Raw genomic sequence first — 71,252 nt, forward strand, 5'->3', positions numbered from 1 at the left:
CCGGCTAATTTTTGTATTTTTAGTAGAGACGGGGTTTTACCATATTGGCCAGGCTGGTCTCAAACTCCTGACCTTGTGATCCACCCACCTCGGCCTCCTAAAGTGCTGGGATTATAGGCGTGAGCCATCGCGCCCGGTCTTTTATAGGATTTTGAGCAGAGAAGTGATGTTTGGTTTGTGTTTGAAGAAGCTTACTCCTGCTGGTGGGCAGAGAATAGATGGTAGAGGGGACCTGGGAGACCAGCTTAAAAGCCATAGTTGTAGTTTGAAGAGAGGTTGTGCTGGCGTGGGTTTGGGTAATGTTAGTGGATATCGACAGAAGGTTATGTATTGAGAAGTCTAGTTATGAACCCAAGCTGTGTTTTTGGAGCCGGGTTCCAGGATGGGGAAAGGCCCCATCAATCCCACTGTTTAGCAGTTCTGGACATAAACAAAGGATCAGTGGTGATCATCTTCAGTGCAGTAGAGAAGAGTGTGTGGCTCTAAAATATGATGGTAGAGAGGATTCTCACACTAGTCTGAGAGGTTAAGGGAGGCTTCCCCAGTGAGACTAATTCTCAAAGCCTGAAGGTGGCTGGGCGCAGTGGCTCACGCCTGTAATTCCAACACTTCTGGAGGCTGAGGTGGGCTGATCACTTGAGGTCAGGAATTCCAGACCAACCTGGCCAACATGGTGAAACCCTGTCTCTACTAAAAAATACAAAAATTAGGCAGGTGTGCTGGCACATGCTTGTAATCCCAGCTACATGGGAGGCTAAGGCAGGAGAATTGCTTGAATCTGGGAGGCAGAGGTTGCAGTGAACCGAGATCACGCCACCGGACTCCAGCCTGGGCGACAGAGCGAGACTAGTCTCAGAAAAAAAAAAAAAAAAAAAAATCCTGAAGGTTGACTAGGAGTTACACAGGCAGGGGCAGCTCCCGTAGGGTTTCTGATGGAGTGAAGGAGAGAAGAGAGGCAAGGATGAGTCCTATTTTCAGAGCCCCTGGGTGCTGCCCCTCACTCAGAGGAGCAAGGCCAGGGGAGATGATTGGACAAGAAATGAAGGGTTATGTTTTGTAATCACTCATGGCATGTTTGAGTCAAACAAGCGAAGTGTTGACCAGGGTATTGGATCTGGAGCCTGAGAGAAAGATCTAAATGAAATTTGGAGAACATTATCATGGATGCTGTTTGATGCCCTGGGTCCAGCAGAGGCCACCTTGTTTCGGGGTAAGGGGCAAAGTATAGCAGAAGACAAGTGCTCAGGGGGAGACCAGTGGCTGTTTACCTCTGAGGTTAGCAGGAGGAGCAGCCTGCAAGAGACTGGGCAGGCCAGTGACTTAGGAGGAGAATGAATTGGGTGTCCCTTCCTGGAATCCTCCAGGAGAAGGTATTTAAAGATGGGAGAGTGGTCACCTATGTCACAGGCCACAGAGAGTTTGAATGAAACAAAACTGGATTGCCGGGCGCAGTGGCTCACGCCTGTAATCCCGGCACTTTGTGAGGCCGAGGCGGGTGGATCACTTGTGGTCAGGAGTTCGAAACCAGCCTGGCCAACATGGTGAAACCCCATCTCTACTAAAATATACAAAAATTAGCCAGGCGTGGTGGCAGGGGACTTAATCCCAGTTACTTGGGAGGCAGAGGCAGGAGAATCGTTTGAACCCAGGAGGCAGAGGTTGCAGTGAGCCAAGATCGAGCTATTGCACTCAAACCTGTGGGGGATAAGAGTGAGACTTCTCTCAAAAAAAAAAAGAAAAAAAGAAAAAAAGAAAAAAAAAACCAGATGAACGGTAGCTTTTGGTAAGCATTTGATCACTTTAGGCCTTGATAAGAGCTGATTCTTTATTCAGGGGAATAACTTGTATTGAAATGTATTTCAGGCTGGGCATGGTGCCTCACACCTGTAGTCCCAGCACTTTGGGAGGCTGAGGTGGGCAGATCACTTGAGGCCAGGAGTTTGAGACCAGCCTGGCCAACGTGGCAAAACCTCATCTCTTCTAAAAATACAAAAAATTAGCCGGCGTGGTGGCGTGTGCCTGTAATCCCAGCTACTCAAGAGGCTGAGGTGGGAGAATCTCTTGAACCCAGGAGGCAGAGGGTGCAATGAGCTGAGATCGCACCACTACACTCCAGCCTGGGCAACACAGCAAGACTCTGTCTCAAAAAGAAAAAAGAAAAGACAAGAAGTGTATTTCAAATAGATCTTCAAGATGTTGCCTAGGGCAGGGGTCCCTAACCCCTGGGCAACGGATTGGTAAAAGGTCCATGGCCTGTTAGGAACTGGGCCACTCACGTTACTGCCTGAACTCTGCCTCCTGTCAGATCAGCAGTAGCATTAGATTCTCATAGGAGCATGAACCCTGTTGTGAACTGTGCATGTGAGGGATTTAGGTTGCATGCCCCTTATGAGAATCTAATGCCTAATGATCTGTCAGTGTCTCCTGTCACCTCCAGATGAGACCATCTAGTTGTAGGAAAACAAGCTCAGGGCTCTCACTGATTCTACATTATGGTGAGTTGTATAATTATTTCATTATATATTACAATATAATAATAATAGAAATAAAGTGCACAATAGATTTAATGCACCTGAATCCTCCCAAAACTGCACCCCTCCCCCACAGTCTGTGGAAAAGTTGTCTTCCATGAAACCGGTCCCTGGTACCAAAAAGGTTGGGGACCACTATCCTAGGGGGCAATGATACCCTTGGAGCTGCCAAGTTTAAGCACTGGATTTCTTTTCTAGTTTCACAGAGGAATCACTATTACTGACTTTTTTTCATCATGGTAATGTGAACGTCTATTTTTGTCTGAAAGTTTTTATATTATTTAAATCAACACAGTAATTGACGACTTAATTGCTGCAGTTTGTAAAAATATACAAAGTCTGTAAGTGAACCCCTGACACCCACTTAGTTCGGCACACTACGCCCCCTTCTTTTTCTTTTTTCTTTTTGAGACAGGGTCTTGCTCTGTCGCTCAGGCTTGAGTGCCATGGCACGATCTCGGCTCACTGCAACCTCCGCCTCCTGGGTTCAAGCGATTCTCCTGCCTCAGCCTCCCGAGTAGCTGAGATTACAGGTATGCACCACTGCGCCCGGCAAATTTTTGTCTTTTTAGTAGAGATGGGGTTTCTCCATGTTGGCCAGGCTGGTCTTGAACTCCTAACCTCGTGATCCGCCTGCCTTGGCATCCCAAAGTGCTGGAATTATAGGCATGAGCCACCACACCCGGCCTGAGACGGAGTCTCACTCTGTCACCAGGCTGGAGTGCAATGGCGCAATCTCGGCTCACTGCAGCCTCTGCCTCCCAGGTTCAAGCAATTCTCCTGCCTTAGCCTCCTGAGTAGCTGGGACTACAGGCATGCACCACCACGCCCAGGTAATTTTTGTATTTTTAGTAGAGATGGGGTTTCACCATGTCTCGATCTCTTGATCTTGTGATCCACCCACCTTGGCCTCCCAAAGTGCTGGGATTACAGGGCTGAGCCACTGCGTCCGGCCCTACACCCTCCTTTTTTTTTTTTTTTTGAGATGGAGTCTCACTCTGTTGCCCAGGCTGGAGTGCAGTGGCGCCATCTTGGCTCACTGCAAGCTCCTCTTCCTGGGTTCATGCCATTCTCCTGCCTCAGCCTCCCGAGTAGCTGGGACTACAGGCGCCTGCCACCACGCCCAGCTAATTTTTTGTAATTTTAGTAGAGACAGAGTTTCACCATGTTAGCCAGGATGGTCTCGATCTCCTGACCTCATGATCTGCCTGCCTCAGCCTCCCAAAGTGCTTGGATTACAGGCATGAGCCACTGCGCCCGGCCCCCTACACCCTCTTTTAATGCCTATCTGCAAACAACAAAATATGACATTGTTCCAGGAGCAGTTAATGTGAGGAGTGAGGAGTGGAGTGGAGCATCTTACAGAGCAGTAGTTTATTTTTCAGGGAAGGAATAACGCCCTGTGATCTTAGACTCTGTGTGTGTGTGTGTGTGTGTGTGTGTGTGTCTGTGTGTAGTTCCCTAAGGAAATGGTATCATTTATTCATTAGTTATACTCAGACGTCATTTTTTTTTCTTATTTTCCTAACATGCCCACATGTCGCGGCAGAAAACATTACAGTTTTTACAAGTTGACTAAAGATTTTGTTTCATCTAATGACATCTGATGTTTGGCTCCTTTCTTCTTAGCCGTGGGTTCCGGCTTCCAGTTCATAATGCTTTTATATCTGGTACTTCTACTTTATAAAAATATGGGGAAATCCTCATGTTTTCAAATTAAAAGTCAGATGTCTTATCTTTTGATTGAAGAGTTTAACGCATTAACATTTAAAGTAATTTCTGATAAGGAGGATCTTCCGGCATTCTGCTGTTTGTTTTCTGTATTCCTTATAGCTTTTTTGTCCCTCATTTCCTGTATTACTGTGTTCTTTTGCTTTTAGTTGCTTTTTGTAGTGAAACATTTAAATTTCCTTCTCATTTTGTTTTGTGTGTATGCTCTTGCTCTATTGTTTATAATTGCCATGGAGATTACATTTACTATCCTAAAGTTACAACCCTCTAAACTGATGCCAATTTAACTTCGATAACATACCAAAATGCTACACCATTATAGGTTCATTCACACCTCTTTTAAGTTGATGTCATAAATTTGCATCCTTCTACTTTGTGTGTCAAAAAAAGGATATTTTTAATGCATTCGTCTCTTTTTTTCTTTTTTTGAGATGGAGTCCTGCTCTGTCACCTAGACTGGAGTGCAGTGGTGCGATCTCGGCTCACTGCCACTTCCGCCTCCCAAGTTCAAGCAATTCTTCTGCCTCAGCCTCCCAAGTAGCTGGGATTACAGGCACCTGCCACCACGCCCAGCTAATTTTTGTATTTTTAGTACAGACAGGGTTTCACCATATTGGTCAGGCTGGTCTCGAACTCGTGACCTCAGGTGATCCACCTGCCTCAGTCTCCCAAAGTGCTAGGATTACAGGCGTGAGCTACCACGCCCGGCCATGTCTCTTAAACTATATAAAAAATATGGAGTTCCAAGTCCAACTTACAATAATACTCGCTTTTAGACAAATATATTTTATATACATTAGGCTCTTAAATTATGTAGAAAACAAAACCTGAAGTTCAAAATTATTGTACAATAATACTAGCTTTTATCATCGTCCATGTATTTGTTTTTACTGAGATCTTTATTTTCACATAAGGCCTCCCAATACTGTCTGGTGTACTTCAATTTCAACCTCCAGGGCACCCTTTGCATTTCATGCAGAACACCTCTAATGATTGAAAAAACAAAACAAAACAAAACAAAACAAAAAAAAACTACTTCAGTTTTTGTTTATGTGAAAATTTCTTAATTTCTTCCTCACTGGTGTTTTTTTTTTTTTTTTTTTCCTGAAATGGAGTCTCCCTTTGTCACCCAGGCTGAAGTACAGTGGCGTGATCTCAGCTCACAGAAACTCCTGCCTCCCGGGTTCAAGCGATTCTCTTGCCTCAGCCCCCTGAGTAGCTTAGAATACAGGTGTGCGCCACCATGCCTGCCTAATTTTTGTATTTTTAGTAGAGTTGGGGTTTCACCATGGTGGCCATGCTGGTTTCAAACTCCCGAACTCAGGTGATCCGCCAGCCTCGGCCTCCCAAAGTGTTGGGATTACAGCTGTGAGCCACCACGTCCTGCCTTTTCCACACTTTTGAAAGGCACTGTTGCCAGATATCGAGTTCTTGGTTGACTATTTTTGTTTTTGTTTTGAGACCGTTTCTGGCTCTGTTGCCCAGGATGGAGTGCAGTGGCCTGATGATGGTTCACTGCAGCCTTGACCTTCTGGGTGCAAACATTCTAACCACCTTAGCCTCCTGATCTGTGACTATCATGCCCAGGCTTGTGTTGCTTTGCCTAGCTAATTTTTTCATTATTTTGTAGAGAAGTGGTCTTGCTATGTTACCCAGGGTGATTTCAAACTCCTGGCCTCCAGTGATCCTCCTGTCTCAGCATCTCAAAGTGCTGGGATTACAGGTGTGAGCCACCCTCCCCGGCTGTGCCCTGAGTTTTTACACTAATATACATTTCAGGTCTCACATTAAATGTCACCTTCTCAAGGAGACTTCTTTGTACCACTTAAATTACTCCTACGTCTTTCCATTTGTAGAATTTATTTCTTGCACTTTTCATATTCGGGGAAATCCATTTAAGGTTTACAGAGTTTATTGCTTTCTTAACCTAGGAAAAATTAAATTATATAAATGAAACCAAACTGAGTTTCCTTTACTTCTATCTATATTCTTCTGTATAAAAGTCCTCCAGCTGTTTGGGAGGCTGAGTTGGGAAAAATCACTTGAGCCCAGGAGTTTCAGGTTACGGTAAGCTATGATCACACCACTGCACTCCAGCCTGGGCCACAGAGTGAGACCCCAACTCTTTAAAAATAAAAAAAAGTCCTCCAATAAACTGTTTTTAGCCATTTTCCAGTAAGAAAAATAAAAAGTTCCATGTTGTGGTAAGGGTGGCATTAACATTCACACATTCTTTCTAGGGTGTGGATTTCTCAGGGTTGTGCTGAGACCTCCAGTATTTTATTTTATTTTATTTTATTTTACTCGGGAGGCTGAGGCAGGAGAATGGCGTGAGCCCGGGAGGCGGAGCTTGCAGTGAGCTGAGAACGCGCCACTGCACTCCAGCCTGGGCGACAGAGTGAGAGTCCGTCTCAGAAAAAAAAAAAAAAGAAAAGAAACCATCTTCCAGGCTGGGCGTGGTGGTTCACGCCTGTAATCCCAGCACTTTGGGAGGCTGAGGTAGGTGGATCCCTTGAGTCCAGGAGTTCGAGACCAGCCTGGGTAACATGGCAAAATCCCGGCTCTACAAAAAATATAAAAAGTAGCTGGGTGTGGTGACAGGCACCTGTAGTCCCAGCTACTCAGGAGGCTGAAGTGGGAGGATCACCTGTGCTCCAGAGGTCAAGGCTGCAGTGAGCCAAGATCATACCACTGCACTCCAGCCTAGGTGTGGGAATGAGACCCTGTCTCAAAAAAAAAAAAGAGAGAAAAAAAGAAACCACCATTTTCCAGCATAAGGCTGTGATATCATGGGTAAGTTCCGCATCCACTTTTATTTTTTTCTGTCCTCCCTAACCTGTCACACTACCTGCTTATTGAGAATATAGACAGATTTTTTTTTTTTTTTTTTTTTTGAGACAGAGTTTCGCTCTTGTTGCCCAGGCTGGAGTGCAATGGTGCAATCTTGGTTCACTGCAACCTCCGCCTCCCGGGTGCAAGTGATTCTCCTGCCTCAGCCTCCTGAGTATCTGGGATTACAGGCATGTGCCACCACGACTGGCTAATTTTGTATTTTTAGTAGAGATGAGGTTTCTCCATGTTGGTCAGCCTGGTCTCAAACTCCTAACCTCAGGTGATCCGCCCGCCTAGACCTCCCAAAGTGCTAGGATTACAGGCATGAGCCACCACATCTGTCCAGACAGAATATTTTTCTTTTTTGAGACGGAGTCTTGCTCTGTCACCCAGGCTGGAGTGCAGTGGCGTGATCTTGGCTCACTGCAAGCTCCACCTCCTGGGTTCACACCATTCTCCTGCCTCAGCCTCCCGAGTAGCTAGGACTACAGGTGCCCACCACAATGCCCGGCTAATTTTTTGTATATTTAGTAGAGACAGGGTTTCACCATGTTAGTCAGGATGGTCTTGATCTCCTGACCTTGTGATCCATCTGCCTCGGCCTCCCAAAGTGCTGGGATTACAGGCGTGAGCCACCGCGCCTGGCCCAGACAGAATATTTTAACCTGACCATATTTTGTAAATACGGGAGGTCTCAGCATGCTCAGGTGTGTTGGTTTGGGCATGCACAGAGTCACTGGAGTCAGACTGTAATTTGTACATATCAGGAAAATCTGTGAAGGTCAGACTTTGACAAAGACCCATTGGATTGCCTCGTGAAGAAAGAGGTTATGAATTTGACAGTTTATGTAGGTCAGTATCTTAAACTGACTTTAGGTGAGTTTCCTGCTGGTGGAAATGAAGATCTTGAAGGAGAGAGTGTTTCCACACCCTGGAAGAGAAAACAGGAGGGCATGGTGAGCTCCCAGCATTAAACCTTTAAGTGTCCCTGTCTCATCAGCAGGTTCTGATCCACTCGGAGTCTCCATTACAGTAGTCAGAGTCTGACTTTCTGTGAAAGGAAAACAGAGTCTCAGGACCCAAACATCATTATGCCAAAGGGAAAGTTAAGCTTGGGAAATGAGTTACACAGAAACTACCTTTCTTCTTCCCAGATAGATATAATTTCACATGCTGACTTTAATCTTATGTAAAAAGTAAATGTGAGCATGTGATGAATGCAAAAGTGACTCCTCCTCCATCTCTTTCTTTCCACATGTACAATGTAGATCCACAGAGCACCCTACAGAGCTTCAGAAGAAAGTGACCAATTGCCTACCCCCACCTTTTTTTTTTTTTTGAGACGGAGTCTTGCTCTGTTGCGAGACTGGAGTGCAGTGGTGCGATCTCGGTTCACTGCAACCTCTGCCTCCTGGGTTCAAGCAATTCTCGTGCCTCAGCCTCCCGAGCAAGTGGGACTATAAGCGCGTGCCAGCACGCCTAGCTAATTTTTGTATTTTTGGTAGAGATGGGGTTTCACCATGTTGGTCAGGATGGTCTTGATCTCTTGACCTCTTGATCCTCCTGCCTCAGCCTCCTACAGTGCTGAGATTACAGGCATGAGCCGTAACGCCTGGCCTACTCCCACCTATTTTTTCCTGTTCTCCTTCCCCTCCTGCCCTCTCTTTCCTCTTTAAATATAGAAGTCCCAAAACCCTCTTTGGAAAAAGCACAGGACCCAGATCTGCTGTGACTGTGACTTGTGTTTTTCTTTTCCTGAGGCATCCTCAGCCTTGTCAAAAGAAACCTCTAAATTGATTGAGATCTGCCTCAGTCACTTTTCCATTTATACTCCCAAGCTTGGGAATATATTTATCCTCCTAAATGGGGATTTGCCTGTGAAACGTAAGTGCTGCAGGCTACTTATCTGAGCTAGTTCATGGTTTTTTTTTTTCTGTTCTTTTTTGATTCTTTATAGGAAATTGCTGCCATATAATTCCAGTTTTTCTGTACATTTAACAATTTTGTTGTTGGTGTGTTTTTATTTTCAGAGCTGAAAATTAGCAGATTGAGAAATAAGGTGGGAGAAAGGCCTGGCTGTGTTGCCAGCAGCCTCATCCCACATTTCTGATGCCTGGAGGACATCGGCCCTCCCTGTCACTGGTGGCGAATATCTGGGGCCAGTGCCACACAGGCAGTAAAAAGAATTTACCCAAACAGTTGTAGGTAAAGAAAGGCAGGTTTATTAGTGAAAGGAGAAAAATATTTTGCAAGGATACAACAGGTAAGTCAGCAAGAGAGGAGTTGACTGCCAGGAAACAAAGGCTTGCTGGCGATTTTACAGAATGGTGCTTGTGCTGTGAGCTGAAGAGGGCTTTGTGCAGTACTAATAATGCCAAGGTTGCAGTGAGCTAACTTGCAATTTTCTGTCAGCCGAGGTGTCTGGTGATAGCTGGGCGCAGGAAGATTGTGAGTCGTCTGCACAGGCAGGTTATGTGTCCTGGACCATGAAGAAAGGCAAACTTAGAGCTTATCTACTTTCTCTTTTTGCTTTCCCTGCTTCTGTCAGCCGGGCTCCCCGTCTCTAATTAGGACTCCACACTCCCCCTGCTGCAGTGTGGCCTGTGTGGCCTGGGCTCCCACTGGACAATGGGTCTGGAATTCCCTGCACGCATTTGTGAGTACCTGTCCAGGAGGAAGAAGCAGAAAGGGACCATTGCCTACAGAAAGGAAATTCGGCTTCAATACAAAGGTGCCCTGGGAGGGGTCAGGTCACAGAGCAGGGAGGAAGCCGCATCCCTGCACTCCAGTTCCCAGGTCTAGCTGAGATCCGCCCGTTAGTTGTATAGCAGCCTCTGTCCCGCTGGGACCTGGCTGTGGGAGGCGGAGAGAGGGCTCGGGACACCGCGGAACCCTGGAAATGAGTGTGCCTGGCCGAGCGTCCCCAGGCTGGGGGGAGGGGCTGGCCGGAACCGGCTGTGACGGGACCCGAGTCTCCCATAGGCCACTCCCGGGTCTGCGGACCTGAGTGCCCCTGCTCACCTCTCTGCGAGGCGACCGCGGCCCCAGCGCCCTCTCTGAGCAGCTCCGCGCCCGCAGCCCCGCGTCACCCCAGATTGTGCGGCTGTAACCCACACAGGTCCGCGGCCCGAGTCACTGCAGCAGAAACAGTTTAATAGGAGAGGGGAGGACACCCCAGATCTGCCCTCCTGAGAGGTTTGGGGATGGGGTGTTTAGGGGTCTGGACAGGGGCGGCTGGGGTGTGGGGTCGCTGGTTCGTGGGGAAGTGACGGGCGAATCCTGGGACTAGAGGTGAAGAAACCGCATTCTGCTGAGTGGGTTCCCTCGTGGGGACTTCAGCCTGGTCGTCGCCAGCCTTTCTGCCGGAATTCAGGATCCTAGAAAGAACTCAGGCGACTCTTTAGCAGCTCTCAGAGATCTTATCCCCAGGCACAATGGGGAAGCCGGCGGCCAGCGTCTGCTGTGACCTGACTCTCGGGGAAGCGGCCCCGTGAGGCAGCGGGGCTGAGGCACCTGGTTAATATCTAACTGCAATCTCGCCTCCAGCCTGGCTCGCAGTTCCTGTGGGCCCGGTGAGGAGGCTGCACGGTGACAACGGGAGGGTCACCAGGCACAATCTAGACTCGTGTGTGGGGTTTGTGCTTGGGAAGAGCTGTGGTCTCTGTGGTCCTTAGTCCCTTCTTTCTTTTCAAGGGCGACCGTTTCCCCGAGTCTTCCGAAGATGTGGGCAGCAGGGTCTCAAATCCAGCACCCTGTCCCCTCGTCCTAACTCCTCCTAGGGCTGGCAGCAAATCCCTTGGTTTCCAGAGCCTTCCCCAGGCTAATTTTCTCTCCTCAATTCACAGCAACATTATGAACTCTTTGTTCTCCACCCCACCCCACCGCCCCGCAATATTTCAAACAGAGGCAATAGCTTGCCATTTTGTTTTCAGTTAACGATGTATGGCTCTTTTTAAAAGTGTTGTTTGCGCTCATGAACATTTCACATGTGAAGGGAGCAGACAATAATCTGCTGACACTCTGCGGTGAAATAAAATCTGTGTCTCTCCTTCATCTTCCCTAGGTACAGACACCCTGTCTCAAAAAAAAAAAAAAAAAAGTAAATCCTATATATATATATATTTACTTTTTTTTTTTTTGAGACGGAGTCTCACTCTGTTGCCCAGGCTCACTGCAGCCTCTGCCTCCCGGGTTCAAGCAATTCTCTTGCCTCAGCCACCTGAGTAGCCGGGATTACAGGTGCGTGCCACCACACCCAGCTAATTTTTGTATTTTTGGTAGAGATGGGGTTTCACCATGTTGGTCAGGCTGGTCTCGAACTCCTGACCTCATGATCCACCCGCCTCGGCCTCCCAAAGTGCTGGGATTACAGGCGTGAGCCACCGCGTCCGGCCTATTCTTATAATTATTACTTTGCCATTGGTAGTTCTTTAGTTAGCTCAGTTTTTATGGTGGTGTTTCTACATACAATACACACGTTACACTTATGTATGTTGTATGCCCAAGAATTCATCAACGATTTATAATTTTACAGATATCTTATAAATCCATAATGAGAAGAATGGTAAATAAATATACATTCAGTCTGGTTTTTATACTTATATAATAACCTTTAATGAGCTTTATGTTTTTTCTTGTGGATTTTGACATCCTTCGGTTTCAGACTTAACAACTTTCTTTAATTTTTCTTGTAGGGCTGGTGTGCTAGGAACCAGCTGTCTCAATATGTATATTTCTTTTTGAGACAGAATCTCTCTCTGTCGTCTAGGCAGGAGTGTAGTGGGATGATCATAGCTCATTGCAGCCTCAGCCTCCTGGGCTCAAGCAATCCTCCCACCTAAGCCTCCAGAGTAGCTGGCTAGGACTATAGGCATGCACCACCAGGCTCGGCCTCAACATGTATATTTCTAAACCTAGAAAAGCCTTTGTTTTGGCCGGGCGCGGTGGCTCAAGCTTGTAATCCCAGCACTTTGGGAGGCCGAGGCGGGCGAATCACGAGGTCAGGAGATCGAGACCACGGTGAAACCCCGTCTCTGCTAAAAATACAAAAAATTAGCTGGGCGTCGTGGTGGGAGCCTGTAGTCCCAGCTACTCGGAGAGGCTGAGGCAGGAGAATGGCGTGAACCCGGGAGGCAGAGCTTGCAGTGAGCCGAGATTGCGCCACTGCACTCCAGCCTGGGCGACAGAGCGAGACTCCCTCTCAAAACAAAAAAAAAAAAAAAAAAAGAAAAGCCTTTGTTTTGCCTTTCATTTTGAATGTGAGTTTTGCTGTATATAGGATTCTTGGTTAAAGTATGTTTTGGAGTGCAGTGTGATGAGGAACTGGTGCGTGAGAGGCTTCTACTGAAAGGAAGACAATTATCTAAGTAAAAGCGGATATTCCAGCCTATGCAACGTGGCAGAACCCTGTCTCTAAAAAAAGGAAAAAAAAATGTAGCTGGGCATTGTGGCATGTGCCTGTAGTCCCAGCTACTCGGGAAGCTGAGGTGGGAGGAATGCTTGAGCCCAGGAGGCAGAGGTTGTGGTGAGCCCTCATTATCCACTGCACTCAGCCTGGGTAATAGAGGAAGGCCCTGTCTCAAAAAAAAAAAAAAAAAAAGTCTATTTCCCTTCAATTATTTTATCATTATGGTAGTCTGTATAACTTAATGTCAAAAAAAAAAAAATAAACCAGTATGGTGGCTCATGCCTGTAATTCCAGCATTTTGGAAAAGTCGAGGTCGGAAGATCGCTTGAGGTCAGTAGTTGGAGAACAGGCTGGGCAGCATAGCAAGAACCAGCCCTACCAAAAAAGAAGAAAATGAGCTGAGCATGATGGCATGCACCTATAGTCCCAGCTATTTGGGAGGTTCAGGTGGGAGGATTGCTTGAGCCCAGGAGTAGGAGGTTGTAGTGAGCTATGATTGGGCCAATGCGCTCCAGCCTGGGTGACAGAGAAAGACCCTGTCTCAAACAAAAAAGGCCAGGCATGGTGGCTCACGCCTGTAATCCCAGCACTTTGGGAGGCCGAGGTGGGTGGATCACGAGGTCAGGAGATCGAGACCATCCTAGCTAACACGGTGAAACGCTCTCCCTACTAAAAATACAAAAAATTACCCAGATGTGGTGGCACATGTCTGTAGTCCCAGCTACTTGGGAGGCTGAAGCAGGAGAATCGCTTGAACCTGGGAGGCGGAGGTTGCAGTGAGCCAAGATGGCATCACTGCACTCCAGCTTGGGCGACAGAACGAGACTCTGTCTCAAATAAATAAATAAATAACATAAAGAATAGGATGGAAGAAACAAATATTGTGATTGGAGATGGTAGCTGTGTTTACTTGGGAAACTAAAGGAAAAATAATTTAAACTATTAGAAAACTATTAAAACTTGGGAAGGAGTCAATTTGCTGCTTATGGAGTGAGCGTATATACACAACATATACCACATAATACCAAATTAAAATTACATCTTACAACTATATAAACATTTCAGAGGAATGAGACTAATTTCATGTACCTCATCTATCTGCATACAAGTATGAATGTTTCCTGATAAAATGACCTAAGCATCTCTTCCATTGCTGTATATACAATTTTGATAGATTGAAGCTTTCTCATTTCAACTCCCACTGGCTAGAAATGCTATAAAGGTGAGTAATTAGGAAAATCTGATTCAAATTCAGTCAGGTAAAATATGCCAGAAAATTTAAACCAGAAAAGAAATGTTATAAAATGTATCACTCTATTTATTGTCTTTATTGGTGCTCCATGCATAAAGTGGATCTAGATTATGGATTCATATATCTTACTTTCAAGAAAAAAGCACATTGAGGTAAGAAAATTCTGCAAATTTTCTTTACGTAAAGGTTCATGAGTTGAACAGGTAGTTTTTTTTGGTGAAATCAGTTAATAAAACTTTTCCTTTTATTTTGTATTCTTTTGGTTCATTACATTGGTTGAAGTGTACTTCTATTTATTTATTTAGAGTTGGAGTTTTGCTCTTGTTGCCCAGGCTGGAGTGCAATGGCGTGATCTCTGCTCACTGCAACCTCTGCCTCCCAGGTTCAAGAGATTCTCCTGTCTCTGCCTCCCGAGTGCTGGGATTACAGGCATGTGCCACCAGGCCTAGCTAATTTTTGTATTTTTAGTAGAGACGGGTTTTCTCCATGTTAATGAGGCTGGTCTCGAACTGCCGAACTCAGGTGATCTGCCCACTTCAGCCTCCCAAAATGCTGGGATTACAGGCGTGAGCCACCATGCCCAGCCTGACTGAACTATACTTCAAATCGGCAACTATGTTTAGTTTAGTTTTTGGTTTTTTTTTTTTTTTTTTTTTTTTTTTTTGAGATGGAGTCTTGCTCTATCACCAGGCTGGAGTGCAGTGGCACCATCTTGGCTCACTGCAAGCTCTGCCTCCCAGGTTCAAGCAATTCTCCTGCCTCAGCTTCCCGAGTAGCTGGAATTATAGGCTCACACCACCACACCCAGTTAACTTTTGTATTTTTAGTAGAGAAAGGGTTGTGGCCTGTTGGCCAGGATGGTCTCCATCTCCTGAACTCCTGATCTGCCCACCTCGACCTCCCAAAATGCTGGTATTACAGGCATGAGCCACCGTGCCCGGCCAGGTTTAGTTTTCCTACGGGTTTTTTGTTTTGTTTGTTTTTGAGACAGAGTCTCTCTTTATCACCCAGGCTGGTGTGCAGTGGCATGATCTCAGCTCACTGCAACCTCCGCCTCCTAGGTTCAAGCGACTCTCCTGCCTCAGCCTCCTGAGTAGCTGGGACTTCAGGTGTGTGCCACCACGCCCAGCTAATTTTTGTACTTTTAGTAGAGACTGGGTTTCACCACGCTGGCCAGGCTGTCTGGAGCTCCTGACCTCAGATGATCCACCCAACTCAGCCTCCCAAAGTGCTGGGATTACAGGCGTGAGCCACCACCCCTGGCCTGGTTTTAAAATTGTGCAAGCAAGGATCCTTTGAAAGATGACATTTTGGTATTTGTTGTGACTTTCCACTGACAGTATGGCAGGTACTGAATATCCCTGCCAAACTGAACAGTGTGGCCCATCTCTGTCTCACATGGCCTATAATGTCTTTTGGTCCTCGAGGGAAGCAGAAACATTTCACCTCCATCATATCCCATCCATCCCCAGCTCAACAAACAGGCCCTCCATTTCCTCACTTCTCTGTGTGCCTATTTTCTCTCATTCCAGGTTGTGAAGATTGGTTGGAGTGTGCATGCTCTGGGGCCTGAGTGCGGTGATCAATGGCCTACAGACACTCCTGGTCAGTTCTCATGAGTGGTCATTCCCATAATGAGGATCAGTGAGCCAGGCCATACCAGTGTTGGTAAAGTGGCCTCGCTTTCATCCACATTGTCTTCTTTTTTTCTTTCTTTTTTTTTTTGGGGACGGAGTCTCGCTCTGTCACCCAGGCTGGAGTGCAACCTCCACCTCCCAGGTTCAAGTGATTCTCCTGCCTCAGCCTCCCGAGTAGCAGGGACTACAGGCGTGAACCACCATGCCCAGCTAATTTTTGTGTTTTTAGTAGAGACAGGGTTTCACCATGTTGGCCAGGCTGGTCTCAAACTCCTGACCTCGTGATCCACCAACCTCAGCCTCCCGAAGTGCTGGGATTACAGGTGTGAGCCACCACACCTGGCCCACATTGTCTTCTTGGGGATGTCTCGCCAGTCTTTGCTTTCATTTCCAGCCCCAGCCCCTCGCAGCCCACTGGATCTCCCCCACCTCAGGTACTCTGTGGATTCAAATATCTCACTGGTGAGGAGTATGAAATACCCTTCGGGCTGAATCACTAATCACTGTCAGATGTACTTCTCAAACTTTCACAGGAAACTATAGACCTTCAAATTCAGCTTCTAATTAAGGAGGTCATGGATAAGACCAGATCCTCTGCATTTTTTTTTTTTTTTTTTTTTTGAGACGGAGTCTCACTCTCTCATCCAGGCTGGAGTGCAGTGACATGATCTCGGCTCACTGCAAGCTGTGCTTCCCGTGTTCATGCCATTCTCCTGCCTCAGCGTCTTGAGTAGCTGGGACTACAGGCACCCGCCACCACACCCAGCTATTTTTTTGTATTTTTAATAGAGACGGGGTTTCCCTGTGTTGGCCAGGATGGTCTTGATCTCCTGACCTCGTGATCCACCCACCTCAGCCTCCCAAAGTGCTGGGATTACAGGCGTGAGCCACCGCGCCCCCCCACGCCCAGCTAATTTTTGTATTTTTTTTTTTTTTTTTAGACAGAGTCTAGCTCTGTCGCCCAGGCTGGAGTGCAGTGGCGCGATCTCAACCCCTGCAACTCCACCTCTGGTGCTCAAGAGATTCTCCTGCCTCAGCCTCCCGAGTAGCTGGGATTACAGGTGCCCACCACCATGCCTGGCTAATTTTTGTATTTTTATTAGAGACAGGGTTTCACCAGGTTGGCCAAGCTGGTCTCAAACTCGTGACCTCAGATGATCCGCCCACCTCAACCTTCCAAAGTGCTGGGATTATAGGCGTGAGCCACCGTGCCCAGTCATTTTTGTATTTTTAGTAGAGACGGAGTTTCGCCATACTGGCCAAGCTGATCTCCGACTCCTGAACTTGTGATCCGCCTGCCTGGGCCTCCCAAAGTGCTAGGTGATAGAATATCTCTCTTTCTCTCTCTTCGTGTGTGTGTGTGTGTGTGTGTGTGAGATTTTTGAAGGCAAGAGTATCATTTATTCGTTAGTTATAATCAGATATCATTTCTTTTCCTTATTTTCCAAACATGCCCATTTTTCCTGTCTGGAAACACTACCATTTTTACAAAGTGAATAAAGATTTTATTTCATCGAATGACACCTGATGTTTGACTCCTTTCCTTTTTAGCCATTAGTTCCAGCTTCCAGTTCACGGTGGTTTTACGTTTCCTACTTTTGCTTCATAGAAATATGGGGAAACCCTCATGTTTTCAAATTCATTCCCTAATGTTTCAGCTTCTGATTGGAGCTTTTAAGTCATTAATGTTTAAAGTCTTGAAGGAAAGAGTGTTTCTACACTGTGCAGAGGGTACAGGAGGGCAAGTTGAGCTCCCAGAGTTAAATCCTTCAGTGTCTCTCCCTCATCATCAGGTGCTGATCCACTCTGGGGCTCCATTTCAGGAGTCAGAGTCTGGCTCTCAAGCTTGGGAATCTGTTTAACTTCCTGAAAGGGGGTTTCCTGCTTACTTCCCTGAACGAGATATTTTTTCTTTTCTTCTCTTCTGATTCCTTTAATAGAATACATGCTGCCAGGCCAGGTGTGGTGGCTCATGCCTGGAATCCCAGCACTTTGGGAGGCAGAGGCAAGCAAATAACCTGAGGTAAGGAGTTCAACACCAGCCAGGCCAACATGGTGAAACACTGTCTCTACTAAAAAAACAAAAATTAGCTGGGCATGGTGGTGTGCACCTGTAGTCTCTGCTACTCGGGAGGCTGAGGCAGGAGAATCACTTGAACCTGGGAGTTGGAGGTTGCAGTGAGCCGAGATCGCACCACTACACTCTAGCCTGGGCAACAGAGTGAGACTCTATCTCAAAAACAACAACAACAACAACAACAACAAAATAAAACAAAAAAAACCATGCTGCCCTATAATTCCAGTTTTTTCACACATTTAACAATTTTATTTCATTGTTGATGTGCTTTTATTTTCTGGGATGAAAATGAATAGATTGCAAAAAAATTATATCAGTGAGAAAATTATGGCAGTGGAAGAGATCTGAGCTAACACCCGTTCTGCCCCGCCCCGCCCCCCACCCCTGCCAACCCTCTATCTTCTCTTTCCCTTAATCCTGGGTTCTTAGGCCCAGCTAACTTTGGAAGTCAGCTTAAATGATAATAAGCCTTCCCCAAAACTCAACTGCCTTTGTAAAACGAATGAATGGCCATCAGGCTGAGGGATATCCCATCGGAATTCTTCTGAAGTGTAGACATAGATTGCCAGCTATTTCTGCAGATAACACCACTATTGTAGATTAGCATTTTTAGACGTATTTTCAGTTTTTTTTTTTGTTTTTTTTTTGCATGTCTGACACCACCTGCACCTGCCAACTCTGCTCCTGTGGCCCCAACCAGAAGTGATTCAGTATAACAGGACAGTTTTTTTTTTTTTGTGTTTTTTTTTTTTTTTTTTTTTTTTGAGACGGAGTTTCGCTCTTGTTGCCCAGGCTGGAGTGCAAAGGCACGATCTCGGCTTGGCGCGATTTCAGCTCACCGCAACCTCCGCCTCCTGGGTTCAAGCGATTCTCCCGCCTCAGCCTCCCAGGTAGCTGGGATTACAGACATGCGCCACTGCGCCCAGCTAATTTTGTATTTTTAGTAGAGACGAGCTTTCTCCATGTTGGTCAGGCTGGTCTCAAACTCCCGACCTCAGGTGATCCGCCCGCCCGGGCCTCCCAAAGTTCTCGGATTACAGGTGTGAGCCACCGCGCCCGGCCTCTTTTTTTCTTTTTAAAATATGTAGCAGGACGAGCCGCAGACCAGAACCCCTCAGACACCGAGTTGTGGAAGGAAGGGGCTTTATTCAGCTGGGAGCATCGGCGGACTCACGTCTCCAAAAACCAAGCTCCCCGAGTGAGCAATTCCTGTCCCTTTTAAGGGCTTACAACTCTAAGGGGGTCCGCGTGAGAGGGTCATGATTGATGGAGCAAACAGTGGGTACGTGACTGGGGGCTGCATGCACCGGTAACCAGAACAGAACAGAACAGGACAGGGATTTTCACAGTGCTTTTCCATACAATGTCTGGAATCTATAGATAACACAGTTAGGTCAGGGGTTGATTTTTAACCACCTGGCCCAGGGCACAAGCCAGGTTATCTGCCTGTGGATTTCATTTCTGCCTTTTAGTTTTTACTTCTTCTTTGGAGGCAGAAATTGGGCATAAGACAATATGAGGGGTGGTCTCCTCCATTCAATATAGTATAGAGACAGTTTCACTCTATGCCCAGTCTGGTCTTGAACTACTGGCCTCAAGTGATCCTCCCACCTAGGCCTCCCAAAGTATTGGGATTACAGCGGTGAGCCACCACGCCCGGCCAAGAGGACAGATTCCATCCCCAATGATTTCCATCCCCACCCCAACCAGTCAGTAGCAAGCCTAGCTACCTCCACCCTTTCCCCCAAACTGCCCTTGAAAAACCCCTACCTACGGACCTTGGATGAGAATAATTTGAGTAGTAACTCCGTCTCCCACGTATCGTAGCTGGCCTAGTGTTTATTAAATTTTTTTTTTTAACTGCAGTACCGTGGTCTTTATTTGCATAGCGCGTAGAAAGAACCCATCCAGCGCTTATAGTGGGAGAAAGGCTTGACCTTGTAGGCGACAGCCTCATCCCAAATTCCTGGTCCCTGGAAGACATCAGCACCCCTCCCCCCCGCCCACCCCGGTCCCCCGCTGCTGCAGTGTGGCCTGTGTGGCCTCGGCTGCCCTCCTGCTCTGAGGCCAGGGGATGGCTCCAGTGGACAGTGAATCTGGGATTCCTTGCACACAATTGTCCAGGAGGAAGACGCAAAAAGGGCCCACTGCATACAGGTAGGAAATTCCGCTTTAAGGCAAACGTTTCCCGGGACTGGTCGGGTCATAGCGCAGGGAGGAAGCCCGCCCTGCCAGGGGCCGGGTCTGGAACCTGTTCATCCGGCTGCACTCAGCACTGTGAGATCGCTTCTTCTGTCACTCAGTGCCAGGAGGCGGGACCTGGAGCGCTATCCAATCAGAGTCGTGGGCGGGTTCCTGAGAACTGTCAATCAGGCGCGCGGCAGAGAGGAGGGTGTGACGTTCCAGGAGCTAGTGGCCTCTTCACCCTGGTGACCTTTGTGCCGTATTCTGTCACTGAGAGACGCCCTGGGACATCTGTGGTGGCTTCTGTCGCGCTGGGACCTACCCTGGCTACGGGAGTTGGGAGGACCCGGGACACCGCACAGCCGGGAAATGGTGAGTGTGCGGGGCCCGGCGTCCTGAGGCAGGGCGAAGGGCTGGTCGGAAGCAGTCGGAACCAGTTGGAACCGGCTGTGGCGGGACCCGGGCCTCGCCTCAGCGTCTTTGGGGTCTGGGACCTGAGCCCCCCTTCGCACCTCGGTCCTCGGTCCCTTTGGCTGCAGAGTGGGGCCGGGCCGGCAGCCGGGACTCCGGGCATCCTGTCCGGTCCCTGAGCGGCGACTGCGGCCCCGGCCCTGGCGCCCCTCTCTGGGCAGCTCCGTGCCCGCAGCCCCGCGTCTCCCCAGATCGTGCGGCGGAACCAGTACAGGTTCGCAGCCCGAGTCGCTGCACCCGGACGCCGAGGGCTGCAGCAGAAACAGTTTAATAGGAGAGGACACCCTAGATCCGCCTCCGTGAGAGGTTTGGGGATGGGGTGTTTAGGGGTCTGGACGGGGGTCGTTGGGATGTGGGGTCGCTGGTTGGTGGGGAAGTGAGGGGTGACTCCTGGGACTGGAGGTGAAGAAACCGCATTCTCCTGCTGAGTGGGCTCCCTTGTGGGGTCTTCAGCCTGCTTGGCGCCAGCCTTTCCGCTGGAATTCAAGATCTGAGAAAGAACTCTTGAGCAACTCTCAGAGATCTTATCCCCAGGCACGGTGGGGAAGCCACCGGTCAGCGTCTGCTGTGACCTGACTCTCCGGGAGGCGGCTTCCTGTGAAGCAGCGGGGCTGAGGGCACCTGGTTAATATCTAACTGCAATCTCGCCTCCAGCCTGGCTCGCAGTTCCTGTGAACCCGGTGAGGAGGCTGCACGGTGACGATGGGAGGGTCACTAGGCACAAAGCAGACTCGTGTGTGGGGTTTGTGTGTGGGAGGAGCTGTGGTCTCTGTGGTCTTCAGTCCCTTCTTTCCAAGGGCGACCATTTCCCCTCCGAGGCTTTCAAAGATACGGGCATCAGGGTCTTTGAGACCTGTCCCTTCCTCCTAGCTCCTCTTGGGGCTAACAGTAAATCTTTTGGTTTCCAGAGCCTTCCATATGCTAACTTCACTCCTCAATTCCCAGTAACATTATGAACCCTTTGTCACCAAGACTATATTTCAGATAGACACAGAATTTTGTCGTTTGTTTTCAGATAGCAATGTGTGGCTCTTTTTAAAAGGATTTATTTTGTTTTCCTTAACATTTCACATGTGAGGAAGAAGAGAATAACCACCTGACACTGCTGTAAAAAAAAAACCTGCCTTTGCTTCAAGTTGTCCCACCTTTCAGACGGAACTAACGTACTTCTTACAATATTGATTGATGTCTATGTCTCCCTAAAATGTATAAAACCAAGCTATGCCCCCACCGCCTTGGGCACATGTCTCCGGACTTCCTGAGGCTGTGTCACAGGCACGTCCTCAACCTTGGCAAAATAAACTTTCTAAATTAACTGAAAAAAACAAAAAAAAAACAAAAAAAAAACCAAACCTTTGTGCCTCTTTTATCTCCCCTAGGCACAGATGCCTTCTCAGAATGTCCTTTACAGGGTGATGTGACCTCAGCCCACCCTGTGTCTTTTCCAGGCCCTGTGTTATGGAACTTTCTGGGGCTACCCTAAGATGCTGGAAGCTGCCAATCTCATGGAGGGCCTAGTGGATATCTGCCCTTGGGTCACTCTTCCCAGAGGACAGCCTGAGGTGTTGGGGTGGGGCCTCCCAAAGGACCAGGTGGATGCTCTGGGGTGGGAGGAACCTTCTGGTATATCATTCATGTAAAAAGCTAACCCCTGGGCTGGGCGCGGTGGCTCATGCCTGTAATCCCAGCACTTAGGGAGGCCGAGGCGGGCAGATCAGCTGAGGTTGGAGTTCAAGACCACCCTGGCCAACATGGTGAAACCCCATCTCTACTGAAAATACAAAAATTAGCCGGGCATGGTGTCAGGTGCCTGTAATCCCAGCTACATGGGAGGCTGAGGCAGGAGAATCACTTGAAACCGGGAGGCGGAGGTTGCAGTGAGCCAAAATCACGCCATTGCACTCCAGCCTGGGCGACAAGAGGGAAACTCTGTCTCAAAAAAAAAAAAACAAAAAACAAAAAAACCAACACCTGGGACATTGACATTTTTTCCCCCAAGCCTAGTTTCCATTCCTTGGTGACACATGGCTTATCAGCAAATTGGATAGTGTTATTCAGGGGACAAGATAAATGATTTCTGCCTTCTGGACTCTCTCCAACTGTGAAGCTAGAAAACTGTATCTGAAAACTGGAAAACCCACCCAGTGAGGTTTTGCAAGAGCCTGAAAAAGACATAAGGTAGTGTCTCCTAGGAGTGTGGTTGCTGAGCACTTCAATGAACACCGTGGGGCTGGGGGATGTGCCAGGTGATAGAACGACTTGACCTGACAGTTGAGTGAGACTTGTCTGTGTTCCAGTCCGTTCTGCTCCACCCTGGGTTAGTTACCCTGAAAAGATTTGTTCAGTTATTTCAAATTTAATTTTTTATTAACTGTAAAGTGCATACTATCATTAGAAATTAATAGAGAAGATAAAGTGTTTCTAAAGAGGCCAGAAAGAGTTGGAATTCAGAAAACAAATTATATATATGTAGTTTTCTATTCCTTTTTTTTTTCATTTTTTATTTTTTTATTTTTTTATGAGACAGGGTCTCCTTCTGTCGCGCAGGCTGGAGTGTAGTGGCACCATCATGGCTCACTGCAGCTTAGGTAGCCTAGACTGCCTGGGCTCAGCCTCCAGAGTAGCTGGGAGTATGCCCACCATGCCCTACTAATTTTTGAGTATTTTGTAGTGATGGGGTTTCCTCATGTTGCCAGGCTGGTCTTGAAGTCCCTTGCTCAAGCGATCCTCCTGCCTTGGCCTCCCAAAGTGCTGGGATTACAGGCATGAGCCACTGGACCCAGGCCCTATTCCATTTTTTAAAAACTTTTTTTCTTTTCTTTCTTTCTTTTTTTTTTTTTTGAGATGGAGTTTCACTATGTTGCCCAGGCTGGAGTGCAATGGTACTATCTTGGTTCCCTGCAACCTCTGCCTGCCAGGTTCAAGCAATTCTCCTTCCTCAGCTTCCCGAATAGCTGGGATTACAGGAACGTGCCACCATGTCTGGCTAATTTTGTATTTTTAAGTAGAGACAGGGTTTCACCATGTTGGCCAGGCTGGTCTTGAACTCCTGACCTCAGGTGATCCCCCTGCCTTGGCCTCTGAAAGTTCTGGAATTACAGGTGTGAGCCACCGCACCCAGCTTTTTTCTTTTTTTTTTTTTTGAAACAGGGTCTCCCTCTATCACTCAGGAGTGCTGTGGTACGATCTCAGCTCACTGCAACCTCTGCCTCCAGGGCTCAAGCGATCCTCCCACCTCAGCCTCCCAAGTAGCTGGGACTACAGGTGTGTGCCACCACACCTGGCTAATTTTTGTATTTTTGGTAGAGACGGGGTTTCACCGTGTCGCCCAGGCTGAAGCATTTTTAAAAAACTTTTATTTACTTTTATTACCCCAGAGACCATGTAATAGGTTTCTCAGGTCTTTTATTGGATGATTTCAAATGGAATTTCAGGGCTTAGCAGTGTAAATACTACCAAGGGAAAAATTTGGGAAAACTCTTCCATTTTGGCTGCAAAAAAATGAATACATTTTCACAAGAATGTGTGATAGGTATTTGATTGAATTATAAAGCTTTACCAAAACTTTAGTTTCTCTTCTTTTTAGGCTGGAGAACTTGGGACAGTGGATAAGTCTGGTCTGTTCCTGGACTTGGCAGATTAATGCAACATTCTGTGGGACTTTGCAATAGCTAAAGAACTTAAATATCCTTTGTTTACTAAAGGCTTCATTATTATGGAAGTAGTAACTGATTTTATTATCTGAGATGGATAGATACTTGTGCTTTTCTTGTTAAGCTATAAAATAGAAGTGACTTACAATTTCCTTCCCTCCTGTAAACACTGAATTTGAGTGATTTTGATAGATTCATCACACATGGAGTTTTGTTTGTTTGTTTTATTTTTTAAATCCATGTAAGGCACGGAAGGGTAAGCAAATAGCCTTGACTGGGGTGGAGAGGCTTGAGGCCAGTGACTCCAAGTGGAGGCCAATTTTGAGCCTGCAAAGGGAGGTCATTGTGGGCCCAGTTTAGTTGGTTCTTCCTGGGGAGCCTCCCCTGCAGGTGTCCCAGCCTAATCACTCCAGCAATGGGAGGAGCTTTTTTTAAAATTTATTTTTATATTTATTTATTTATTTATTTTATTTTATTTTTGAGATAGAGTCTCACTCTGTTGCCCAGGCTGGAGTGAAATGCTGTGATCTCAGCTCACTGCAACCTCTGCCTTCTGGGTTCAAGCGATTCTCCTGCCTCAGCCTCTTCAGTAGCTGGGATTACAGGTGCATGCCACCATGCCCAGCTAATTTTTGTATTTTTAGTAGCAATGGGGTTTCACCATGTTGGTCAGGCTGGTCTCAACTCCTGACCTTGTGATCCGCCGGCCTTGGCCTCCCAAAGTGCTGGGATTACAGGCGTGAGCCACTGTGCCTGGCCTGGGAGGAGGCTTTTTTTTTTTTTTTTTTTTTTTGAGATGGAGTTTCACTCTTGTTGCCCAGGCTGGAGTGCAACCACAATGGCATGATCTTGGCTCACCACAACCTCTACCTCCCAGTTTCAAGCGATTCTCCTGCCTCAGACTCCTGAGTAGCTGGGATTATAGGCATGCGCCACCATGCCCAGCTAATTTTGTATTTTTTAGTAGAGGCGGGGTTTCTCCATGTTGGTCAGGCTGGTCTCGAACTCCCGACTTCAGGTGATCTGCCCGCCTTGGCCTCCCAAAGTGCTGGGATTACAGGAGTGAGCCACCGCGCCCAGCCAAAGAGCCTTTTATACTAAGAGAAGCTACAGAGCACTGGAAATCTGGGGATCTACAGGCAGAGGCAGTTGGGGTGATGCCATGTCTGAGGTTGTGTTTGTTATTGTAGGGCTGTCACTAGACAGTCATCAGGTAAGATAAATCTGGATTTAGCTAAGAAATGAGTTTATTCTAGGCCAGGCACGGTGGCTCATGCCTGTAATCCCACCACTTTGGGAGGCCAAGGCAGGTGGATCGTGAGGTCAGGAGATCATGACCATCCTGGCTAACCTGGTGAAACCCCGTCTCTACTAAAAATACAAAAAATTAGCCGGGCATGCTGGCGGGCGCTACTCGGGAGGCTGAGGCAGGAGAATGGCGTGAACTGGGGAGGTGGAGCTTGCAGTGAGCCAAGATCGCGCCACTGCACTCCAGCCTGGGCAACAGAGCAAGACTCCATCTCAAAAAAAAAAAAAAAAAAAGGAGTTTATTCTAAAAGAGCGCTACATAACGGGGAAGAGCACTAAGTATAAGATCTGAAAGCATCTTAAAGCTTAGGTGGAAAGTTGCTTTCAAGGTGAAGAGCAACCAACATTACAAAGGAAATGAGAGGGAGAGGGCAGGATGGAGGGTGAAAATCAGATTCTAGATCACAGAGTGTTTTACCCTGACTTAAGCCTGTTCATGGGATGAGTCATGAAGGAAGGGTTATGTTTTGGCTTAGGCTGAGGGTGTGTCAAAAATCAGTGGCCTAGAAGAAAGAGAGAAACTTAAGTAGTTTCCTTTCTTTTCTGGTGTTTTTTTTTTTTTTTTTTTTTGAGACGTAATTTCACTGTTGCTCAGGCTGGAGTACAGTGGCGCCATCACAGCTCACTGCAGCCTTGACCTCCCCAGACCTCCCCAGGGATTGTCCCATCTCAGCCTTCAGGGTAGCTGAGACTACAGGTATACACCCCCATGCCCAGCTAATTTTTTTGTATTTTTTGTAGAGACAGGGTTTCACCATGTTGCCCAGGCTGGTCTTGAACTCCTGGGCTCAAGCGATCCACCCACTTCAGCCTCCCAAAGTGCTGGACTTAGAGATGTGAGCCATCAGGCCTGGCCGCAAGTTTCTTCTGGAAGCATTTTGTTCAGAGTAATCAGTAGAGGCAAAACTGTTCAGCTAGTTATTTATAAGACAAAGAATGGGAATTTGGAGGGCCTTGTTATAGGTTAAAAAGGCGGGAGCCAGAATTGATGTTAGTGAAGGATGTTTCTTTGCACTGGGCTATTTGTCCAGAACAGAAAGAACTGGGCATGGTGGTGGGGGTCAGGTGATTTCTTATATATTTTTATATATATATATATATATATATATATTTTTTTTTTTTTTTTTTTTTTTTGAGACGGAGTCTCACTCTTTGTCCCAGGCTGGAGTACAATGGTGCCATCTTGGCTCACTGCAACCTCCACCTCCCTGCAACCTCCGCCTCCTAGGTTCAAGCTATTCTCCTGCCTCAGCCTCCTGAGTAGCTGGGATTACAGGCGCGTGCAACTATGCCTGGCTAATTTTTCTATTTTTAGTAGGGATGGGGTTTCATCATGTCGGCCAGGCTGGTCTCAAACTTCTGACCTCATAATCTGCCTACCTCAGCCCCCCAAAGTGCTGGGATTATAGGTGTGAGCCACTGTGCCTGGCCTCTTAAATCATGTTTATTACCAGGATTACAGGGCTTTTGTAAAATTGAACACTGTCAGCTGCTTGGTTTTGTATTCAGTGAGTTGGTTTAATCAGAGTGAAATTGCACAAATTAAAATGTCTTGGAGGGCTGACATATGTCTTCCATTTAGGTATTCTCGACATATACTTTATAACAAACTGATAACCTTAAGCAACTTGTTTAACTGAGTTCTTCAACTTGTTGTAGCAAATCATTAAATCTGATAGTAGAGTTGTTGGTTTTATACACATTTGGTTAAAAGTGTGGTCCCTAGGGCTTGCATTTGGCATCTGCAGTAGGGTCCCTGTTGTGGAACTGAGCCCTTAATTTGTGGGGTCTGTGGAAATGTTAGGTGGTGTCCACATTGAATTATTGAACACCAGTTTTTCTTGGAGAATCGGCTCGTGTTCAGCAAATGCTACATATTTGCTGTCAGAAGTAATGTTAGATAAAAGACACCATGGGTCAGAACCATAACTCTGAATTTGTCATTGTTACTTATTATAGGTTCAGTATGTATTCACTCATAAGCATAGTTTTGCCTCTTCAGTTTCTAGTTAGTTAATACTACCATTAATATACCATCCATATAATGCTGAAAAGGCATTCCTACTACAGGGTATCTACCCAAAGGAGTGGAAATCATTACATCAAAAAGTTCCCTGCACTCATGTGTTTATTGCGGACTATTCACAATAGCAGACATACAAAATTAGCCTAAGTGTCCATCAACAGAAGATTGAATAATGAAAATGTGGTATATTCACACAGTGGAATACTATTCAGACATTAAAAAGAATTAAATTGTGTCTTTTGCAACAATATGGATGGAATGGGAAGCCATAATCTTAAGTGCAACAACTCAGACACAGAAAGACAAATACTGCCTGTTCTCATTTATAAGTGGGAGTTAAAAAATGTGTATAGGGCCAGGCGCGGTGGCTCACGCTTGTAATCCCAGCACTTTGGGAGGCCGAGGCAGGTGGATCACGAGGTCAGGAGATCGAGACCATCCTGGCTAATGCGGTGAAACCCCATCTCTACTAAAAATACAAAAAACTAGCCAGGTGTGGTGGCACGTGCCTGTAGTCCCAGCTACTCGGGAGGCTGAGGCAGGAGAATCCCTTGAACCCAGGAGGCGGAGGCTGCAGTGAGCCGAGATCACGTCACTGCACTCCAGCCTGGGTGACAGAGCAAGATTCTGTCTCAAAAAAAAGAACGTGTATATATGTGGACAGTGAAGACTCATGGGGATGAGGGAGGTTATTTGGTGGATAATGGGGGTTGCTCCAGGGATGGACGCACTGAAAGGCCTGACTTTACAAGGCAATATATCAGTGTAGTAAAATTGCACTTGTACTCCATGAATATATATATATAATTTATACATATGTGTGTATATATATATATATATATATAATACATGTGTGTGTGTGTGTGTGTATATATATATATATATATACACAAGGAATGCACATTTTAGGGTATTACCCAAGACTACTGAATTAGTAATTCTTGGAATGGGGCCCAATGATTTTTTTTGTTTGTTTAAGACAGAGTCTTACTCTATTGCCCAGGCTGGAGTGCAGTGGCGCGATCTTGGCTCACTGCAACCTCTGCCTCAGCCTCCCGAGTAGCTGGGACTACAGGTGTGCACCACCACGCCTGGCTAATTTTTGTATTTTTAGTAGAGACGGGGTTTCGCCATGTTGGCCAGGCTGGTCTCGAACTCCTGACCTCAAGAGATCCACCTGCCTCAGCCTCCCAAAGTGCTGGGATGTGAGCCACTGCAACCAGCCCCAGTGATCTGTTTTTTTTTTTTTTTTTGGTTTTGTTTTTGAGACCAAGTCTCGCTCTTTCGCCCAGGCTGGAGTGCAGTGGCACGATCTCAGCTCACTGCAACCTCTGCCTCCTGGGTTCAAGCAGTTCTCTGCCTCAGCCTCCCGAGCAGCTGGGATTACAGGCGCCCGCCATCATGCCTGGCTAATTTTTGTATTTTTAGTAGAGACAACGTTTCACCATCTTGGCCATGCTGGTCTCGAACTCCTGACTTCATGATCCACCCACCTCGGTCTCCCAAAGTGCTGGGATTACAGGCATGAGCCACCACACCTGGCCTCCAATGATCTGTTTTTTAACGAGCCCTTCAGATGATTCTCATGCATGAGAACTAGTTCATCAGAGCAACCTGTTAAAAATATAATGCAAAAAGATGTAACTAAAATGTAAATATAATTAGTAACTAAATTGGAACACTCGAGAATATTGATTTGATTCAAAGACATCAAGAAAGGATGAACAGAAGGGGGAAGAACACAAAAATTGTGCTGAAAAGGTTTTTGTTTTCTTTATTTGCCTCAATCTGTTTGACACATGCTAAAATTTGAGGCTATGGGTTATGCAGTTTACTCACACATTGCAGTGCTCATAGGACTTGACTTTTTTTTTTTTTTTGAGATCTTTTTTGAGATGGAGTCTTGCTCTGTCACCCAGGCTAGAGTGCAGCGGCATGATCTCCGCTCACTGCAAGCTCTGACCTCCGTGTTCACGCCATTCTCCTGCCTCAGCCTCCCGAGTAGCTGGGACTACAGGCGCCCACCACCACGCCTGGCTAATTTTTTTGTATTTTTAGTAGAGATGGGGTTTCACTGTGTTCGCCAGGATGGTCTCCATCTCCTGACCTCGTGATCTGTCCGCCTCGGCCTCCCAAAGTGTTAGGATTACAGGTGTGAGCCACCATGCCCGGCCAGGACTTGACTTTTAAGTTAATTTTTTGATGTTGTTGACAATGTTATTTTTGGTTTTGTCTCTACATGCTAACAGTTCATGAATTTTTCAACACATGGGGGAACATTGCTGGGTTATAGATTATAGACAAACTTCAGTTTACTAGGAAATCATAATAGCATGTGTGGATTAACTGTCTGACAAGGCTGGGTGCTGTGGCTCACGCCTGTTATCCCAGCACTTTGGGAAGCCTTGGTGGGTGGATCACCTGAGGTCAGGAGTTTGAGATTAGCCTGGCCAACATGGTGAAACCCCATTTCTGCTAAAAGCACAAAATATTATCCGGACGTGGTGGCGGGCACCTGTAATCCCAGCTACTTGGGAGGCTGAGCCAGGAGAATTGCTTGGACCCAGGAGGTGGAGGTTGCAGTGAGCCGAGATCGCGTCTTTGCACTCCAGCCTGGGCAACAAGAGTGAAAATCTGTCTCAAAAAACAAACAAACAAACAATGTATGCATGTCTGTTTATACATTTTTTTTTCAGGCTGAATTTATTTTTCTTGTACAAAAGCCCTATGTTATAGCCACAGCTGGAGCCTGGGTCCTCTGCACAGAGACTCTGGTGTGGGTCTTAACGAAGTGGTCAGTGAATTCCTGATAGGGAGACTTGGTTAATACAGTCTCCTTTGAGAGGTCGGGGGTCAGGTAGCTGTAGGTCTTAGAGATGGCATCAAAGGTGGCCTTGGCGAAGTTGCCCAGGGTGGCAGTGCAGCCCTGGGCTGAGGTGTAGCAGTCACTGATACCAGCCATCATGAGCAGCTTCTTGGGCACAGGCGCTGAGACAATGCCAGTGTCCCTGGGTGCGGGGATGAGGCGCACCAGCACAGAGCCGCAGTGGCCTGTCACCTTGCAAGGGTCGGTGTGGGGCTTGCCGATCTTGTTCCCCCAGTAGCCTCTGCGCATGGGGACAGTGGAGAGCTTGGCCAGGATGATGGCCCTGTGGGTGGCAGTGGCTGCCTCCTTGGAGCACTTAACTCCCAGAGTGACACGGCCATTGTAGTCCCCGATGGCAACAAACGCCTTGAACCTGGTGCGCTGGCCGGCACGGGTCTGCTTCTGCACTGGTGTAATCAAAACCTCATCCTTGAGAGAGGCCCCCAGGAACAAGTCAATGATCTCAGATTCCTTGATGGGCAGGGAGAAGAGATGGATCTCCTCCAGGGACTAGATCTTCATGTCCTTGACCAGGCAGCCCAGCTTGGTAACGGGCATCCACTCCTTATCCTCAGCCTTGCCTCTCAGAGCTCCGCGGCCCCGGCCCCGGCCCCGGCCCCGGATGCGACTGCAGAAATCTCCGAGGAAGCCACCGTGGTTCCCCATCCCAGGGTCCCCAGGGCCTCCGGACCCCCGCGCTGCACCTGCGTCATCAGCCATTTGGTGTTTTCTCAGAGAAGAAGCTGTACCTTTTAATATTTATCTTTTAGTTATCTCCGTGTGATTATGTATTATCTCCATGTGATTATATATTGTGTTTTTACTGGATTAGCATTCATGTTGAACATACCTCCTTTGTGGGCTTTCATCTGTGAAATAATTCTCAGTCATTTAATTCATTTGCATAGTAAATGCAAATGTTTGCTTTGTTTCTGTCTTTGTTTTAGGCATACTTTATACACATCCTTTTTTACATGGAGGGATTGGTAATATTTCCTTTCAGATGGTGGTTTATCTTTTAAATTTATTCTGTTTAGATGAACTCTTCCTAAATTTTTAATTTTTTTAGATAATGTCCAGCTCTGTCACCCAGGCTGGACTGCAGTGGCATAATCAGCTCACTGCAGCCTCAAACTCCTGGGCTTCCAAGTAGCTGGGACTATAGGCATGTGCCACCACACTTGGCTAATTTTTAAATTTTGTGTAGCGAGAGAGTCTGCCATGTTGCCGGGCTGGGTTCAAATTCCTGGCCTCAAGAGTTCCTATTGCCTTGGCCTCCCACAGTACTGGGGTTATAGATGTGAGTCACTATGCCTGCCTCTTCTTAATGTAATTAGAGTTCAATTTGCCAGACTTCTCCTTTGGAAGCTACTTTATTTTCTTATATAAGAAGACTCTTGTTAAATAAGAAAAACATTTTTCTGGCTGGGCGCGGTGGCTTATGCCTGTAATCCCAGCACTTTGGGAGGCTGAGGAGGGTGGATCACGAGGTCAGGAGATGGCGACCATCCTGGCTAACACGGAGAAACCCCGTCTCTACTAAAAATACAAAAAAGTGGCCGGGCGCGGTGGCTCACGCTTGTAATCCCAGCACTTTGGGAGGCCGAGGCGGGCGGATCACGAGGTCAGGAGATCGAGACCACAGTGAAACCCCGTCTCTACTAAAAATACAAAAAAATTAGCCGGGCGTGGTGGCGGGCGCCTGTAGTCCCAGCTACTCGGAGAAGCTGAGGCAGGAGAATGGCGTGAACCCGGGAGGCGGAGCTTGCAGTGAGCCGAGATTGCGCCACTGCACTCCAGCCTGGGCAACAGAGCGAGACTCCGTCTCAAAAAAAAAAAAAAAAAAAAAAATTAGCCGGGCGTGGCGGCGGGTGCCTATAATCCCAGCTACTCGGGAGGCTGAGGCAGGAGAATGGCATGAACCCGGGAGGCGGAGCTTGCATTGAGCCGAGATCATGCCACTGCACTCAAGCCTGGGTGACAGTGCGAGACTCTGTCTCAAAAACAAAAAAATTTTTTTTCTGTAATTTCTAAAAGTGTGCTGCTTTCGTCTTTCATAGGTGTTGTATATTCTTCTAATTTAATCTTTAGGTCTGTCTCTTGAAACTGGCTATAAACTTTATCTCTGCTCTGGTGTATCTCCAGGGATTTGGTTGGGGATGGTTACATTGCGCCTTTCGTGGGATACTTTTGTTTACCAAAAATAAGGCCATTGAGGCAGATATAATTTGATAAAGTTTTATTATAAGCCAAATTTGAGGATCAACTTGAGAAGACACACCAACAAATTTGGATGTGTTCTAAAATAGATTACCAGTTGGTAATCTTTATGAGAAAGTTTAGGAGAAGCTGGAGGACTACTCATACCGGAATTGTCACTTTCCTTGAAGGGTACAATATAGACGTTACAATCATTGCCTATAGATGACAGCCGACAGGCTAAAATGTTCTAAGTGGAAGACAATCAGCAAAACATGATTCAGAAATAAATCAGTGTCTTTTTTGGTGTTAGTAGATCACGTTAATCATATCAACAGTTTGAAGAACTCACAATAAGATTTGAGGGACTCAAGATCCTTTACTCACAGACAGAATGTAAGCCATTTAATTAGAAGACTTCTTGCCAGGCGCGGTGTCTGATGCCTGTAATCCCAGCACTTTGGGAGGCCTAGGTGGGCGGATCACCTGAGGTCAGAAGTTCGAGACCAGCCTGACCAACATGGTGAAACCCCGTCTCTACTAAAAAATACAAAAATTAGCCGGGCATGGTGGCGGACACCTGTAATCCCAGCTGCTCGGGAGGCTGAGGCAGGAGAATTGTTTGAACCTGGGAGGCGGAGGTTGCAGTGAGCCGAGATCACGCTATTGCACTCCAGCCTGGGTGACAGAGCAAGACTCTGTCTCAAAAAAGAAAAAAAAGACTTCTCCAAGTGGGTTGATTTGGAAACCTGCCAAATGTGACCTGTAGGTTATCACTTCTTTATCTTGGCAGGGAGCTTAATGCCTATATGTGAGACCAGTGACCTGATTCCTGTAGACTTCAAAGCCTAATGTGTGTAGAGAAAGAGTCTACCTCTCTCAGTCACTTAGGACTGCTATACCAGATTGCCATACACTGCATGCCTTAGACAACAAACATTCATTTCTCAAAGGTGTAGAGGCTAGAAGTCCAATGTCAAGCAGACGAGGCCTCTGGTAAGGGCCTGCTACCTGGTTTGAAGATGGCAGTCTAACCCTTATGTCCTCACATAGTGAAGATATGTCTGTAATGTCTGTCTAGTTTTGGTATTAGGGCAATGTTGGCCTTATACAATGGAATAGAAAGTGTTTCCTTAGCTTCTGTTTTCTGGAAGAGATTGTAGAGAATTGGTATCATTTCCTCCATAAATGCTTGCCAGAATTCAGCAGTGAAATCGTTCTGACCTGTTGCTTATTTTTTCTGGGACATTTATTATTTATTAATATCTTCAGTAGATACAGGCCTATTCATATTACGTAGGTCTCTTTTTGTGAGTTTTGGTAGATAGTATCTTTCAAGGAATTGGTCCATTCCATGTAATTTTATCAAATATGTGGGCACTTAGTTGTTCCTAATAGTCTTTTATGGTCGTTTTACTGTCCATGGGAGTAGTAGTGATGGCTCCTCTTTTTTCTGAGTTAACTTGGCTATGGGCTTATGAATTTTAATGATGTTTCCAAAGAACCATCTGTTGGTTTGTTGATGTTTTCTACTGATTTCTTCATTGCTATTTCATTAATATCTCTTCCCATCGTTACTTTCCTCTGTTTGATTTACATTAATCTTGTCATTTTTCTCTAGTTTCCTAAAATGGAAGGTTAGGGTGTTGATTTTAAACCTTTACTTTCTAGGAAATGCATTTAATTCTTTAAATTTCCCTCAAAGCACTGCCTTTACTCCATTCCAAAGATTTTGCTAAGATATATTATTTTTCATCAACATTGCAATATTTACATTTTGCTTGACAATTCTCCTTGAAGTTTGTGTAGTTGAGAAGTTTGTGGCTTCAATCTCCACTTTGTTGAGGTTTTTCAACTATGCTTCTATTACTAATTTTTACATTAATTCTAATATGATTTGATTGCATACTTTAAAAAAATTTGTTCAAGTGTGTTTTATGGCTGAGAATATTGTTCATCTTGGTGAATATTTCATGTAGGCTTGAGAAGAATATGTATGCTGTTGTTGAATGAATGATTCTATAAATATGTTTCAATTAAATCCAGTTGATTGATAGTGCTATTGAGTTCAGCTATATCATTAGTGATTTTCTGCAGAACTGATCTGTCAATTATTGATAGAGGTGAGTTGTTTTCCCTCAACTATAATCCTAGATTTGTGTATTTTGCCTTGTGGTTTTATATGTTTTTGCATTATGTATTTTGATGCTCTGTTTTATGGGCATAGATGTTAAGGATTATTATGTCATATAGGATTGACTTCTTGATCATTATGAAATCTCTCTATCCCTTGTAATTTTTAAAAAATCTAAAGCCTGATTTGTCTGAATGTAATATAGGTCTTCCAAATTTCTTTTGATCAGGGTTAGAATGGCATGTATTTCTTCATACTTATATATTTAATGTATCTGCGTCTTTCTGTTTAAAATGCTTTTTTAAAATATAGTTTGGGGCCTTGTTTTTTATTTCACTCTGCCAGTCCCTTTTTTTTTTTACTGGTGAATATAGATAATACACATTTAAGTGACAGTTGGCATAATTGGATTCAGATAAACATATATATTATTGTTTTCTATTTGTTGTTCTCTGTTTTTTTAACTTCTCTTTTTCTGCCCTTTTTCCTTTTAGCTAAGCATTCTATATGATTTTATTTTCTATATTATATATCTATGTAGTCTACTTTTTCTTAGATTCTATTAGTGAATTTCCCAGAGTTTGTGGTATAGCATTCACAACTAATGGGCCTTCAATTTCAAATAATACTATACTGGCTTCAGGAATAGTGCCGTATAATAGTTCTGAAGTGTGATAGACTGTTCTTCCTCCCATCACATATAACATTACTTTCATTCATTAGTTCAACTGGGAGCTATAAACTACTGAATACATCGTTGATATTATTATTTTTTCTTTTGAGACAGAATCTCGCTCTGTTGCCCAGGCTGGAGTGCAATGGCATGATCTCGGCTCACTGCAACCTCCGCCTCCTGGGTTCAAGCAATTCTCCTGCCTCAGCCTTCCTAGTAGCTGGGATTACAGGTGTGCACCACCACACCCAGCTAATTTGATATTATTATTTTGAACAAACCTATATCTATTAGATCAGATAGGTATAAGAATAGTAAAGAATTTTTTGTGCCTTCAGTTAATTGTTTCCTAACACTCTTCATATATATGTGTATGTATACACACACACACACGCACACACAATCTGAATTTCTAACCCATATTATTTTTTTCTCTCTGATGAACTTCTTCTAACATTACTGGCAAGGTAGGTATACCAGTCACACATTCTTTCCATTTCATTCCCCCTCTTTTTTTTTTTTTTTCCTCAGACCAGGTAATTTCAATTGTTTTACCTTCATTTTAGTTTTTTTTTTCCCCACTGGTTGCTCACATCTGTTGAATACCTTTAGTGATGTTTTCATTTAAGTTGTTGTATCTTGCAGTTGCAGAAATTCTATATGGCTCAATTTTTAACATATTTTGGTATTATTTTATCCCTACATCAATTTTCTGGTTTTCTCTTAGTTCTTTGTTTATTATTGTCTTTACCAAGTTAAATATATTTAAGACAGTTGCTTTACAGTTTTTATTCAGTAAATCCAGTGTCTGAGGTTTCTCAGAGATGATTTATCTCAAATTGTTTCCATTAATGAGTCATATTTTCATGTTTCTGTTTTATTTATTTCTCTTGGGTTTTTTGGGGGGTTATTGAAAAGGAGACATTTGAATGTTATAATTGGGTAACTCTGAAAATCAGATTTTTGCCCCTTAATTGTTTGGTATTCTTGCTTGAAGGCTGAAAGTATTCATTTCTTTTTCCTTTTTTAAATAGAGACAAAGTCTCACTATGTTGCCCAGGCTGGTCTCGAACTCCTGGCCTCAAGTGATCCTCCTGCTTCAGCCTCCCAAAGTTCTGGGATCTTTGTAATGTGCATCATCATTACAGGCTTGAGCCACTGCACCTGGCCTATTCATTTGTTTAGTAACATTTCCAAATTAGTTTGCAGAGGCTGTATTTCCTACTGGGTATAGACACTGAAGTCTCTGTTCTTTAGCTTGTGTTCATGCCGTGTTCTGACAGAGATTTCCTGACTTTAGCTTGTGTTCATCCAGCATTCTGACAGAGATTTCCTGAATGTTAGAAGCTAAAAGTAAAAAAGAAGATGAAACAAAACAAAAACCTGACCTCTTCCAGTCTTCATGGATGGCTCTCTGCTGGGGCATTCTTTGAGCACTTAGCCACAGTATTTACTACTTTAGCCTTCTCTTTCTGTTTAAATCTGGATGTTAGCCAGAGCTGAAAAAGAGGATCCCCACCTGTCTTTTATGAAAATATATTGTTTCCTGTGCCTGCATGGGGCTTTCTCCATTCCCCAGTATATCTGGGTGCTTTCGAATATGCTTATTTGTAAAGAAAAATTATACTCTAGCCTTTTCTCCTGGGACTTAGATGGTCTAATATATGTCTTTTTTTTTTTTTCCTTGAAATAGTGTCACTCTTTCACTGAGACTTGAGTGCGGTGGCACAATCGTGGCTCACTGCAGCCTCAACCTCCCAGGCTCAAGCAATCCTCCTACTTTCCTGAGTAGCCGGGACTACAGGCATGCACCACCATACCCACCTAATTTTGTTTATTTTTTGTAGAGATGAGGTCTCCCTACGTTGCCCAGGCTGGTCTTGAACTCCTTGCCTTTAAGCAATCTGACCCCCTTGGTGCCGAGACCAGCTCAGTCGTGGAGACCCTAACCCAGCAGCACTAGAGGAATTAGACACACACACACAGAAATTTAGAGTGTGGAGTGGGAAATCAGGGGGCTGACAGCCTTCAGAGCTGAGAGCCACGAACAGAGTTTTACCCACATATTTATTGACAGTAAGCCAGTGATAAGCATTGTTTCTATAGATTATAGATTAACTAAAAGCCTTCCTTATGGGAAACAAAGGGATGGGCTCTGGCTAGTTATCTGCAGCAGGAACATGTCCTTAAGGCACAGATGGCCTATGCCATTGTTTGTGGTTCAGGAACGCCTTAAGCAGTTTTCCACTCTGGGTGGGCCGGGTGTTCCTTGCCCTCATTCCGGTAAACCAACAACCTTCAGCATGTGCATCATAGCCATCACGAGCATGTCACAGTGCTGCAGAGATTTTGTTTATGGCCAGATTTGGGGGCCTGTTCCCAACACCTTGGCCTCCCAAAGTACTGGAATTACAGGTGTGAGCCACCACACCTGGCCTTCTAATGTATGTCTTAGTCATCTTGTGTTGTCCTAGGTGGTTGCACACTTTTTGTGTATTTTGCAACATTTTAAAGTAGTTCCTGCCCAGTTTGACTCTAACTGGATTCCATTGTAGATGAAATAGAAAAGAGAGCCTTGTTTCAGACCTTTGGTTAGTCCCCAGACTGATTCGAAAATACAAAGGCAATAATTTGGAAACAAAATGTGATCCGTACTCTCTGTAGTGATCAGAGTTCTACACTGAGAACTCTGCTGTCTTCAAGACTGGCAATGAGATGGGCAGAGATGGACCAAAGAAAAAACCATACAAGGCTTTTCTATCATTTTTCACTTTCCTATGTATATATCTTTTTCTCTCTGTTAATAATATGGGATGTGAAAAATTGCAGTTTTAAATCTTCTGTTTGTTTTTGTAAAGCTGTCTACTTTCTTGATGAGAAGGTTTTTTTAAAGCGTCTTTAGACATTTATGACTTCTATAAAAATTGGTTTATGTAATGTTATTGATTATTAAATGTCTGCTGTTGAGATTTATGGAATATAATCGATATTCATGAAAGTGGACACTGAATTCTAAGAACATTTGCAGTCTGTCCCCTTCTTTTCTTTCTCCTTTGACATTACCCAATAAAAAGTTACAATTTTTTCTATTTAGTTGGTAAAATCTCTTTTATTAGTCTTTTGTCATACTTAACTACATTTGATCTACAGGGAACCAGTCACCAAAATATTCCCTCTGTGTAATCACATAGAATAGGCTAAATCTCCCAAGTAAGAAATTGAAAAAACAAAACAACAACAACAACGAAAAACATGAAATATCATCTACCAGAGTTGCTCATTAGGGACCCCGTGCCTAGAGTGTTTCTTTGTGTCCGTCTTAGTCTATAAGACTGTTTTTTTGTTACTTATAACAGGATACCAGAACTGGGGTAATCTATAAGAAATGATATTTATTTTTTGCAGTTCTGGAAGCTGGGAAGATCAAGTAAGGTCAAAGTGGACATCTGGTGGGAACCTTCTTGCTGATGGGGACTCTGTAGAGTCCCTGGGTGGCACAGGGCATTACATGATGAGGGGGCTGTCTAGCTGAAGTATCTTCCTCTTCTCATAAGGACACCAGAACCTCATCTGTGATAACCCATTTATTAATTAAGCCTTTCATACATGAGTGGATTAATCCATCCATGTGTTCCAAACCCTCAAGACCCACTCACCTCTTAAACCACTACCTTTCATTACTTCCACATTGGAGATTCAGTTTCAGCATGCATTTTGGAGGGGAAGACATTCAAACCTAGCAGTGGCTGATTGGGTATGCTTCCTCTGCTGAGGATATAATACAATTCCAAACTCTCAGAGGGAAGTTAGGAGTTAGGCAAATACCATAATTTTTACACAAACAGTATAGGCACACTCCACCCCCGTTATTAGTTATGCTCACGGGGCCCTCCCCTAAATACATTGTCTAGACACCACGAAAGGTTCAACATTGTGAACAAGCAGTTGTAAGGATATGCCATCTCAGGACTGCTAATTGTAACTCTCTTTTGCACAGTAGGTGGTAGGACTTTGTCATGACAAGTACTACAGACCCACTGTAGAAAGACATTAGGAGTAATCCAGGCAATAAGATTCACTTGCATAATTCACCAATAAGAGATATGTTCCTACTCAACTGTTATTTTAGCAAGCCCAATTCCAGCATCAGAATTCCAGCATCAGACAGTGAGTGTAGACACAGAATAAGAGTGGATTTACCATGTCATTGAATAAATGCTTGGAAACCACAGCATCATGGGAAGTTTATGAAGGTGAGTATGGGTTCTCAGTACTGTGAGTTTCAACCTTCCTTTTCTGGACATATGGGATGTTTCAGGACTCAGTGGCTTTTGAGGATGTGGCTGTGAACTTCACCCATGAGGAGTGGGCTTTGCTGGGTCCATCACAGAAGAATCTCTACAGAGATGTGATGCAAGAAACCATTAGGAACCTGAACTGTATAGGTATGGATGACATCATGTCTTCATTTAGTCAATTAGAGACATTTGTTTTGTGGTCATCAGTGCTGTTCAGTGATTTGAAATATGGAAAAGGGATACAGTTCACTCTTGAACAGCACAGGGTGAAGTGCCAGGCCCCAACCAGTTGTATGTCCTCATATAATTTTTTGTCTGTCACAGCTTAACCTACTGTTGACTGGCAGCATTATCAGTCATATAAACAAGTGACGAGCACATATATGTCATATGTATTGCATACTGTATTCTCAGAATAAAGTAAGTTAGAGAAAGTAAATTTTTTTCTGTATTTTGGAGATGGAGTCTCGCTCTGTCGCCCATGCTGGGGTGCAGTGGCGCCATCTTGGCTCACTGCAAGCTCCGCCTCCTGGGTTCACGCCATTCTCCTGCCTCAGCCTCCTGAGTAGCTGGGACTACAGGCGTCCGCCACCATGCCCGGCTAATTTTTTGTATTTTTAGTAGAGACAGGGTTTCAACATGTTAGCCAGGATGGTCTCTATCTCATGACGTTGTGATCCGCCCGCCTCAGCCTCCCAAAGTGCTGGGATTACAGGCATGAGCCACCACGCCTGGCCTAGAGAAAGTAAATATTAATAAGAAAATCTTAAGGAAGAAAAACTATATTTACTCTGCATTAAGTTGAAGTGGATCATCATGAAGGTTTTCATCCTCATCTTCACATTGAGTAGGCTAACTAAGAAGAGGGGTTGATATTGCTGTCTCAGGGGTAGCAGAGACTGAAGAACATTTATATATAAATGGACTTGTGCAGTTCAAACCTGTGTTGTTCAGGAGTCAACTATAGTTCAATGAATGAATCATACATGATTGCAGTGTACATAAAATCTTAACAGTTTTTGTATCATTTTGTAATAATTTATAGTGAATTTTCTGGATCTCTCTTTTAGGAATGAAATGGGAAACCCAGAACATTGATGATCAGTACCAAAATCTCAGGAGAAATCCAAGGTAATTTGTACTTATAAGAGACAGGTGATGTCTGTGTAATGTTTCTGAGAATGACAAGAACTTTTAAAAAGAAGCAAAGATTATGAACAAGCCCAGCTTAAATTTATTTATTCTTAGAAAAATTTCTCTGTAAAAATATATTATTAAATGTGACATACATATATATATATATATATATTTTTTTTTTTTTTTTTTTTTTGAGACAGAGTCTTGCTCTGTTGCCTAGGCTGGAGTGCAGTGGCACGATCTCGGCTCACTGCAAGCTCTGCCTCCTGGGTTCATGCCATTCTTCTGCCTCAGCCTCCCGAGTAGCTGGGACTACAGGTACCCGCCACTGCGCCCAGCTAATTTTTTTTTTATTTTTAGTAGAGATGAGGTTTCACTGTGGTCTCGATCTTCTGACCTCATGATCCTCCTGCCTCGGCCTCCCAAAGTGCTGGGATTACAGGCGTGAGCCACCGCGCCCAGCCGCGACATAAATATATTATTAAATGTGACATAGCTATTCAGTATTTGCAAAATAGTTCCCATGGAAACAATATTAAGATTTCCCATATGAGGCTGGGTGTGGTAGCTCATGCCTGCAATCCCAGCACTTTGGGAGGCTGAGACAGGAGGATCACTTGAGCCTGGGAGTTCGAGGCTGCAGTGATCTGTGATGGCACTGGTGCACTCCAACCTAAGTGACACAGCAAGACCCTGTCTTAAAAAAAAAAAAAAAAGAAAGAAAGGCTGGGCGCAGTGGCTCATGCCTGTAATCCCAGCACTTTGGGAGGCCAAGGCAGGTGGATCACGAGGTCAGGAGATCGAGACCAACCTGGCCAACATGGTGTGAAACCCCATCTCTACTAAAAATACACAAAAATTAGCTGGGTGTGGTAGTGCACGCCTGTATTCCCAGCTACTTGGGAGGCTGAGGCAGGAGAATCACTTGAACCCAGGAGGCGGAGGTTGCAGCGAGCCAAGATAGCACCAACTGCACTCCAGCCTGACGACAGAGGGAGACTCCATCTCAAAAAAAAAAAAAAGAATCCCCATGTGCATATCATTGTCTTGAAAATAGCTGGGATTGAGTTATCTTGCACAACATTCAGTCCATTCACATTCAAGCAGGGCATGAAGCTTATAGCTTGCCTGATAACATTAAAAATGTAAATCTAATACCTGTTGATAAATATAATTCAATAATAAACCTTTAGTAATGTACTTTTCATTTTTTACAGATGTGATATGGTAGAGAGATTTGGTAAAAGTAAAGATGGTAGTCAGTGTGGAGAAACCTTAAGCCAGATTCGAAATAGTATTGTAAACAAGAACACTCCCGCCAGAGTAGATGCATGTGGAAGCAGTGTGAATGGAGAAGTCATAATGGGTCATTCATCCCTGAATTGCTACATCAGAGTTGACACTGGACACAAACACCGGGAGTGTCACGAATATGCAGAGAAGCCATATACACATAAGCAGTGTGGGAAAGGCTTAAGTTATCGCCACTCCTTTGCAACACGTGAAAGGCCTCACACTGGAAAGAAACCCTATGATTGTAAGGAATGTGGAAAAACCTTCAGTTCTCCTGGAAACCTTCGAAGACATATGGTAGTAAAAGGTGGAGATGGACCTTATAAATGTGAATTGTGTGGGAAAGCCTTTTTTTGGCCCAGTTTATTACGTATGCATGAAAGAGCTCACACTGGAGAGAAACCGTATGAATGTAAGCACTGTTCTAAAGCCTTCCCTGTTTACAGTTCCTATCTAAGACATGAAAAAATACACACTGGAGAGAAACCGTATGAATGTAAGCAGTGTTCCAAAGCCTTCCCTGATTATAGTTCCTATCTAAGACATGAAAGAACTCACACTGGAGAGAAACCCTACAAATGTAAACAATGTGGGAAAGCCTTCAGTGTTTCCGGTTCCCTTCGAGTACATGAAAGAATTCACACTGGAGAGAAACCCTATACATGTAAACAGTGTGGGAAAGCGTTTTGTCATCTTGGAAGCTTTCAAAGACACATGATAACGCACAGTGGAGATGGACCTCATAAATGTAAGATATGTGGGAAAGGCTTTGATTTTCCTGGTTCAGCACGAATTCATGAAGGAACTCACACTCTAGAGAAACCCTATGAATGTAAGCAATGTGGGAAATTGTTATCTCATCGCTCAAGCTTTCGAAGACACATGATGGCACACACTGGAGATGGCCCTCATAAATGCACGGTATGTGGGAAAGCCTTTGATTCTCCCAGTGTATTTCAAAGACATGAAAGGACTCACACTGGAGAGAAACCCTATGAATGCAAGCAATGTGGGAAAGCCTTCCGTACTTCCAGTTCCCTTCGAAAACATGAAAAAACACACACTGGAGAGCAACCCTATAAATGTAAATGTGGAAAAGCTTTTAGTGATTTCTTTTCCTTTCAAAGTCATGAAACAACACACAGTGAAGAGGAGCCTTACGAATGTAAGGAGTGTGGGAAAGCATTTAGTTCTTTTAAATACTTTTGTCGCCATGAAAGGACTCACAGTGAAGAAAAATCTTATGAGTGTCAAACTTGTGGGAAAGCCTTCAGTCGTTTCAGTTACTTAAAAACTCATGAAAGGACTCACACGGCAGAGAAACCATATGAATGTAAGCAATGCAGGAAAGCATTCTTTTGGCCCTCTTTCCTTCTAAGACATGAAAGGACTCACACTGGAGAAAGACCCTATGAATGTAAACACTGTGGTAAAGCCTTCAGTCGTTCCAGTTTCTGTCGAGAACATGAAAGAACTCACACTGGAGAGAAGCCCTATGAATGTAAGGAATGTGGGAAAGCCTTCAGTTCTCTCAGTTCCTTTAATAGACATAAAAGGACGCACTTGAAGGATATTCTATAAGTGTATGGAATGTGGGAAAGCATTAGTTTTGTCACATTCAGATACTTGAAAGAAATAAATCCTGTGAATGTAAACGTGGTAAAGCCTTAAGAAGTTTCCAGGCTGGGCGCAGTGGCTCACGCCTGTAATACCAGCACTTTGGGAGGCCGAGGAGGGCAGATCACGAGGCCAGGAGATCAAGACCAGCCTGGCTAACATGGGAAACCCTGTCTCTACTAAAAATATGAAAAAAAAAATAGACGGGCATAATTGCTCGCACCTGTAGTCCCAGCTACTCAGGAGGCTGAGGCAGGAGAATCCCTTGAACCCGGGAGGTGGAGGTTGCAGTGAGCCGAGATTGCACTACTGCACTCCAGCTTGGGTGATAGAGTGAGACTCCATCTCAAAAAAAAAAAAAAAAAAAAAGTTTCCATTTCTTTCAAATAGAGTTGCTGCCTCCTATATGCAAGAAGATTGGTTCCAGTACACGCTGTGTATACCTAAATCTACAGATGCCAGCTCTTTTATAAAATGGAATATTTGCATGTACCTACCCACATTCTCCTGTATACTCTATATCATGTCTAGATTAATTAAAATATCTCATGCATTGTAAAAGCTGTGTACATAGTTGTATTTAGGGAATCATGAGAAAAAAAAATATGTGTTCAGTACAGACCCAACTATTGCAGGCCTATCTACATAGTATATATCACTTATAATGTTACAGTTTCTTATTTCAATACTCAGATTACTTTTGTTTAATGACCTGAAAGAATGTGTTAACACCAACCACAATTCTGGTTTTTCTTTCTTGATAACCCAAGTATTATGATGGTTATAACAATGATGATTGCTGTATGGTGCCTAATGTGATGTGTAGAGGTGACTAGATGTGTGGCATCATAGATAAACAGTGAGACCTCAGGCTAACTTGAATCTTGACAGGATATCAAGACCTTCATCTATGTTGGAAGACCCAGGTTCTGATTGAAGATGTGGACTCTTTGCAGGAGGCTAATACTAATGTCGGCATCTGTTCAGCTTGAGGGCTGAAGATGTTTGTGTTGAAGGGTATGTCTTCATATTTGCAGATATTTAGTTAGAAGCATTGTTTTAGGAAGCTAGTTCTTTTTGTTTGAATCCCTAAAAAAAACCTTAGTGTTCGTTTGCATATTTTCCCTTATATGACACAGAAGCTTTTTTCAATCAAAGGATCTTAGCTGAGGTTGATAATCTTTAACACTTGCACCTTGCAGAGGCTATAGATGCCCCAAGATCTGCTGCAAATTTTTCACGTGTCCAAATCAGTGGCACTGCTCCTCTTCTTAATCTTCTGCATCATCATCATCATCATCACTTGTAGAGGATTTCAGTATATCTTCAGTTTCCTTATTAGTAAGGATTTCTCTGTCCTCTTCTGTGTTCCTCAGTGTTGTCTTTATTCCTGTCAGAGATAGCCTTTTCCGCCAACTTTCTTTGCAACATTTAAGATATTCCTGACTGCTGTATCAGTCTTGGGGAAACCCTTGAAATCACTTACTCCCTCACTCCAATGGCTTCCAATATGCTTTGGGTGTCCTGGGCTTTAGGGCATCTACAGCTTCTGCAGTAAGCACAGTTGCATCTGCAATTGTGAAGCTGTTCCATAAGCACACTTTGGTACAGTCAGGGTTAGAATCAAGGCAACAAATTGTGTAAATGTTGAGGTGGGGCTGGGTGCACTGGTTCACACCTGTAATCCTAGCACTTTAGGAGGCTGAGGCAGATGGATCACTTGAGGTCAAAAGTTCGGTACCAGCCTGGTCAACATGGTGAAACCCCATCTCTACTAAAAATACAAAAATTAGCCGGGCCTGGTGTCATGCGCATGTAGTCCCAGCTACTTGGAAGGCTGAGGCAAGAGAATCACTTGAACCCAGGAGGCAGAGGTTGCAGTGAGCCAAGATCCTACCACTGCACTCCAGTCTGGGTGACAGAGTGAGACTTGGTCTCAAGAAGAAAAAAAAGTTGAAGTGGGTGTAAATTGCTTTAATCTGCTTGATGATGCCTTGATCAAGTGGCTGTGGCAGTGATAACAGTGTTAGAAGGCAAGAACATCACTTACACTTTTTCATCAGCATAACAGAAAAATTAAATTTTTGTTTCTGTATTGAACATGAGCTTTGCTGGATATAGGATTCTTGGTTAAGCTATGTTTCATAGCAGAGCATGATGAGAGTGTGTGAGAGGCTTCCCACTGAAAGGAGGAATGGAACCTAAGAAAGAGCAAATATATGTATTTTACCGTAGTTATTATTACAGTAGTCAACTAATGTCACAAAACAATGATCAATATGAAGAATGGGATGGAAGAAGCAAATAATGTGGTTGGAGATTATAGCATTGTCTTCTTAGGAAACAGAAGACAAAACAACTGGAAATCTATTAAAACTGTGAAGGAGTCGGCCGGGCGCGGTGGCTCACGCCTGTAATCCCAGCACTTTGGGAGGCCGAGGTGGGCGGATCACGAGGTCAGGAGATCGGGACCACGGTGAAACCCCGTCTCTACTAAAAATACAACAACAAAAAATAATTAGCTGGGCGTGGTGGCGGGTGCCTGTAGTCCCAGCTACTCGGAGAGGCTGAGGCAGGAGAATGGCGTGAACCCGGGAGGCGGAGCTTGCAGTGAGCCGAGATTGCGCCACTGCACTCCAGCCTGGGCGACAGAGCGAGACTCCGTCTCAAAAAAAAAAAACAAAACTGTGAAGGAGTCAATTTGCTGCTTATGGAGTAAGCATACCCTGTATTCATGATAGCATATACTATTGACTTAAATAATATTTCTTGCAAATATATATAAATTTCTGAGGATGGTACTATATTTGTGGACAAGTATAAGTGTTTTCTGATGAGATGACCTAAGTATCACCTCCATGGATATATATATATATACACAACTGGTGGATTGAAGTCTCCTCATCCCAGTGCTCATTGGGGAGAAATCCCATAATGTAAGTAATTTGGGAAAATCCAATCCAAATTAACTCATGTACAGTGCTCCAGAAAATTTGCATCATCAAAGAAATGTTATAACATTTATAACTATTGGCCAGGTGTGGTGACACACATCTATAATTCCAGCACTTTGGGAGGCTGAGGTGGGAGGATTGCTTCAGGCCAGGAGTTCAAGACCAGCCTGGGGAACATAGTGAGACTCCGTCTATTTTATTTTATTTTGTGTTGTTATGTTATTTATTTTTTGAGACAGAGTTTCACTCTTGTTGCCCAGGCTGGAGTGCAATGGCACTATCTTGGCTCACTGCAACCTCTGCCTCCCGGGTTCAAGCGATTCTCCTGCCTCAGCCTCCCGAGTAGCTGGGATTACAGGCACCCGCCACTATGCCTCGCTAATTTTGTATTTTTAGTAGAGACAGGGTTTCTCCATGTTAGCCAGGATGGTCTCAATCTCCTGACCTTGCGATCCACCCGCCATGGCCTCCCAAAGTGCTGGGATTACAGGCGTGAGCCACCATGCCCAGCCTTCTTTTTTAGAATGTGTAAATTAGACACAATTTTTTTCATGTCATGCACATAAAAGCAGTATTTTCCAGCAGTGGTCGCTCACTCTCCTCCTTGCTGGGCAGACAGTCAGTGTATCCAGGGTGCAGTGATTTTGGAGTATCCAGGTGTGGATGAACTATTTACTTGTGGTTGGAGCTTCCCAGATTCTCATAGCCGGGGGCCCAGGCATGGTGGCTCAAGCCTGTAATCCCAGCACTTTGGGAGGCTAAGGCAGGAGGATCACTTGAGTCTAGGAATTTGAGACTAGTCTCAGCAACATAGGGAGACCCTGTGTCTACAAATGATTTTAAAAATTAGTTGGGTGTAGTGGTGCACGCCTGTAGTCTCAGCTATTCAGGAAGCTGAGGTGGAAGGATTGCTTGAGCTTGGCAGGGTGAGATTGGAGTGAGCCGTGATTGTGCCATTGCACGCCAGCCTAGGCAACAGAGCAAGACCCTGTCTCAGAAAAAAAAAAAATTAGCCAGGCATGCTGACATGTGCTTGTAGTCCCAGTTACTAGGTGGGAGGATAACTTGAACCCAGGAGTTTGAGGCTGTGGTGAGCTATGATCATGCCTCTGTACTCCAGCCTAGGTGACAGAGTGAGATCCTGTCTCAAAATAACAGTGTAAGTTAAATAATAATAATAAAGAGATTTTCTCCTGGCTCTGAAACCATTTCTGGACCTGCAAGGCAATCATGTGGAATGAAATGGGGCCATCCATCAACAGGGCAGGTAGTAGATTAGCCACATTTACTGGTATAATGTTAGACATAGACCAATAGAACAGAATAGAAGAGACCAGAAATAATCTTCATTTATGGTCTGTTGATTTTCTACGAATGCCCCAAGATAATGGGGAAAGTGTTTTCAACATGGTGCTGGGACAATTGGATATTAACCTGCAGAAAGATGAACTGAGACCTTTATCTCATATCTTATATGAAAATTAACACACTAAATAATGAAAAGCAAAAATACAAAGTTAGCATCAGATGTAGGAGAGTATCTTTGTGACTGGGGTGGGGAAGGAGCTGTGTGTGTGTGTGTGTGTGTTTAAGAACACCAAAGGCGCCTGTAATCCCAGCACTTTGGGAGGCTGAGGCAGGCGGATCACCTGAGGTCAGGAGTTTGAGACCAGCCTGGCCGACATGGTGAAACCCTGTCTCTGTTAAAAATACAAAAATTAGCCGGGTGTGGTCACGCTCGCCTGTAATCCCAGTTTCTTGGGAGGCTGAGACAGGAGAATCGCTTGAACCTGGGAGGCCGAGGTTGCAGTGAACGGAGATCACACCACTGTACTCCAGCCTGGGCGACAGAGCAAAACTTTGTCTCAAAAATTAAAAAAAAAAAAAAAAGACAATCTGTCAAGATGAGACTTACAGAAGTCTCATTTGGGTTGTCTCCTAGAGGAAGGGTTTATAAAGTTGACAGTTTAGGGCAGAACCTTAAACTGACTCCAGGTGAGAGTTTCTTGATTTTGAAAATAAAGATCTTGAAGGCAAGATTGTTCCCACATGAGGTGGGAACAGGAGGGCATGTTGAGCTCCCAGAGTTAAATCCTTAGGTTTCTCTGCCCCATCACCAGGGACTGATAGGGCCCCTTTCAACAGAGTCTGACTCCCAAGCTTGGGAATATGTTTGTCACTTGGCGTTTTCCTTGTAAATAGTAGTGCAGTAGACTGCTTACATGAACCAATTCAGATGTTTCCTTTTCTTCCGTTTTTATTCCTTTATAGAATATTGCTGTCATATAACTCCCCTTTTTGCCATATATTAAATAACTGTATTCCCTTGTTGGTGTGTTTTAATTTTTTGGCTGAAAATGAGTAGGCAGGCTAGGCACGGTGGCTCTCTCCTGTAATCCCAGCACTTTGCAAGGCCAAGGCAGGTGGATCATTTGAGGTCAGGAGTTCGAGACCAGCCTGACCAATAAGGTGAAACTCCGTCGCTACTAAAATACAAAAATTAGCCGGGTGTGGTGGTGGGTGCCTGTAATCTCAGCTACTCGGGAGGCTGAGGCAGGAGAATTTCTTGAACCCGGGAGGCAGAGGTTGCAGTGACACGAGATCACGCCACGCCACTGCACTCCAGCCTGGGCGACAGAGTGAGACTCTGTCTCAAAAAAAAAAAAAAAAAAAGAAAAAATGAGTAGACTGAGGGATAAGGTGTGAGGAACCCTTCGCCATGCCACCAACAGCCTTTCTTTCCAAATTCCTGACCACTGCAGGACGTCAAGCCCTCTCCATGTTCCAGTGTGGCCTGGTCCAGTCACCCCTCCTGCTCTGAGGCATGAGGATCGTTCCTTTGGCCACTGAGAATGCAATTCCCTTTTGTCCAAAAGGAAGAAGAAAGAAAGGCCCATTAGTACAGGGAGACGCCAGTGCCAGCTCTGGAAAGCCAGGAGCAAGTTCTTCTTAAATTCCAATGTCCTCTGGCGAGGGCATGTCCTGCTGGTTTCTTATTTAAACAATAGGTTTGCGGATCTTTGACTCATTTAACTTACTGATAGGGGAAAATGGATCAGGGAGGATGCCCAAGCTGGCCAGGGCAATGGCCAAGAATCTGTCATTCTGGCCCCTCTCAGGAGCTTGCCTTACCTCTCCTCTCTGCACTACGTCCCCCCAGGGGGAGGGGCCTAGGGCACTATCCAATCGGGTTCTGAGGGCGGGGCCGTGCCAACAGTCCAATCAGGCGTGCTGTAGGGCAGCGGGCGGGGCGACGCGCCGAAGCCCGTGGGTTTGGTTTTTTTTCCCCCTCGCCTTGGCGCCCTCGGGTTGTTCTCGGCTTCTCTGAAAGTGCTGAGGGTGTGTCAGCTCAGGTTGTGTCGCGATTTGCCCTGCTCTGGCCAGGAGAGCCACAAGGAGGATGCCGGGACACCCTGGAGTCCAGGAAATGGTGAGTGTGCCGGGCAGGGGTCCCGACACGCGGGAGGAGGGACTGGCTGGAACCGGCTGGGACCGGCTGTGGCGGGGCCCGGGCCTCCCCGCGGGCGACTCCGGGGTCTGGGGCCCTAAGTCCCCATGGCACAGCTCGGCCCTCGGTCCCCTCGGCCGCAGGGTGGCCCTGGTCCGGCCGGCAGTCGGGACCCCGGGCGTCCTGTCCCGTCCCCGCGTGGCGACTTCGCCCCCAGCCCCAGAGCCCTCTCTGGGCAGCTCCGCGCCCGCAGGCCCGCGTCTCCCCCAGATTGTGCGGGGACCACGGGAGGGTCATGGGGAGAATTCCCGCCTCGGGTGTGACTTTAGCGAAACGACGTGCACCAGGTTCTAGAATGTTCCTTACATCGTTGATAAGGAAACAAATAGGTTTTGTTATACCATAAAGTCGCAGTTTCTAAGACCCTCTTGACGACTTTTAGGGAAAACTTACTGTGTTTAATAATCTATTTTCCACAGAGCAAAGGATTAGTCTTTTAGATTTAATTTTGTTGTTTGTGGATATTTTACGAGAGGAAAGCAGAGATAGCAGCTTGGAAGTTAGTTGTGTGAAATGGTTGTGCCTCACCTCCCGGTATCTTTCCTTGGCACAGACATCTTATGTGTTGAGGATCCTCTTTGGAAATTTTTCTGGGTGATCTGTCCTCGAGCATAGTTGCAGATCAGCAGAGCCTCCCCGGCTTTATCACCTTGAAAACGTCGACTCAATTGTGTGTTAGTATTTAAGTAAATGTAAGGTGTATTCAATCACTAGAGCGTGAAGGATGGTACAAAATATTTCCAAAAAGGCAAGAAAGGTGAATTTCTGGAAAAAAGAAATCCAGTATTACATCCTGCTTTTTTTTTTTTTTTTTTTTTTGAGACAGAGTCTCACTCTCGCTGAGGCTTGAATGCAGTGGGGAGATCAAGGCTCACTGCAGCCTCGACCTCCCCAGCTCAAGCGATCTTCCCACTTCAACCTCCCCAGTAGCTGGGACCACCACACCCAGCTAATTTTTTTTAGAGAGCCTGCCTCTTTATGTTGCCCAGGCTGGTCTCAAACTCCTGAGCTCAAGTGATCCTCCCAAAACGTTGGGATTACAGGCGTGAGCCACTGTGCCTAGCCTAAATATTATTTTAACCCCTTTTTCTTCTAAGTTTCTGAGGCTCGTTTTTTTCTTTTGGTTGATTTCAAAAGGAATTCCAGGGCTTAGACTTACAATTCCTAGGTGTGTTAAAATATGATTGTTTAGAAAACCACTTCTGACTGGGCACAGTGACTCATGCCTGTAACCCAAGCATTTTGGGAGGCCAAGGTGGGTGGATCTCCTGAGCTCCGGAGCTCCAGACCAGCCCGGGCAACATGGCGAAACCCTGTCTCCAACAAAAAATACAAAAAATTAGTCAGGCATAGTGGTGCGTGCCTGTGGTCCCACCTATTTTGGAGGCTGAGGTGGGAGGATTGCTTGAGCCCACGAGGTGGAGGTTGCAGTGAGCCAAGATCATGCCACTGCACTCCAACCTGGGTGACAGAGTGAGACCCCATCTAAAAAAAATTATTTATAATAATTAACTATTGATTACCTTATTAGTTTGACTAATGATTATAGTTTGTCATGATTAATGACTAATAGTTTGACTAGTGATTAAATAATCATTTATAATTAACTTCACTTTCCAAAAGGAATAGATATTTGTGGGTTTTGTTTTGAAACTAGATAATGTTTTACAGTTTGCTTCCATGCTTTATACATAAATACTTGGTTTGAGTGATTTTACTGAATTCTTGAAACACTGGGTTTTTCTCATTTAAAATATCAAAAGTGTTCTAAAGCCACATGACTGGTGAGCGGAGGCCTGAGGCAGTGACTAGACGGTAAGGCCACCTTTGACTCTGCCAAGGGAAGTAATTAAGACCCAGGTGGTTCTCCTCAGGGTGCTTCCCCTGCAGGTGTCCTACGTACTCTTATCAAGGAGAGCAGGTGTCCTACATACTCACACCTATCAAAGACCCCTTTGGTACTGACAGAAACTGAGCATTGGAAAACTGGGGATCCACATGTATGTGGTGGGGAGGGGAACAGCATGATACTTTCTGGGGTTGTAATTGTAATTTCCTTGGGCCTGCTTTTAGACAGTGGATTTGAGGGGTAGTTGTTGTTTTGTTTGAGACAGGGTCTTACTCTGTCACCCAGGCTGGGGTGCAGTGGCACAGTCTTGGCTCACTGCAGCCTCCTGGGCTCATGTGATCCTCCCGCCTCAGCCTCCCAAGTAGCTAAGACTACAGGCACATGCTACCATGCTTGGCTAATTTTTTTTTTTTTTTTTTTGAGATGGAGTCTCACTCTGTCGCTCAGGCTGGAGTGCAGTGGTGCCATCTCGACTCACTGGAAGCTCCGCCTCCCAGGTTCACACCATTCTCCTGCCTCAGCCTCCCAAGTAGCTGGGACTACAGGCACCTGCCACCACGTCCAGCTAATTTTTTGTATTTTTAGTAGAGACGGGGTTTCACCATGTTAGCCAGGATGGTCTTGATCTCCTGACCTCATGATCCGCCCACCTCGGCCTCCCAAAGTGCTGGGATTACAGGCGTGAGCCACTGTGCCCAGCGCTAATTTTTTTGTTTTTTGTAGAGACAGGGTCTTGATACATTGTCCAAGCTGGTCTCAAACTTGTAGCCTCAGGGAATCCCATCTTGGCCTCCCAGGTGTTGGGATCACAGACGTGAGCCGCCACTCCTGGCTTTCAGTTTTGCATCCCCAGTGTTGCTGCATTCAGAGTGTAATATTTACATGTTGAGAAAGTCTGTGAAGTTAGGACTTTTGTCTCTTGGATCTAAGATTGATGAATTTGAAGCCGGGCACGGTGGCTCATGCCTGTAATCCCAGCACTTTGGGAGGTCGAGGCAGGTGGATCACCTGAGGTTGGGAGTTTGAGACCACCCTGACCAACATGGAGAAACCCCGTCTCTACTAAAAATACAAAATTAGTTGGGTGTGGTGGCACATGCCTGTAATCCCAGCTGCTCGGGAGGCTGAGGCAGGAGAATTGCTTGAACCCATGAGGTGGAGGTTGCGGTGAGCTGCAGATCGCACCATTGCACTCCAGCCTGGGCAACAAGAGTGAAACTCCGTCTCCAAAAAAAAAAAAAAAAGAAGACTGATGAATTTGAGAGTTCATTTGGGTCAGAACCTTAAACTGAATCTGGGACTGAACGACTCTAGGTGTTATGCCTTAATGGTGAGAGTCTGAACCCCAAGCTTGTTAAGGTGTTTGACCGTCTGTGTGTGGGTTTGACACTTCTGAATTGTGGGGAAGCAGGCTGCTAAGCTGATTAGAATATTTGTGTTTCTTTCCTTTGGATTCCTTTTTCTGTTTATTATGGTGCTTCTTCAACTGTAGTTTCCCTTAGCATTTTGTAATTTATACATGTGAGTGTGTAGGATTTTCGTTTCTTTGGCTTTGAAAATGAAAGTTGATAAATATGATGTAAGGCAAGACAATTCTGGAACCAAACAGAATTGTGTTCCTTTTGTGCAAAAGAATCTCAAGATGCAAGATGAGTGCATTGAAGTTCTCAGGTACATTTTTCATTTTTAAGTCAGTTTTGTATGTGTATATCCCTAGAGGATGTGACATTTAAAAGGCTCTACTCTTTAAGAAAAATGAATTTTGGGTCGGGCACAGTGGCTCACGCCTGTAATCCCAACACCTTGGGAGGCCGAGGCGGGCAGATCATGAGGTCAGGAGATCAAAACCATCCTGGCTAACATGGTGAAACCCTGTCTCTACTAAAAATACAAAAATTAGCCTGGCGTGGTGGTGTGCGCCTGTAATCTCAGCTACTCAGGAGGCTGAGGCAGGAGAATCGCTTGAACCTGGGAGGCGGAGATTGCAGTGAGCCGAGATCGCGCCATTGCACTCCAGCCTGGGCATCAAAGTGAGACTGCCAGAAAAGAGAAAAAAGAAAAAGAAAAATGAATTTTTATTTTAATTGATAAGATGAAAATTCAGTTGAGTTCCTATTTTAATGATACGAGGGAAACTACTCAAAACTTATGTAATCTTTGAGACTTTTTTACATTTAGAGAGTTAGGTTTAAATCCATCATGCATTAAATAGGCTACTCATTCCTGAAAGCACTGCCCTCTGGGATACAGTAGAAATATGTTTGCAATTTGTCATGGTTTATATAGTATGGTTTATATAATTTTTTTCAATCATTTAAAATACACACAAAGGTTTAAAAAAATCTAAAAGAAAGTGTGGGTTGAGAAAACTTACTGCCAGAATATCCTGGTTTACCCTAGTGCTCTTGCTCCAGCCACCCCCAGATAACCAGTTTTGATAATAACTTGTGCATCCGTTAGTGTTTCTTTATATAAAAACAAGCAATTGCAAATGCATATTTTTCCTATTCACTATTGGTGAATGCGTTGTCTTTTTTGTTGTTGTTAGAGACAGAGGACAGGTTCTTGCTCTGTCACCCAGGCTGGTGTGCAGTAGTGCAATCATAGCTCTCTGTAACCTTGAACTGGGCTCAAGTGATTCTGCCATCTCAGCCTCCTGAGTAGCTAGGACTACAGTCACATGCCAGCACACCCAGCTACTTCATTTTTTATATAGAGATGGGGTCTGGCTATGTTGCTTAGGCTGATCTTGAACTCCTGGGCTCAAGCGATCCTCCACTTTGGCCTTCCAAAGCATGGGGATTGCAAGCGTGAGCCACCAGAGCCACCATGCCTGGCCCTGTTCACCATTGTTCTTGTAATTAGTGGTTGGACTCTACATTTTTAATGTTTCACAATTGACCACTTCATCCTCTTCCCTTAATGCCCCACTTCTGGACAAGCTGAGAAGGCCTGGGCATCCTTCCTCTGTCATGGGCAGGAGACTCAAACCATATAACCAGCTGCCCATGCAGAGGAACTTGCGCCCAGCCCCACTTCCAACCACAGTAAACACCCCGGGCAAGTCCCCTTCCTTGCTCTTTTAAGCCATTTCCCACCTGCTTGAGAGGCCTGCCCGGTTCTCCCTAGAGGCCTCAGTCATGGGAGTAATAAGCCTTTTCATACCCTCTCAGTGTGTGTGAGACCCACTGTCATCAGTGTCATCATTGCAGCCTCGCCCTTCTAGGTGACTAGCAGTTGGTGCTGTGAACAAGATGTCTAGATATTGACCACCACTCATGGGTCTATCTTCTCTTGTTCTGAATTGCTGACCCGCTCTATGGCCCATTTAGAGTTTGAGCTGCTGCTTACTGGGAGCACATGCTTTGTGCTGTGCTGCTCTGTGTTTCTTCCATTGTTGAGCCCTACCAAGTCTGGTTCTAGATTCAGCTGACCTTAGTTGACAGTTTGATAATTCCTTGGAATTGGGGAGCTGGAGTATGGGAGTAGGGCCTTCCTTAAAGTTGTCCTGGGTTTACATCCTGGGCAAAGACCTACCTGTGTTTTTGTTTTGTTTTTTGTTTTTGTTTTTGTTGTGGGCGTGGGGGGCTGGTGGTGAGAAAGCCAGCTGACTCTTTATTGCTTTGGGGGCAGGGGGCTCAGGAGCTCTTGGTGGGGCGGGTCCGCTTCTGCTTCACCATCACAGGCTTCTGGCTGCGCAGGATGGCGCTGGCTCTGCAGATGGCTGCCATGCGCAGGTCGGGGAGGTGCTTGTTCTTGAGGATCATGTGTCTGATGCCGCTGAGAATGGCGCGAGCATTCTTGTTGCTGGTGGTCCGCGCGTAGGAGGTGGCAGGCTTTGGCTGGCCGGATCTCCGCTTCATGACCACCACCACACCTTTGCCCTTGGCTGCCGGCTCCACGCCCACAGTCTTGTGGTCAATCAGCCCGTTGTAGCGGAAGGAGTTGGGGCCTTCAAGTTACAGGGCTCGGTGCTGTAGGTTGGCTTATTCCTCCTCTTGATCAGAAACTGGAGCAGTTCTGCACGACCGTCCATTGCAGATGCACGGACATGGTGGCGGCTCCTCTCACAGTGGCAGCCTGAGACTTGTGTATTTATAGTGAAGTTGTGACTGATGCCTGGGTTGCCCCAAATGTAAAGAGTGGGAGTGGAGGGGGGACTATATACACTGTGTCAGAGGTTGGTCATTATATGGCTGCCCCTGGAAGAGCAGTCCTTCAAAAAGAGGACAGGGAGGGAAGGTGGGGAACAGCAGCCATTAGATGATGGGCTGAGTCCACACTCTTAAACAGCAGAAGGTTCCCCAAGACCCTAAAGTGCTATTGCTGCTGCTTCATGCGTCTCTCCCACAACAGAGAGCTTGACCTTTGGGTTTAGTGGGAGATAACACCCATGGCATAGCTGTGGCATAGCAAAGAAGTTAGTTCAAACCTGACTTAAACCTGGGGTTCTTAAACCTTCTAGAGCAACCATTGCCGTAGGGGACGTGCTTCACCCTGATGACAGTGATGACACCCTGATGACACAGGCTCTCTGGTGGGGAAAAAACACTATTAGTACCCAGGTTAGAGAGGACACACCCTCCCCCAAAGTACGTCCAGTAACCAAAAAACAAAACAGGGAAGGGAAGGAACAAAAGAAAAAAACACTGATGAAACAGAAGTCCACAGTTTGACCCACTTGGAAATATATTAAAGGAATTTGCATAACAAAAATCATAAAAGGGCACTCCTTGGGTTTTTGGCCTCTATAATGTAGGTTCTGAATTTTAACATCTGTATCAGTTGATAAACCTTCATGGGATTAATACTAGGGCTCATGTTATAGTTATACCTGGGTATCCCATCAAATTTAATGAAGGTATCCTGATAATCATAGAGGAGTTACTGAATATAAAATAGAGCAGAAATCCCTGTGCCTCTCCTTAGCCATCATAACTATTGTGTTGACTAAGTCATTCTTGTTTGTATTATAGAACAAATTGTCTTAAAATATCACATAGGGCCAGGTGTGGTGGCTCATGCCTGTAATCCCAGCACTTTGGGAGGCCAAGGTGGGTGGATTGCTTGAGCCCACGAGTTCAAGATCAGCCTGGGCAACATGGTGGGACCCTGTGTCTACAAAAAATACAAAATTAGCCGGGTGTAGTGGCACGAACCTGTAGTCCTGGCTGCTTGGGAGGCTGAGGTGAGAGGGTAGCTTGAGTCTGGGAGGTTGAGGCTGCAGTAAGCTGTGACTGTGCCACTGCACTCCAGCCTAGGTGACAGGGCGAAACAACAGCCCTTAAAAAATCCCACAGTGACCAAGGAAGCTCTGAACCAGTGAGTTATTTATTTATTGAGACAGAGTCTTGCTCTGTCATCCAGGCTGGAGTGCAGTGGCGCGATCTCAGCTCACTGCAACCTCCGCCTCCCAAGTTTGAGCAATTTTCTTGCCTCAGCCTCCCCAGTAGTTGGGATTACAGGCTCTCGCCACCACTCCCAGCTAATTCTTGTGTTTTTCGTAGAGATGGGGTTTTGCCATGTTGGCCAGGCTGGTCTCAAACTCTTGGCCTCAAGTGATTCATTCACCTGCTTCGGCCTCCCAGTGTGCTGGAATTAGAGGCATGAGCGACTGCACCTGGCCATAAATTTAAATTAAGTCTTTGGCAGTTACAAATTAGATTGACAAAATGGGACCCCATGGAATTTACTCCCCAGTTAAATTAGTTAATATGACTCAATGTAAATTGAGCTGGGCCTCGAAGGATTGACAGCCATTATACAAAACCATTAATACAAAATGGTTGTATGGTTGTAGTCAAGGGGCAATTATCCCCAGTGCTGCTTTTTTTTTTTTTTTTTTTTTTTTTTGAGACGGAGTCTTGCTCTATCGCCCAGGCTGGAGTGCAGTGGCAAGATCTCGGCTCACTGCAAGCTCCGCCTCCCGGGTTCATGCCATTCTCCTGCCTCAGCCTCCGGAGTAGCTGGGACTGCAGGTGCCCACCACTGCGCCTGGCTAATTTTTTGTATTTTTAGTAGAGACGAGGTTTTACGTGTTAGCCAGGATGGTCTTGATCTCCTGACCTTGTGATCCGCCCGTCTCAGCCTCCCAAAGTGCTGGGATTACAGGCATGAGCCACCGTGCCCGGCTTTTTTTTTTTTTTTTGAGACAAGATCTCACTCTGTTGCCCAGGCTGGAATCCAGTGATGCAATCACAGCTCACTGCAGCCTCCAATACCTGGACTGAAGCATCCTCCTGCATCAGCTTCCTGAGAAGCTGAGACCACAGGTGCGCCACCATGCTTCAGCTAATTTTTTTTTATTTTTTATTTTTGTAGAGATGAGATCTCACTATGTTGTCCAGGCTGGTCTTGAACTCCTGGGCTCAAGCAGTCCTCCTACCTCAGCCTCCCAAAGTGCTGGGATTACAGACGTGAGCCACTGCACTTGGCTGAGTATTTCTCCTTTTAACAGCCTAATTTGGCCTGGCCTGTTTTTGTTTTTTTGTTTTGAGATAGAGTCTTGCTCTGTCACCCAGGCTAGAGTGCAGTGGCGCAATCTTGGCTCACTGTAACCTCCACCAGCCGGGTTCAAGTGATTCTTCTGCCTTGGCCTCCCAAAGAGTTGGGATTACAGGCGTGCACCACAATGCTCAGTTGAATTTTTTTTTTTTTTTTTTTTTTTTTTTGAGACAGAGTTTTGCTGTTGTTGCCGGGGCTGGAGTGCAGTGGCACGACCTCAGCTCACTGCAACCTCACCTTCCAGTTTCAAATGATTCTCCCGCCTCAGCCTCCCAAGTAGCTGGGATTATAGGCACCCACCACCATGCCTGGTTAATTTTTGTATTTTTAGTAGAGACGGAGTTTCACCATGTTGGCCAGGACGCTCTTGAACTCCTGGCCTCATGATCCACCTGCCTTGGCCTCCCAAAGTGCTGGGATTACAGGCATGAGCCACCATGCCTGGCCAATTTTTGTATTTTTTTAAGTAAAGACGGTTTCACCATGTTGGCCAGGCTGGTCTCAAACTCCTGACCTCAGGTGATCCACCCTCCTCAGCCTCCCAAAGTGCTGGGATTATAGGTGTGAGCCACCGTACCCAGCCTAATTTGGCTTGTTCTTAAATCTGGGTGCCTCAAAGTGGATTATTGCAATTTACTGCTGTGATCCCAACCTATTGAGCCCCTACACCCAATATCCAACATTATGGAAATTACTGACTCCATCCAATGAACAAGTGGTAGATATTCTGGAGTCACAGATTTGTATAGGTTTTGTTCAGTCTCTATTTCAACAGACTCTTAGCTGCAGTTTACCTTCACCGTTGAAGGGATTTAGTCCACCTTTATCTGGTTTCTCTTCAGGGAACCTCAGTAGCCTTGCTATTGCAGTCTTTGCCGGCAAGATCTAAATTTTATCTACCTTTCTCCAGGAGCACAGGCATGGCATTACATTAGAGTCATTGCTGGCCAGGCGCAGCGGCTCATGCCTGTAATCCCACACGGGTGGGAGGCTGAGGCGAGAAGATCACTCAAGGTCAGGAATTTGAGATCAGCCTGGCCAACATGGCAAAAACCTGTCTCTACTTTAAAAAAATGCAAAAATTAGCCAGGTGTGGTGAGCGCCTGTAATCCTAGCTACTTAGGAGGCTGAGGCACAAGAATCACTTGAACCTGGGAGGTGGAGGTTGCAGTGAGCCAAGATTGCGCCACTGCACTCCAGCCTGGGTGACAGAGCAAGACTCCATCTCAAAAAAAAAAAAGTCATTGCTCTCTGGGGACAGTCATTTGACATTCAGAACATACAAATATTGAAAGAAAAGAGCTTACAAAAAGTGGAAGGGCTATTGCCCCATCTAGAATGTAAGAGGCACTGACACCTTGGCTAAATTCCTGGAAATTATGTGGTAAACAGAGGACCGCATCCTCCCTGACATAGTGAGGAAATAGCGTATTTTTGTTTTTGTTTTTGTATTTTGAGACAGTGTCTCTCTGTCACCCAGGCTGGAGTGCAGTGGATCTCGGTTCACTGCAATCTCTGCCTCCCAGGTTCCAGCGGTTCCCATGCCTCAGCCTCCTGAGTAGCTGGTATTACAGGCATGCACCACCATGTCTGGCTAATTTTTTTGTAGTTTTAGTAGAGACGAGGTTTCACCATGTTGGCCAGGCTAAGAAATAGCTATTGACTTTCTCACCATCACAATATCTTTTAGATTCTTTTGTTCTTTGTTCTGGAGGCAACATAATCCTTGTGCGCAAATTTTAGTTAAATTCAGTTATGCTGTGACTTGCAGGTTGGCCCACCTTGAATGGGTATTTCTACCACAGAGGCTTCTAGACTGTTCAAATTGCCATGTAATTAATGCCCTCAGACTCCTTTACTATGTAGGCTTTTTTTTTTTTTGAGATGGAGTTTCGCTCTTGTTGCCCAGGCTGGAGTGCAGTGGCGTGATTTCGGCTCACTGCAACCTCCGCCTCCTAGGTTCAAGCAATTCTCCTGCCTCAGCCTCCCCAGTAGCTGGGATTACAGGCATGCACCACCACGCCCAGCTAATTTTGTATTTTTAGTAGAGACGGGGTTTCTCCATGTTGAGGTTGGTCTCGAACTCCTGACCTCAGGTGATCCGCCCACCTTGGACTCCCAAAGTGCTGGGATTACAGGCGTGAGCCACCATGCCCAGCCAGACTATGTAGGCTTTAGCAACCCCTTCTTGTGGCCCCTGTAGGTAGCCAGATGGTCATAAGTTGTTCACAGGCTTCTGATGCAACCCCACACTATGTGCCAGTACCACATTGAATAGAAATGCTGTGTGAGGGGACTCCCTTGCCTTGTTCTTCATCTTACTGGGAAAGCTTCTTGTTTTTCACTATTAAGTATGATGTTAGCTGTAAGTTTCTTGTAGATGTTCTTTCTTAAGCAGTAGTTTCTCTCTATTGCTAGTTTGCTGTCATAAATGGAAGTTGTACTTTGCCAAATGCTTTCTCATTTTCATTATCCTTTTCATTTGTGATATTAGTAATTTCTGTCCTCTTTGTTATCCTCAGTTAGCTTGACCAGATTTTTTTAATCAATTTTATTCATCTTTTCAAAGAGATGGCTTTTGGTTTTGATTTTTTTTTATTTCTTGCAGTTTCACTATTTGAAAAAATTTCCTTTCTTTTGCTTACTATGGTTTTAATTTGCTTTTTCTAATTTCCTAAAGCACATGCTTAGATAATTGATTATATATTTTTCTTCCTTTCTAGTGTATATGTTCAGTCACATACTTGTCCTCTATGTATATACTTTTGCTGTGTCCCACAAAGGTGTGTGTGTGTGTGTGTTTTGAGAAGGAGTCACTCTGTCACCCAGGCTGGAGTGCGGTGGCACGATCTTGGTTCACCGCAACCTCTGCCTCCCAGGTTCAAGCAATTCTCGTGTCTCAGCCTCCCAAGTAGCTGGGATTACAGGCATGCGCCACCATGCCTGGCTAATTTTTTTGTATTTTTAGTAGAGACGGGATTTTGCCAGGTTGCCCCAGGCTGGTCTCCAACTCCTGACCTCAAGTGATCCACCCACCTGAGCCTCCCAAAGTGCTGAGCTTATAGGCGTGAGCCACCACGCCCAGCCCCTACAAAGTTTAATAAGCTGTATTTTCATTCATTTATTTTTTATTTTATTATTATTATTATTTTTGAGATGGAGTCTTCCTCTGTCGCCCAGGCTGGAGTGCAGGCTGGAGTGCAGTGGTGCGATTGCGGCTCACTGCAACCTCCACTTCCCTGGTTCAAGCAATTCCCCTGCCTCAGCCTCCCAAGTAGCTGAGATTACATGTGCATGCCACCATTCTCATCTGATATTTTTGTATTTTTAGTAGAGACAGGGTTTCACCATGTTAGCCAGAGTGGTCTCGAACTCCTGACCTCAGGCAGTCCGCCCACCTTGGCCTCCAAAGTGCTGGGATTGCAGGCGTGAGCCACCAGGCCCAGACTTTCATTCATTTAGGTAAAAATGGTTTTATGAGATTTTGAGGGCTGCTTTTTAACACAAAAGGAAATTTTTTTTCTTTTATACTTTAGGTTTTAGGGTACATGTGCACAATGTGCAGGTTTGTAACATATGTATCCATGTGCCTTGTTGGTTTGCTGCACCCATTAACTCGTCATTTAGCATTAGGTATATCTCCTGATGCTGTCCCTCCCCCCTCCACCCAACCCACAACAGTCCCCGGAGTGTGATGTTCCCCTTCTTGTGTCCATGAGTTCTCATTGTTCAATTCCCACCTATGAGTGAGAACATGCGGTGTTTGGTTTTTTGTCCTTGCGATAGTTTACTGAGAATGATGTTTTCCAGTTTCATCCATGTCCCTACAAAGGACATGAACTCATCATTTTTTATGGCTGCATAGTATTCCATGGTGTATATGTGCCACATTTTCTTAATCCAGTCTATCATTGTTGGACATTTGGGTTGGTTCCAAGTCTTTGCTATTGTGAACAGTGCCGCAACAAACATACGTGTGCATGTGTCTTTATAGCAGCATGATTTATAGTCCTTTGGGTATATACCCAGTAATGGGATGGCTGGTTCAAATGGTATTTCTAGTTCTAGATCCCTGAGGAATCGCCACACTGACTTCCACAATGGTTGAACTAGTTTACAGTCCCACCAACAGTGTAAAAGTGTTCCTATTTGTCCACATCCTCTCCAGCATCTGTTGTTTCCTGACTTTTTAATGATGGACATTCTAACTGGTGTGAGATGGTATCTCATTGTGGTTTTGATTTGCATTTCTCTGATGGCCAGTGATGATGAGCATTTTTTCATGTGTTTTTTGGCTGCATAAATGTCTTCTTTTGAGAAGTGTCTGTTCATGTCCTTTGCCCACTTTTTGATGGGGTTGTTTGTTTTTTTCTTGTAAATTTGTTTGAGTTCATTGTAGATTCTGGATATTAGCCCTTTGTCAGATGAGTAGGTTGCAAAAATTTTCTCCCATTCTGTAGGTTGCCTGTTCACTCTGATGGTAGTTTCTTTTGCTGTGCAGAAGCTCTTTAGTTTAATTAGATCCCATTTGTCAATTTTGGCTTTCGTTGCTGTTGCTTTTGGTGTTTTAGACATGAAGTCCTTGCCCACGCCTATGTCCTGAATGGTATTGCCTAGGCTTTCTTCTAGGGTTTTTATGGTTTTAGGTCTAACATTTAAGTCTTTAATCCATCTTGAATTAATTTTTGTATAAGGTGTAAGGAAGGGATCCAGTTTCAGCTTTCTACATATGGCTAGCCAGTTTTCCCAGCACCATTTATTAAATAGGGAATCCTTTCCCCATTGCTTGTTTTTGTCAGGTTTGTCAAAGATCAGATAGTTGTAGATATGCGGCATTATTTCTGAGGGCTGTGTTCTGTTCCATTGGTCTATGTCTCTGTTGTGGTACCACTACCATGCTGTTTTGGTTACTGTAGGCTTGTATATAGTTTGAAGTCAGGTAGCGTGATGCCTCCAGCTTTGTTCTTTTGGCTTAGGATTGACTTGGCAATGTGGGCTCTTTTTTGGTTCCATATGAACTTTAAAGTAGTTTTTTCCAATTCTGTGAAGAAAGTCATTGGTAGCTTGATGGGGATGGCATTGAATCTATAAATTACCTTGGGCAGTATGGCCATTTTCACGATATTGATTCTTCCAACCCATGAGCATGGAATGTTCTTCCATTTGTTTGTATCCTCTTTTATTTCATTGAGCAGTGGTTTGTAGTTCTCCTTGAAGAGGTCCTTCATATCCCTTGTAAGTTGGATTCCTAGGTATTTTATTCTCTTTGAAGCAATTGTGAATGGGAGTTCACTCATGATTTGGCTCTCTGTTTGTCTGTGATTGGTGTACAAGAATGCTTGTGATTTTTGTACATTGATTTTGTATCCTGAGACTTTGCTGAAGTTGCTAATCAGCTTAAGGAGATTTTGGGCTGAGACAATGGGGTTTTCTAGATACACAATCATGTCATCTGCAAACAGGGACAATTTGACTTCCTCTTTTCCTAAATGAATGCCCTTTATTTCCTTCTCCTGCCTGATTGCCCTGGCCAGAACTTCCAGCACTATGTTGAATAGGAGTGGTGAGAGAGGGCATCCCTGTCTTGTGCCAGTTTTCAAAGGGAATGCTTCCAGTTTTTGCCCATTCAGTATGATATTGGCTGTGGGTTTGTCATAGATAGCTCTTATTATTTTGAGATATGTCCCACCAATACCTAATTTATTGAGAGTTTTTAGCATGAAGGGTTGTTGAATTTTGTCACAGGCCTTTTCTGCATCTATTGAGATAATCATGTGGTTTTTGTCTTTGGTTCTGTTTATATGCTGGATTACATTTATTGATTTGCGTATGTTGAACCAGCCTTGCATCCCAGGGATGAAGCCCACTTGATCATGGTGTATAAGCTTTTTGATGTGCTGCTGGATTCGGTTTGCCAGTATTTTATTGAGGATTTTTGCATCAATGTTTATCAAGGATATTGGTCTGAAATTCTCTTTTTTGGTTATGTCTCTGCCAGGCTTTGGTATTAGGACAATGCTGGCCTCATAAAATGTTTTAGGGAGGATTCCCTCTTTTTCTATCAATTGGAATAGTTTCAGAAGGAATGGTACCAGTTCCTCCTTGTAGCTCTGGTAGAATTTGGCTGTGAATCCGTCAGGTCCTGGACTCTTTTTGGTTGGTAAGCTATTTATTATTGCCACAATTTCAGAGCCTGTTATTGGTCTATTCAGAGATTCAACTTCTTCCTGGTTTAGTCTTGGGAGGGTGTATTTGTCGAGGAATTTATCCATTTCTTCTAAATTTTCTAGTTTATTTGTGTAGAGGTGTTTGTAGTATTCTCTGATGGTAGATTGTATTTCTTTGGGATCGGTGGTGATAACCACATTTTCATTTTTTATTGCATCTATTTGATTCTTCTCTCTTTCCTTCTTTATTAGTCTTGCTAGCGGTCTATCAGTTTTGTTGATCTTTTCAAAAAACCAGCTCCTGGATTCATTAATTTTTTGAAGGGTTTTGTGTGTCTCTATTTCCTTCAGTTCTGCTCTGATTTTAGTTATTTCTAGCCTTCTGCTAGCTTTTGAATGTGTTTGCTCTTGCTTTTCTAGTTCTTTTAATTGTGATGTTAGGGTGTCAATTTTGGATCTTTCCTGCTTTCTCTTGTGGGCATTTAGTGCTATAAATTTCCCTCTACACACTGCTTTGAATGTGTCCCAGAAGTGAGGAGCGCCTCTGCCCGGCCGCCCCATCTGTGAAATGAGGAGCGCCTCTGCCCGGCCACCTATCGTCTGGGGGGTGAGGAGCGCCTCTGCCGGCGCCCCGTCCGGGAAGAAGTGAGGAGCGCCTCTGCCCGGCCGCCCCGTCCGGGAAGAAGTGAGGAGCGCCTCTGCCCGGCCGCCCCGTCCGGGAAGAAGTGAGGAGCGCCTCTGCCCGGCCGCCCCGTCTGGGAAGTGAGGACCGCCTCTGCCCGCCGCCCCGTCCGGGAAGAAGTGAGGAGCGCCTCTGCCCGGCCGCCCCATCCGGGAAGAGGTGAGGAGCGCCTCTGCCCGGCCGCCCCTCCGGGAAGAGGTGAGGAGCGCCTCTGCCCGGCCGCCCCGTCTGGGAAGTGAGGAGCGCCTCTGCCCGGCCGCCCCGTCCGGGAAGAAGTGAGGAGCGCCTCTGCCCGGCTGCCCCGTCCGGGAAGAAGTGAGGAGCGCCTCTGCCCGGCCGCCCCGTCTGGGAAGTGAGGAGCGCCTCGGCCCGGCGCCCCGTCTGGGAAGTGAGGAGCGCCTCGGCCCGGCTGCCCCTCTGGGAAGTGAGGAGCGCCTCTGCCCGGCCGCCCCGTCTGGGAAGTGAGGAGCGCCTCTGCCGGCCACCCATCGTCTGGGAAGTGAGGAGCGCCTCTGCCCGGCCACCCATTGTCTGGGAAGTGAGGGGCGCCTCTGCCCGGCCACCTATCGTCTGGGAAGAAGTGAGGAGCGTCTCTGCCTGGCCGCCCGTCTGGGAAGTGAGGAGCGCCTCTGCCCGGCCGCCCCGTGTCTGGGAAGAAGTGAGGAGCGCCTCTGCCCGGCCGCTCCGTCTGGGAGGTCTACAATGGAGGCCAGAAGCAATGTGGGGCCTGGTAGTGGTGGCTCACGCCTGTGGTCCCGGCACTCTGGGGGGCGAGGCGGGTTGATCACTTCGGGCTAGGAGTTCGAGACCAGTCTGGCCAACTTGGCGAAACATGAAAAATACAACAGACAAACCAACCAACCAACTCAGTGACAACAAAACAGGTCTACCCTGGAGTCATACTCTAATTTTTTCTATTTTCCTCCCTTTCTGATCCTTTATCCCACTTTCTTTTTCTTCCTCTTCCTTCTGCCTCTTCTTTGTCAAATAGAGGATTGAGTTATTATCACTGATCCACATAAAGTCCCTCTCTACCTTATTTTAACTCCCACCCCCCATTTCTATTCCCCGACTTCCCATGTGTAACCCTCCTAATATGTTTGATATGCATCTTTTTGTTTGTATGTATTTTTAGAAAATGTTTATTGTTTTTGTGTGCAAAAAAAAATTAATAAAAAAAAAAAAAGAGTAAATGAATGTGTCCCAGAGATTCTGGTATGTTGTGTCTTTGTTCTCGTTGGTTTCAAAGAACATCTTTATTTCTGCCTTCATTTCATTATGTACCCAGTAGTCATTCAGGAGCAGGTTGTTCAGTTTCCATGTAGTTGAGCGGTTTTGAGTGAGTTTCTTAATCCTGAGTTCTAGTTTGATTGCACTGTGGTCTGAGAGACAGTTATAATTTCTGTTCTTTTACATTTGCTGAGGAGAGCTTTACTTCCAACTATGTGGTCAATTTTGGAATAGGTGTGGTGTGGTGCTGAAAAAAATGTATATTCTGTTGATTTGGGGTGGAGAGTTCTGTACATGTCTATTAGGTCCACTTTGTGCAGAGCTGAGTTCAATTCCTGGATATCCTTATGAACTTTCTGTCTCGTTGATCTGTCTAATGTTGACAGTGGGGTGTTAAAATCTCCCATTATTATTGTATGGGAGTTTAAGTCCCTTTGCAGGTCACTCAGGACTTGCTTTATGAATCTGGGTGCTCCTGTGTTGGGTGCATATATATTTAGGATAGTTAGCTCTTCTTGTTGAATTGATCCCTTTACCATTATGTAATGGCCTTGTCTCTTTTGATCTTTGTTGGTTTAAAGTCTATTTTATCAGAGACCAGGATTGCAACCCCTGCCTTTTTTCGTTTTTCATTTGCTTGACAGATCTTCCTCCATCCCTTTATTTTGAGTCTATGTGTGTCTCTGCACGTGAGATGGGTTTCCTGAATACAGCACACTGATGGGTCTTGACTCCTTATCCAGTTTGCCAGTCTGTGTCTTTTAATTGGAGCATTTAGCCCATTTACATTTAAAGTTAATATTGTTATGTGTGAATTTGATCCTGTCATTATGATGTTAGTTGGTTATTTTGCTCCTTAGTTGATGCAGTTTCTTCCTAGCCTCGATGGTCTTTACAATTTGGCATGTTTTTGCAGTGGCTGGTACCGGTTGTTCCTTTCCATGTTTAGGGCTTCCTTCAGGAGCTCTTTTAGGGCAGGCCTTGTGGTGACAAAATCACTCAGCATTTGCTTGTCTGTAAAGTATTTTATTTCTCCTTCACTTATGAAGCTTAGTTTGGCTGGATATGAAATTCCGGTTTGAAAATTCTTTTCTTTAAGAATGTTGAATATCGGCCCCCACTCTCTTCTGGCTTGTAGAGTTTTTGCCGAGAGATCAGCTGTTAGTCTGATGGGCTTCCCTTTGTGGGTAACCCGACCTTTCTCTCTGGCTGCCCTTAACATTTTTTCCTTCATTTCAACTTTGGTGAATCTGACAATTATGTGTCTTGGAGTTGCTCTTCTCGAGGAGTATCTTTGTGGCGTTCTCTGTATTTCCTGCATCTGAATGTTGGCCTGCCTTGCTAGATTGGGGAAGTTCTCCTGGATAATATCTTGCAGAGTGTCTTCCCGTCATTTTCAGGTACACCAATCAGACATAGATTTGGTCTTCTCACATAGTCCCAAATTTCTTGGAGGCTTTGTTCGTTTCTTTTTATTCTTTTTTCTCTAAACTTCCCTTCTCACTTCATTTCATTCATTTCATCTTCCATCACTGATACCCCTTCTTCCAGTTGATCGCATCGGCTCCCGTGGCTTCTGCAATCTTCGCGTAGTTCTTGATACTTGGCTTTCAGCTCCATCAGCTCCTTTAAGCCCTTCTCTCCATTAGTTATTCTAGTTATCCATTCATCTAATTTTTTTTCAAAGTTTTTAACTTCTTTGCTATTGTTTTGAATTTCCTCCCGTAGCTCGGAGTAGTTTGAACGTCTGAAGCCTTCTTCTCTCAACTCGTCAAAGTCATTCTCCATCCAGCTTTGTTCCGTTGCTGGTGAGGAACTGTGTTCCTTTGGAGGAGGAGAGGTGCTCTGCTTTTTAGAGTTTCCAGTTTTTCTGCTCTGTTTTTTCCCCATCTTTGTGGTTTTATCTACTTTTGGTCTTTGATGATGGTGATGTACAGATGGGTTTTTGGTGTGGATGTCCTTTCTGTTTGTTAGTTTTCCTTCTACCAGACAGGACCCTCAGCTGCAGGTCTGTTGGAGTTTGCTAGAGGTCCACTCCAGACCCTGTTTGGCTGAGTGTCAGCAGCGGTGGCTGCAGAATAGTGGATTTTCTTGAGACCACAAATTCAGCTGATAGTTCCTCTGAAAGTTTTGTCTCAGAGGAGTACCTGGCCGAGTGAGGTGTCAGTCTGTCCCTACTAGGGGGTGCCTCCCAGTTAGGCTGCTTGGGGGTCAGGGACCCACTTTAGGAGGCAGTCTGTCCGTTCTCAGATATCCAACTGCGTGCTGGGAGAACCACTACTCTCTTCAAAGCTGTCAGACAGGGACATTTAAGTCTGCAGAGGTTCCTGTTGAATGTTTGTCTGTGCCCTGCCCCCAGAGGTGGAGCCTACAGAGGCAGGCAGGCCTCCTTGAGCTGTGGTGGGCTCCACCCAGTTCGAGCTTCCTGGCTGCTTTGTTTACCTAAGCAAGCCTGGGCAATGGCGGGCACCCCTCCCCCAGCCTCACTGCTGCCTTGCAGTTTAATCTCAGACTGCTGTGCTAGCAATCAGTGAGATTCCGTGGGCATAGGACCCTCTGAGCCAGGTGCGGGACACAATCTCCTGGTGTGCCGTTTTCCAAGCCCGTTGGAAAAGCACAGTATTAGGGTGGGACTGACCCGATTTTCCAGGTGCCATCTGTTACCCCTTACTTTGACTAGGAAAGGGAACTCCCTGACCCCTTGTGCTTCCCGAGTGAGGCAATGCCTCGCCCTGCTTTGGCTTGCGCACATTGCGCCACACCAACTGTCCTGCACCCACTGTTTGGCACTCCCTAGTGAGATGAACCCGGTACCTCAAACGGAAATGCAGAAATCACCCGTCTTCTGTGCCGCTCACACTGGGAGCTGTAGACCGGAGCTGTTCCTATTCGGCCATCTTGGCTCCACCCCTGGAAAAAATTTTTAAAAAGGAAAAAACTAGTTTTTCATTGCCCTTAAAACTACTACTTTCATCCATGGGTTGTTTAGAACTGTGTGGTTTAATCTCCAAGTATTTTGAGGTTTTTCAACTGTTTTTTTGTTATTGATTTTTATATTGTCATTGTAGTCTGCAAGCATATTTTATATAATTTTTCTTTCAAGTTTGTTAAAGTTTTTTTTTTTTTTTTAATCTGCTGTGATCTTCTGGATAAGGTTTGTTTTATGTCCCACAATGTAGTCTAGCTTATCTTGGTGACTGTTCCATGTGAACTTGAGAAGTATGGGTATACTGCTGTAGTTGGATGAAGTATTCCATGTATTTCAGAAGAATCTATTGTTTGGTGCTATTCAATTCACCTGCGTCCTTCTTATTTTTTCCTTTTTGAGACAGAGTCTCGCTGTGTCACCCAGGCTGGAGTGCAGTGGTGCGATCTGGGCCCACTATAACCCCTGCCTCCCGGGTTCAAGCGATTGATTCTCCTGCATCAGCCTCCCGAGTAGCTGGAATTACAGGCACCTGCCACCACACCTGGCTAATTTTTGTATTTTAAGTAGAGATGGGTTTTGCTATGTTGGCCATGCTGGTCTCAAACTCCTGGCTTCAAGCAATCCCCCTACCTCTCAGCATCCCCAAAGTGCTGGGATTACAGGCGTGAAGCCACTGTACTCGGCCTGTCCTTCTGTTTTTTTTTCTGCCTACTGGATCTCTTAATTACTGGTAGGAGGGTGTTGAAATCTCAACCATAGTCATCGATTCATGTATCTCTCCTTGTAGTCCTATCACATTTTGCCTTGTGCATTTTGCAGTTCTTTTGTTATGCACGTGTATGCTAAAGATTACACATAGATTCTCTATGTCCTCTTAGAGAATCAACCCCTTGGGCGGGCACAGTGGCTCACGCCTGTAATCTCAGCACTTTGGGAGGCCAAGGCGGGTGGATCACCTGAGGTCAGGAGTTTGAGACCAGCCTGGCCAACATGACAAAACCCTCTCTCTACTAAAAATACAAAAATTAGCCAGGTGTGGTGGCATATGCCTGTAATCCCAGCTACTTAAGAGGCTGAGACAGGAGAATCACTTGAACCCAAGAGGCAGAGGTTGCAGTGAGCCGAGACCACACTTCTGCACTCCAGCCTGGGCAACAGAGCACCATTCTGTCTCAAAAAAAAAAAAAAAAAAAAAAAAAAAAAAAAGCCAGGTGCAGTGGCTTAAGCCTGTAATCCCAGCACTTTGGGAGGCCAAGGCGGGCACATCACCCGAGACCAGCTGGCCAACGTAAACTGAAACCCTGTCTCTACTAAAAAATAAAAAATTAGCTGGTTGTGGTGGCACACGCCCATAGTCCCAGCTACTTGAGAAGCCGAGGCAGGAGAATCGCTTAAACCCTGGAGGCGGAGGTTGCAGTGAGCCAAGATTGTGCCAGTGCATTCTAGCCTGGGAGACAGAGTGAGACTCTGTCTCTCAAAAAAAAAAAAAAAAAAGTTTCTTGTAGACAACATATAATTAGGTAGTTTACTTGTAGATTACATACTTTTTAATTTTCTTTGTTACTTCAGTGTTTGACTATTTACCTTACCTGATTTCATTTTTTCCCTCTCTTAACATATTGATTATACTTTTTTTTACACTATTTTAATGGTTGCCCTTGAGTTTTCAGTATACAGCTATCCTAAGCCCTCTTTCTAGCAATCTTAGGCCACTTCACTGGTTGCCCAAGTAACTCATAATAGAGTATTCCCAATTCTTCCCTCCTAACAATGCTGTTACTCATTTCACTTATCCATAAACTGTACTTATATGTTGTAGCTATTGTTACTTTGAACAACCTGTTATCTGTCACACTAATCAAGAATGAGAAAATGATTATATTTTACTTCCACTTATGCCTTCTCTATTACAGTACCTTTCTTTGTCATTTACCTTCTTTCTGGTGAATTTAACATTTCTTGCAAAGCAGGTGTACTGGTGACAGATTCCCTCAATTTTTGTCTCAGAAAGTACTACAGACTCATTTGAAGGATAATTTTGCTTGATACAGATTTTTTTCTTTCAGAACTTTAAATATTTCACTCTACTTTCTCCTTGTATGG

General features: G+C 45.2%; 1 protein-coding gene and 2 pseudogenes across 3 annotated transcripts; 1 reads left to right on the forward strand and 2 right to left on the reverse strand.

Moving 5' to 3' along the window:
- The first annotated feature begins 19,815 nt into the window (after window positions 1-19,815).
- Window positions 19,816-43,514, forward strand: LOC100579663 (zinc finger protein 44). Of its 2 annotated transcripts, XM_003275772.3 has the most exons (4): window positions 19,816-20,023; window positions 39,300-39,426; window positions 40,350-40,410; window positions 41,634-43,514. In XM_003275772.3, exons 1-4 carry the CDS (start codon window positions 20,021-20,023, stop codon window positions 43,288-43,290), a joined length of 1,848 nt encoding a protein of 615 aa, XP_003275820.2. In that variant the 5' UTR covers window positions 19,816-20,020; the 3' UTR covers window positions 43,291-43,514. The 2 variants fall into 2 exon arrangements, with proteins under 2 accessions (XP_003275820.2, XP_030676613.1); XM_030820753.1 differs by lacking the exon at window positions 19,816-20,023 and having other exon boundaries at window positions 37,123-39,426.
- LOC105740303 lies at window positions 29,835-30,965 on the reverse strand (annotated as a pseudogene).
- An 11,716-nt stretch (window positions 43,515-55,230) lies between the features above and the next one.
- On the reverse strand, window positions 55,231-56,628 carry LOC105740343 (annotated as a pseudogene). Its single transcript, XR_004032012.1, has one exon. The product of XR_004032012.1 is annotated as a 60S ribosomal protein L28 pseudogene (transcript).
- Between the last annotated feature and the right edge of the window lie 14,624 nt (window positions 56,629-71,252).

Source organism: Nomascus leucogenys, chromosome 10 (assembly GCF_006542625.1).
Source record: "Nomascus leucogenys isolate Asia chromosome 10, Asia_NLE_v1, whole genome shotgun sequence".
Lineage (NCBI taxonomy): Eukaryota > Metazoa > Chordata > Mammalia > Primates > Hylobatidae > Nomascus > Nomascus leucogenys.

Bases quoted from the DNA above. Each gene is read 5' to 3' on its own strand.
- LOC100579663 (XM_030820753.1), top strand. From the start codon at position 39,291: ATGTTTCAGGACTCAGTGGCTTTTGAGGATGTGGCTGTGAACTTCACC. The intron at 39,427-40,349 runs GTATGGATGACA...TCTCTCTTTTAG, and splicing joins TAGGAACCTGAACTGTATAG to GAATGAAATGGGAAACCCAG. The intron at 40,411-41,633 runs GTAATTTGTACT...CATTTTTTACAG, and splicing joins AATCTCAGGAGAAATCCAAG to ATGTGATATGGTAGAGAGAT.